Source organism: Bos grunniens, chromosome 12 (genome assembly GCF_055505025.1).
Source record: "Bos grunniens cultivar Pamir isolate PY7600 chromosome 12, Bosgru_T2T1.0, whole genome shotgun sequence".
In the NCBI taxonomy this organism is placed as follows: Eukaryota; Metazoa; Chordata; class Mammalia; order Artiodactyla; family Bovidae; genus Bos; species Bos grunniens.
Window position 1 is genome coordinate 18,717,037 of NC_141176.1, and position 69,177 is coordinate 18,786,213.

At 44.3% G+C, this 69,177-nt stretch overlaps 1 protein-coding gene across 2 annotated transcripts; it reads left to right on the forward strand.

Annotated features, from left to right (window-relative positions):
- Nucleotides 1-18,642: 18,642 nt before the first annotated feature.
- CYSLTR2 (cysteinyl leukotriene receptor 2) lies at nucleotides 18,643-42,962 on the forward strand. 2 transcript variants are annotated; one of them, XM_086329052.1, is made up of 5 exons: nucleotides 18,750-18,886; nucleotides 24,032-24,095; nucleotides 36,819-37,117; nucleotides 39,127-40,161; nucleotides 42,276-42,962. In XM_086329052.1, the coding sequence occupies exons 4-5, from the start codon at nucleotides 39,128-39,130 to the stop codon at nucleotides 42,343-42,345; spliced, it is 1,104 nt and encodes a 367-aa protein (XP_086185178.1). In that variant the 5' UTR covers nucleotides 18,750-18,886; nucleotides 24,032-24,095; nucleotides 36,819-37,117; nucleotide 39,127; the 3' UTR covers nucleotides 42,346-42,962. The 2 variants fall into 2 exon arrangements, with proteins under 2 accessions (XP_086185177.1, XP_086185178.1); XM_086329051.1 differs by lacking the exon at nucleotides 24,032-24,095 and having other exon boundaries at nucleotides 18,643-18,886.
- The last annotated feature ends 26,215 nt before the right edge of the window (nucleotides 42,963-69,177 follow it).

The following is a 69,177-nucleotide window of genomic DNA, read 5'->3' on the forward strand; positions in this document are numbered from 1 at the left end:
CTCTAGAGCACAGGTTCAATAGTTATGGTACATGAGCTTAGTCGCTGGCAGCACATGGGATTTTCCCTGATCAAGGATTGAACCCGTCTCCTGCACTGGCAGTTGGATTCTTTACCACTGAGCCACCAGAGAAGCTCTCATTAGGTACTTAAATGCATGATACATGTTTTTTGTTTTGTTTTCTTTGCCCATCTATTCTGTTGCACATGCCCAGTTTCATTTTAGTTTAGCCTGTCCAAGAGGCCCTTGCTGCTCACATCCTCAAGCTGTTAAGACGCACAGAAGCCTGCTTAACTGAGGAAACAATGGTGCTCAGTGAATGTGAGTGTCACATAAACGCTCAGCAAGGCTAAGAGAAGCTATTGGTTCTGTTAGTAAGCAGAAATTTCCTAATATGGGCAGGATGGGTTTATCATAGCCAAAGGAACTACAGTTGGTATTGTTAGTATTTGCTAATGATAGGAGGATGCATGATTACTCAGGCTTCCCAGGCTAGAGGTAATGAACCTGGCTGCCAATGCAGGAGACAAAACAGACTCGGGTTCCATCCCTGGATGGGGAAGATCCCCGGGAGAAGGGAATGGCAACCCACTCCAGTATTCTTACTTTGGAGAATCCCATGTACTGTGGAGCCTGGTGGCATACAGACCATGGGGTTGCAAAGAGTTGGACACGACTGAAGTGACTTGGCACGCATGCATGATTACTCAACTTTTCTGAAATGCAGGATCCTTATCATTTAGATTATGAGATAGGACTGTATTTCACTGTCACTGAGATCACTACATGAAATCTGTGTGTGGCAGTGCCTGGCACGGGCCTGGCACGTGAAGGGTGGCCAGCAGCTGACTGCTGGAGAAGTGAGTGTGGTGAACACAGCCCTCAAAGATGAGGAGCTCGTTAGGGAAGCCCCTCCCTCAGCTTATCTGGACCTTGGTGACACAGTCACCAAAGACTAACCAGAAACACAGAAGCCATTCTGAATATTTAAAACAGGGAAGGTTTGGGGACTTCTCTAGCAGTCCAATGGGTAGGACTCCACACTTTCACTGCTGTGGGCCTGGGGTTCAGTCCCTGGTCAGAGAACTAAGATCCCACATGCCATGTGGGACAACCAAATTAAAAAAAAAAAAACAAACAGGAAAGGTTTGCTCAGGTGATGCAAGAGCTGAGAGACCAAAAGAGGAAAAGACAGACTAGGGTAACTGAGACTAACAGCCCATGTGACCATTATGGGCTACATGGACAGAGGGCAAACATGGCCTTCCCCAAGCTCAGGGGTCACCCAGCAAAAGTTGGACCCATGGCAGGTGGTGGGGTGGGCAGAAGCTGGAGCCACAGTGGAGACACAGCTGCCATCAGAAAAGCTGCCTGAGGGACTTTCCTGGTGGTCCAGTGGTTAAGACTCTGCACTTCCACTGCAGGGGGGTTGGGTTCAACCCCTGGCATGCCATGCAGCACTGCCAAAAAAAAAGAAAGAAATGTCACATGAGGAGCAGATGAGAATAAATACCATAGCTTTTTCCTCCCTTTCTTCCGCTAGTTCCATGCCCCACTAAGAGCAAGAACAGGGGAGAGACAGGAACACAGCTGTGAGTCAACAGGCCCAGGCCCTGGGTTACCCAGCTGGCTCCAGAGCCTCTGGAGCAGAGGGACCAAGTGAAGCGGTCTGGCTCCCAGCTCTTCATCTGGGGTGAGTTTGTTTCCAACCCATCTCCTCCTCTCCTGTCCTTGCCCCCAGTCGGCCCCATGCCTCTGTTTCTCCGATGTCCCTGAGGCGTTCTGCTCAAGCTGGGTCATTCTTCCATCTACAGATGGGAAAGGAGAACAGACAGCAGGCCCACTGCGCCATCAGGCCAGCACCACTGTCTAAATGTCAGCGCGCGTGCAAGGTCTGAGCCCGCCAAGCAACACGGAATTCCGGCAACACCACGCCCCTGCAGCGCATGCGCTCTGCCCAGAGTTGGAAAGAAGTAGGGTTTTTCACATCCCCGGGCTCTTGGACTTGGGATATCGTATCAGGGGAGACTCCACTCCCCCAGCCACCTATATCAGTAGTTCTTAAAACCCTGGCCTCAGATTCAACTCAGGGAATGTGGAGAACAGAACATTTTCTAGGATTTTCTGATAGCTCATTTGTCATTTATTTCAAGAGTGTTTCCATTATCTGCTCTATTGAGCTTAATGTTTACGAACTCCCTCCTTACATTCTGTTACTGAAACTAACCCAGAGCCATCCACAGCGGTCTGTCACCCCAAATTTGTGAAAAGCTTCATGCATCAGGGGAAAACAGATAACAATGAAGACAGTTAATTCTCCCAGCTGTAGTGCCTCTTGTTGATGAGTTCAGTCATTAAAATGTGTATACTGCCATGGGAAGATCTGTTAAAGTGTATGGTGAGGGAAAAGTGGAATGAAAATGTATGTCAAACACGGGAAGTGACAAAGGAGCAAACAACAGAGTAAAATATCCAGAAGGCAGTGCAGGAAAATGCTGTGTTTGGGGGCTTTTTAGAATGATTGATGGTGGGGTTCCCTGGTGGCTCACCCGGCAAAGATTCTGCCTACAGTGCAGGAGACCTGGGTTTGACCCCTGGGTTGGGAAGATCCCTTGGAGAAGGGAATGGTTACCCACTCCAGTATCCTTTCCCTGGGAAATCCCATGGACAGAGGACCCTGGCGGGTTACCATCCTTGGGATCACAAAGAGTCAGACACAAATGAGCGGCTGACATTACTACTAGTAGTCGTAGGACTGGTATTTGTGGAAGGAGACTAAGTTTATCCTAGAAATCCTTGTGTTCAGTAGTAACTGGTCATATTTGCCTTTGTATCCTCAATTTCTTCCCCTTGCCCCATGGAGGAGTTCCAGTGTGTTTCCAAAACCACACAACAGAGCCTGAAGACATTGGACCAGACTATCTCTTGACTCTCTTTTCAGGGTTCTTATCTAGCTATCTGTCACCTCAGCCGATGGGAATGAAGAAGGCAGCCAGTTGCCAGGACGGAAGTCACACAGGGCAGGGAGAGAGACTTGAGAGCTGGTCAGGCTGGGCTCATGATGTCATGGTTGGGATTGAAAGGAAACCAGAAGGCAACAATGAGCAAATCCAAATTTGAAACTAAACAAGTGAGTTTAGATTCTCTTCTGTATGTGTGTTTTGTTTAGGCTCTAATTCTATGGGCTTTTTCCAGAATGTTGTTATGTTCTAATATATTCTTAGGCCCTAATTTATCAAAAGCTACTTTGTTTCCTCTAAAAGGTCCAGGATCGGCAGCAAGAGATTTTCAGGGGCTCAGAGAGGGGGGCCTGAAAAGGAGGGGAAGGGGGTCTGATAAGGGAATGAAGAGTAGGAGGGCTTCTCCATCTTCGCTCAGACGTGTCTGACTCTTTGCGACCCCATAGACTGTAGCCTGCCAGGCTCCACTGTTTACCCCCTTCACAAAGAAACCTCTGCGTAAACTCGATTGTACACATCATACTGAGGGAAACGAACTTGCTTCTTTGCCAAGACTGTCAGCTGGGCCCCTTGATGTCTAGACCTGGAGTCTCCTGACTCATTACCATGCAATGTTCTGCAAGGAAAATTAACCTCCTGTTAGACTTCTCAACTCAGCAACGCATCACCAATTTGCTCAACGTTTTTTTAAAAAGCACTTTGCAGGGTTTCCCTGGTGGCTCAATAGTAGAGAATCTGCCTGCAGGTGCAGGAGACATGGGCTTGATCCCTACCCTGGGAAGATCCCACATGCCTCACAGCAGCACAGCCTGTGCTCCACAAGTCCTGAGCCTGTGCCCTAGAGCCTGTGCTCCGCAACAAGAGAAGCCACAGCAATGAGAAGCCCCTGAAGTGCGGCTGGAGGGTAACCCCCTGCTCCCGGCAACTAGAGAACAGTGCAGCGAGAAAGACCTAGCACAGTTAAAGATGAATAAATAATTTTAAAAAAAAAAAGTATTTTGCAATGGGATAAGTGTGTATGTGTTGGGGGTGGGGAGGGGGCGCTGTAATGTGTCACGTGACTGGCCAGCAGCATGGTTCTCCTCCATCTCCTTCTTCCTGCTCTCTGATTGGCTGGACTATAGTGGCTGTTAATGTTCATGTCAGGCTTCCGAAGTGGTGCTCATGGTAAAGAACCTGCCTGGAGACACAAGAGACATGCAGGAGACCCAAGAGACTCGGGTTCAATCCCTGGGCGAGGAAGATCCCCTAGAGGAGGGTGTGGCAACACACTCCAGTATTCTTGCCTGGAGAATCCTGTGGACAGAGGAGCCTGGAGGGCTACAGTCCATGGGGTTGCTAAGAGTGGGACATGACTGAGTGACTTAGCACAGCACACAATGCTCCCTCCAGCCTCAGCATCTCTCCACGGAGCCAGCCCTCTTTCGAAAGCAAAGTTGTGTCTCTGAAGGGAGGATTAATCAAGAAAGACTGAAAATCAAAATATTAAAATAAGAGAATTTTTATCTTAATAAAAACTAAGTCCTCTATGGATTAAACCTTTGGATGGTTCATGGCAACTGACCACTTTCTTCCTGAATTTTAGGTCCTCGAGGTTGGAGAAGGTAGGTGTATGAGCTCCCTAAGACTGTCGTACAAGTTGCCATTAGCTTGGCTTAAAACAACAAAAAATTTATTCTCTCACACTTCCGGAACCAGTTTTCTGACATCAAGGTGTTGGGAAAGCACCCTCCGGAGGTTCCAGGGGAATCCTTCCTTGTTTTTTCCAGCTTCTGTGGCTTCCCGTTAGAATCAAGGACAGCGGATCCACTCTGTCCACTTCAGGGGCCCTTCTCCCCTGTGGGGTTCTGTCAGAAGTCCCTCGGCCCCTCTGTTACAACAATCCCTGTGATTGCATTTTGAGCCCACCTGAGTAATCCAGGAGTGATTCCTCCTCTTGGGATCCTTATATCAGTCACAACTTTTGCCATAGAAGGCAGTATTAGGTGATCTTTCTGAACATCAGAGAAGCCACACTGGAGAGGATGAAGAACTTGAACTTTCTGGCCGTGTCGTGTGGCATATGGGATCTTAGTTCCCCGACCAGGGATTGAATCTGCACCCCCTTCAGTGGAAGTCTTAACCACCAGACCACCAGGGAAGTCCCAAGGATGAAGTACTCTAACTGTCAGTATGCTTACTTTTTGCTGCTTTTGTTTTTTAAATTTTAAGTTACTGGGACAAGCCCAGTCACTGCAATATTAAACTCTGGTTGTAGATTTTGTTCTACTTCAACATCAAGGGATGCCTGAAGAGTGGGCACTCAAGAGATGGCCTGGGAGGAAGGATGTCCTAAAGGCTTTCTGTGGATTCCTCACTCGCCAATTGCTGGCTCAGGGTCTCCTCACCACACATCGCATCACAGTAAAGCACACCAGCCTTGCCTTTTGTAGAATTAAACTGATGAGTATCAGGTATAACTAAGGAATAAACATCAAAACCAGTTAAGTGTTTTAACACATATCCAAGACTTCTGATTTGCAAAGAACTGAGCCATACTGAACATAATTTAATCTGATTCAGAATAAATTTAGAACATCTCTCCAAAACATGTACAGATTCTGGGGTTAGGATGTTACGTTTTTGGTGGCACCGTTCAGTCCACTACACTGGCTAATTCTTTTCTCTTATCACGGAATGAGTCCAACTGCACATGGAGTTTGTTGTTTTCTAAATTGCATGAGTTTTCAAGTTTTGCTTTCATTTTTTTCCCTTTGCTAATTACCTAAGTTGGACTGAGAAAAGGCATAGAAACCAGAGATCAAATTGGCAACATAGAAAAAACAAGGGAATTCCAGAAAAACTTCTGCTTCATTAACTATGCTAAACCCTTTGACTGTGTGGATGACAACAAACTGTGGAAAATTCTTCAAGAGATGGGAATACCAGACCACCTTACCTGTCTCATGAGTAACCTGGATGCAGGTCAAGATGTAACAGTTAGAAATGGATGTGGAACACGGACTGGTTCCAAATTGGGAAAGGAACACATCAAGGCTGTATATTGTCACCCTGCTTACTGGACTTCTATGCAGAGTACATCATGAGAAATGGTAGACTGAATGACTTACAAGCTGAAATCAAGATTGTCGGGAGAAATATGATATGTAGACGATACCACTTTAATTGCAGAAAACAAAGAGGAATTAAAGAGCCTCTTTTTGAGGGTGAAAGAGGAGAGTGAAAAAGCTGGCTTAAAACTCAACATTGAAAAAACAAAGATCATGGCATCTGGTCCCATCACTTCATGGCAAATAGATGGGGAAAAAGTGGAAACAATGACAAATTTTATTTTCTTGGGCTCCAAAATCACTGAGGATGGTGACTGCAGCAATGAAATTAAAAGACGCTTGCTCCTTGGAAAAAAGCTATGACAAAACTAGACAGCATATTAAAAACAGAGACATCACTTTGCTAACAAAGATGTGTATAGTCAAAGCTTTTTTTTTCCCCAGCAGTCATGTATAGATGTGAAAGTTGGATCATAAAGAAGTCTGAGTGCTGAAGAATTGATGCTTTTGAGCTGTGGTATTGGAGAAGACTCTTGAGAGTCCCTTGGGCAGCAAGGAAATCAAACAGTCAATCCTAAACGAGGTCAACCCAGAATATTCACTGGAAGGACTGATGCTGAAGCTCCAATACTTTGGCCAATACATGGTGCAAAGAGCTGACTCATTGGAAATGACCACCTGGTGCGGGGAAAAGATTGAAGGTGGGAGGAGAAGAGGGTGACAGAGGATGCGATGGTTGATTGGCATCACCGACTCAATGGACATGAGTTTGTGCAAACTCCAGGAGATAGTGAAGGACAGGGAAGCCTGGTGTGCTGCAGTCAGTGGGGTCAAAAAGAGTTGGACACAACTTAGACTGAACAAAAACAAATGACCGAAATAGAAACATGATTCCTGTTTACTTCTTCCTTGTGTTCTGAAAATAAGCTACTCTCTCTGGTTCTGATTATTTGGAAATCCCAGATTTGTGTTTGTGAGAACATGCATGCCAGAGTCAAGCTTGGTGGTGGTGGTGGTGGTGATTTAGTTGATCGCTTGTGTCCGACTCTTTTGTGATCCCCATAGACTGTAGCCTGCTGGGCTCCTCTGTCTATGGGGTTCTCCAGGCAAGAAGACTGGAGTGGATTGCCATTTCCATCTCCAGGATATCTTCCAGACCCAGGGATCAAACTCAGGCAGATTCTTTACCAACTGAGCCAAGCCTATGTCTAAAAGTCTGAGTCAAGAACCTGTGACTAGTGTTTTAGTGTAACCAGCAAGAAATTGGCCCCATTTCTCCTTAGCTCACTTTGTCATCCAGGAATAAACTTAAAGATCTCCTTCAAAATTAGATTCTCATCATTGATGACTCCTTCGGGCTCTTTAGAGTTCCAGAGAAGTTCTCTGTGCACTGTGTATATTGAACATGTTGCCATTTTTGTTGTTGCTATTTATTTCTCAAGGTCATCAGGAGTAACAAGTTGAAAAATGTGTTGATTCATTTCTCTGCTGTCTAAGGGTTATCTTCTCTTTAAAGCCATGGACTTTTTCCCTGTCTACTGCAAACAATTTCATTTTTTCATCCTGGCAAATCTGATTAAAATGAGATTTTATTTCTTTGTGTCTTCAGATCAAGTTGTACAAAGAAAGAGTTTATAATGGGTACCTTTCATCCTGTCTATATAGCTATTCGAAATCCTAGGCTATTCTAAAAATAAAATCTTGAAGAGATTTCTCCTTTCCCTGAGGTTAACATGTTGAGATAGGGAGGAAAAAAATGAAGAAGAAACTTTTCTCTCCGTATCATTCTTTAAAAAGAGTCTTGTTCTGCTCCTTGAAAACCTGGCATGCAGAGCTAGCTCTGGAAGTAGAGGGTTGAATTTTCTTTTAACTTCATTTTAATGAGATGTACATTAGTCAAGACTCTTGAGAGTCCCTCGGACAGCAAGGAGATCAAATCAGTAAACCCTAAAGGAAATCAATCCTGAATATTCATTGGAAGGATTGCTGATGAAGCTGAAACTCCAATACCTTGGCCACCTAATTCTAAGAACTGACTCTGGGAAAGACCCCTATACTGGGAAAGATTGAAGGCAGGAGGAGAAAGGGATGACAGAGGATGAGATGGTTGGATGACATCACCAACTTGATGGACCTGAGTTTGAGCAAACTCCAGGAGATAGTGAACAACAGGGAAGCCTGGTGTGCTGCAGTCCATGGGGTGGCAAGAGTCAGACATGACTTAGTGACTGAACAACAAAATTAGTCAATCTATTGGACTTTAGGGGAAAGGAATGAAAATCTATAGTGGTCAATTATAGAATTATTTTTTCAAGCTTTTTTTTTCCCCTAAGAGTAAGAACAGTAATGTTGTAGTATTTGTACACTGTGAATTTCCACGTGAGTTAATTAAATATTAGAAATAGAGTCATAGGCTCAGGAAGAATCTTATTTTCAGAGCAACAGGCTTGGCCTCAGCCCCTCTCCACAGCTCCACGAAGAAGCAGCACAGAGAACTGCCTGCCCTCATACTCAGTTCTTCAGTGTGAAGATCAGACCACCGCACTGTCCTGGCCACAGTCATGGCCAGAGAGCAATGGGACATTCAGGCAATAGATCCAAGAGCCTCCTCCCTCTCCATCTTTGTAGCAGCAGCCCAGAGCTCTCAAGGAAGACTTATTTTCATTGCCTTAAGTCTTCCCTGGTGGCTCAGATGGTAAAGAGTCTGCTTGCAATGTGGGAGACTTGGGTTCGATCCCTGGGTTGGGAAGATCCCCTAGAGAAGGAAATGACAACAACTCCTGTATTCTTGCCTGGAAAATCCCATGGACAGAGGACCTGGCGGGCTACAGTCCTTGGGGTCACACAGTCGGACATGACTGAGCAACTAACACCATGTACCACTATGTACTATGTAAGTCTCAATATTTTTGTCATTTTGGGGGAGCTACAGAATGGATGAGGAAGGTCAAGACCAGGGCTGGGAGAGACTGGGGCTGAGTACTGAATTGACTGGTTTCCAGGACGGAGGAATCCAAGGATGAGCATGTATCCAGAAATAGCTTGTCTTTCCTACGGCCTCTAGGTCAACAGAGGTCAGAAGGGGAAGCAGGCATCATGGACTCTTAGCAGCTTTTCAGACCCTTGCTCTGGAATATTTACTAGCTGTGTGCAGGGACTGGGGAGGAAGTGAAGGGTTCAGCAGGTCTGAGCCTCTGTTTCCTCATATGGATCATGATCTTTTTTTTTTTCCCCAGATCTATTATAGTTCCAGCAAATAAACTATAAACAAGCAAAACAACCAAAGCCTTCTTACAGTTCAAGGAAGGATTTGTTATTTATTTTTACCCAACACAATAAACTCCTTACCATTTTGCACTCCTCTGAAGCCTGAAAATAGTGCTTTTTATTTTGGGAGATGAACAAATAGTTCAGTTTGACTGGAGTGTGGGTAAGGAGCAAGAGGGCTCCTTAACAGGACATGTGACCAGAAGGAAAGGCTGAAGTGGGACCTTGAGGGCCGAACTGCTTGTAGCCTCGGGCATGGAGAGACACTGCCCTGGGTGTCAGGCTTCGATCCACCCCGCTCTGGACCTCTCCCAGCCCTTTCTGTCAGAAGGGGGCTGGGAGTCTGTGGGGCTAAAGGATGTGCCCATCCCCTCGGCCCCCTTCCTGAGAATCCCGCAGTCAAATATTCCCACGGGCTGTGTGCGCTTTTCCCTGGATGCATTGGAGCATACATCTTGTGTACCTCTGTGGCCTAGGGCGGCCAAGAGTGGCTGTTTGCAGGGGCAGTGAAACAGACATGAAGGCTGGAGTGTCCACAGGCCTAACTGTGGTCTTGGCAATCTTGTCAAAAAATGATTGTTTCTCAGCTCTCTAAGCTGCACCAGTAAGCAATATATCTGTCTTTATGCTAACCCTAAACATTTTTTTTATTATTGTAGTTTTGTAGTAAGTTTTGAAATCAGGAAATGTTTGACCTCCAACTTTTTTCTCCTTTTTAAACATTGTTTTGGCTCTTTAGGGGTCCCTTTAAATTCTCCATTTTGAACATTCAGGAATAGCTGAAGCAAAGCCAATGAATCCCTGAAGTAGTAATTAGTAAAAGTTTATTGTGCACATATTGAAAAGATACTACAGACTGGGAGGATTCAAATCAAAACCTGGAATGAGGCCCAAAAGTATATTGTTATAAAGTAGCTTCTATAGGGAGAAAGTAGTAACTGCTCATTCTTCACGGTGATTGTTTCATTTTTCACAGTGATTGGTTAAAATATTAGAATTTTCAGTAATTGACTCATACCAGTCTTGGGAAATAGTTCAAGTTTTACTTATGATTTCCAGAGGCATAAGCAAGAAATGGCCCTAGCAGTGTTAGTCTTGCCAGTAAATGAAATTAAGCTTTATATAACTAAACTGGTTTTGTTTTTCAAGGCTGGTCTCCATTTATTTTTTATTTTAATTGTTGTTTAGTCACTAAATCGTGTCCAGCTCTTGGCAATCCCATGGACTGCAGCACACCAGGCTTCCCTGTCCTTCACCATCTCCCAAAGTTTGCTCAAACTCATGTCCATTGAGTTGGTGATGCCATCCAACCATCTCAGCCTCTGTTGTCCCCTTCTCCTCCTGCCCTCAATCTTTCCCAGCATCAGGGCCTTTTCCAGTGAGTCTGCTCTTCACATCAGGTGGCCAAAGTATTGGAACTTCAACTTAAGCATCAGTCTTCCAATTTATATTCAGGGTTGAGTTCCTTTAGGATCGACTGATTTGATTTCCTTGTTATCCAAAGGATTCTCAAGAGTCTTCTTCTGCACACAGTCAAAAGCTTCAATTCTCCCATGCTTAGCCTTTTTTATGGTCCTTTTCGTCATTCTTTCAGCAGGCTGAGAGTATCACCAACTGATATAGCATTACTCTCATTTACCTACTGTTGGCGGATAGTCGGGCCAAAGAATAGCATATTCGCTGTGTCCATTAGTTGAATCATAAGGCCAAAGGGCCATGTGGTCATCATCTTCATTATTTATGAGGTTATTGTTGATTTCACCCGGTTGTCTGATTGTGATGGATACCACTTTGCATGAGAGCGGCTCTGACAGGCTTTAAAAATCCTCAAGAGAATGCAATGTCCTCAGGAAGTTAATATGATAACCACAAGGAAACTAATAGCCAAGGATTGGAAAGTTTCCTGAAGCAGAGATTCCCCAGGAGACAAGATTTAAGCAATTAAATAATTCAAATGGGTTATAATCAGATGCAAGTTTTACCTCTAAGTCTATTTACAATTTTTTGGATAACATGTAATTGGGTTTAAATTTTTAAACTTATTTGCATGGACTCAGCATGAGGTAATAGCAAACACATATCCTCATATTCTCATGGTTGCAAGATGAACATGAGGATGTTGTAATTCAAGAGATGGTATTGAAGGTGGGTTTCCACTAAGATTAAGCTTCTATAGGATGTAAGCTGGGCTTCCCCACTGGCCCAGCAGTAAAGAATCCACGTACAATGAGGGAGACTTGCAGGAGATGTGGGTTCAATCCCTGGGTCGGAAAAATCCCCTGGAGAAGGAGCTATTGCAGCCTACTCCAATAGTCTTGCCTGGAGAATCCCATGGACAGTGGAGCCTGGCAGGCTACAGTCCATGAGGCCACAAAGAGTTGGACACGACTAAAGGGACTGAGCATACAGCACAGAGTGTGAGCAACCAGGTAATTTAATGAGAGTAGTTTCCATGGAAACAAAAGAAAAATAAAGGTTAATATAAAATTATAAATTCCATTTCTGAGCAAATTATAAATTCAGTTTCTGAGTTTGGAGAGCAGCCAGTTGGGAAAATTTCCAGATGTTGAGTTTGCCCTTCTTCAGGTGGAAGGCGGGCAAGCAGCAGCAATAGGTTTCCCTGGTTTGCAGTGTGAATATCTTGGGTGATTTTTCTAAGTGATCACATAGCAACAGGAACAAAATGGACCACACATGAGCTGTTGTGATGATTCCTCTGAAGTTTATTTTAACTTGTCCAGCTTTGGCTTGCATGACTTTGGGAAAAATGACAGTTTTTGTTTACAAGTCAAAATGGGAAAAAATCAGAAATGTTTATTTGGGAAGTTCTAGCCAAATATTGGAGAAGGAAATGGCAGCCCACTCCAGTACTATTGCCTGGAGAATCCCAGGGATGGGGGAGCCTGGTTGGTTTCCATCTATGGGATCGCACAGAGTCGGACACGACTGAAGCGCTTAGCAGTGGCAGCAGCAGCCAAATATTGGAGGAAACTAGAAGAATTCAGTTTTCATTCCGGTGAATAGGTAGAAAACAAAACCTTAAAGATGACAGCACTAGAATCTGATATCCAAAAAGGTATATTAATAAAATACAATTTTTTCTCTATATAATCTTTCGCTCTTTTTTAAATCACAGCTGATTACAGTAAGATGAATTTGTTTGCAAATTAAGCTTAGTTTCAATTAACTTGGCCTGATTATTCATATAAGTGCAGCACGAATAGTGATTGACTATATTATTTTAAATCTCTGCTATAACTTTAGTCAGGAATTGCAGCTTGAACTTTCGAAAGACTCTCAAAATAAATAAATAAAAGCAAAGATGGGGAAAAAAAAAACCTCTCAAAGCTAAGAAGTCAAGCAAGTCACAATTGTCCAATTGTGCCCTGGCTCAATGATAAAGAATTTGCTTGCCTATTCAGGAGACTTGTGTTCGATACCCAATCCATGAAGATATCCTGGAGAAGGACATGGCAACCCACTCCAGTATTCTTTTTTTTTTTTTTTTTTTTTTTTTAAACTTTACAATATTGTATTAGTTTTGCCAAATATCGAAATGTATTCTTGCCTGGGAAGTCCCATGGACAGAGCAGCCTGGCAGGCTACAGTCCTGCTGCTGCTGCTAAGTCGCCTCAGTTGTGTCTGACTCTGTGCGACCCCGTAGACGGCAGCCCACCAGGCTCCCCCGTCCCTGGGATTCTCCAGGCAAGAACACTGGAGTGGGTTGCCATTTCCTTCTCCAATGCATGAAAGTGAAAAGTGAAAAGTGAAAGTGCAGTCTGTCAGTCGTGTCCGGCTCTTAGCGACCCCATGGACTGCAGCCCACCAGGCTCCTCCATCCATGGGATTTTCCAGGCCAGAGTACTGGAGTGGGGTACCACTGCCTTCTCCAGGCTACAGTCCATGGGGTTGCAAAAGGGCTGGACATGACCAACAGTAAGATTAGATTTCTATTGAGCATAGACAAATACAAACATTGTCATGAAAAATAAAAATCTTTAATAAAAAATTCAAAATTCTGGAAGGATCAGGTAAGGAGAAAAATGCAAGTGTGCTAACTTTTGTTGCAAAGATACCCTTTACCAAATTGTCATAAGTTATTGATAGATTACTTTAAAGAGAGGAGAAAAGGGAGTACTCTGAGTCCCAGAAGTAAAACATAAAAGAAGCAGCAGTGTTTTATATGAAGTCATAAAAATTATAGTCATCCTCATCAGTTCATTTAGTAGCCTGTAATTAATTCTGGCTTGGAGAATCCCAGGGATAGGGGAGCCTGGTGGGCTGCTGTCTCTGGGGTCGCACAGAGTCGGACACGACTGAAGCGACTTAGCAGCAGCAGCAGCAGCAATTAATTATTATTTATCTTGATCTGTTATTAGCAGTTTTATAAATTCATCAGTTTTCCATCAGAGTTTTAGAAATTCTTACTTTGTTTATTATTATGATCTTCAAGTTATCAGAAAACCTCATTCTAAAGTACTTATCAGGGTCTTCTCTGTGAATTTCTTCAAGGATATTTTGCAATATCTTTGAAGCAATTTTGCAAGAACACTTTTGCAAAAGCATCAGGGTAAAGCAATAACCATCGAGAAATGACAAAAGACTAAAAAACAGCCATGATTATAGATCGAGTGAAAGGCCACAAACAGACACACACAAAAAATAGCAATTGACAAATAAATTTAGTTATTTCTGTGACATACATTTAAACATTATGACTGATAACATTATGTCGACCAAAAAAAAGATGTACAACTTGAGAGTTGTGAGTTAAGTTTTATTTGGGGCAAAATGAGGACTGCAGCCCAGGAGGCAGCATCTCAGAAAGCTGCTCCAAAGCTGCAGTGGGGGAAGGTCAATATATAAGGTTTTGGTGAAGTGCATTCAATACGATGAAGCACTCATTTTACAAAAGGGTTTTTGTTAGTCATGAGGATCTGGTGTCACCATGAAGGGATTTAGTGCTTCTCTAGCTATGAGGAGATGCAAGGATTGAGACCATAAAATCTGTTCCTAAAAACATCCAACTATCTAAAGTCCTGTCCCACCAGATTCCCTGGAGCACAGAGTGCCTCACTCCACCCTGAACTCCCTCCGTGGGTGTTGCAGGTCAACAGCTATGGCAGCATGAGGTTCAATCTCCACAGCAGATGGCAAATGCCTCTGTTGTTCGGTCATTGGCAATTGGTAAGTGCCAATTTGTAGTTGACAATTATATCAGAATTTTAGGAATTTTCTATTTTTTAATTTCTAGAACATGTTGTTTAGTTGCTCAGTCATGTCCAACTTTTTGTGACCCCACGGACTGCAGCATGCCAGGCTTCCCTCAGTTCAGTTCAGTCGCTCAGTCGTGTCCGACTCTTTGCGACCCCATGGATTGCAGCAGGCCAGGCCTCCCTGTCCATCACCAACTCCCAGAGTTTATGCAAACTCATGTCCATTGAGTTGGTGATGCCATCCAACTATCTCATTCTCTGTCGTCCCCTTCTCCTCCGGCCTTCAATCTTTCTCAGCATCAGGGTCTTTTCAAATGAGTCAGTTCTTCACATCAGGTGGCCAAAGTACTGGAGTTTCAGCTTCAACATTAGTCCTTCCAATGACTATTCAGGACTGAATTCCTTTAGAATGGAAAGGTTGAATCTCCTAGAAGTCCAAGGGACTCTCAAGAGTCTTCTCTAACACCACAGTTCAAACCCATCAATTCTTTGGCGCTCAGCTTTCTTTATAGTCCAACTCTCACATCTATACATGACTACTGGGAAAACCATAGCCTTGACTAGACAGACCTTTGTTGGCAAAGTAATGTCTTTGCTTTTAAATATGCTATCTAGGTTGGTCATAGCTTTTCTTTCAAGGAGTAAAGGTCTTTTAATTTCATGGCTGCAGTCACCATCTGCAGTGATTTTGGAGCCCCCAAAAATAAAATCTGCCACTGTTTCCACTGTTTCCCCATCTATTTCCCATGAAGTGATGGACCAGATGCCATGATCTTCGTTTTCTGAATGTTGAGCTTTAAGCCAACTTTTTCACTCTCCACTTTCATTTTCATCAAGAAGCTCTTTAGTTCTTCTTCACTTTTTGCCATAGGGGTGGTGTCATCTGCATAGCTGAGGTTATTGATATTTCTTCCGGCAATCTTGATTCCAGCTTGTGCTTCTTCCAGCCCAGCGTTTCTCATGGTGTATTCTGCATATAAGTTAAATAAGCAGGATGACAATATACAGGCTTGACATACTCCTTTTTCTATTTGGATCCAGTCTGTTGTTCCATGACCTGCATATAGATTTCTCAAAAGGCAGGTCAGGTGGTCTGGTATTCCCATCTCTTTCAGAATTTTCCACAGTTTCTTGTGATCCCCACAGTAAAGGCTTTGGCATATCAATAAAGCAGAAATAGGTGTTTTTCTGGAATTCTCTTGCTTTTTCAATGATCCAGCAGATGTTGGCAATTTGATCTCTGATTTCTCTGCCTTTTCTAAACCCAGCTTGAACATCAGGAAGTTCATGGTTCACGTATTGCTGAAGCCTGGCTTGGAGAATTTTGAGTAGTACTTTGCCAGCATGTAAGATGAGTGCAATTGTGCGGTAGTTTGAGCATTCTTTGGCATTGCCTTTCTTTGGGATTGGAATGAAAACTGACCTTTTCCAGTCCTGTGGCCACTGCTGAGTTTTCCAAATTTGCTGGCATATTGAGTGCAGCACTTTCACAGCATCATCTTTCAGGATTTGAAAGAGCTCAACTGGAATTCCATCACCTCCACTAGCTTTGTTCATAGTGATGCTTCCTGAGGCCCACTTGACTTCACATTCCGGGATGTCTGGCTCTAGGTGACTGATCACGCCGTCATTTATCTGGGTCATGAAGATCTTTTTTGTATAGTTCTGTGTATTCTTGCCACCTCTTCTTAATATCTTCTGCTTCTGTTAGGTCCATACCATCTGTCCTTTATTGAGCCCATCTTTGCATGAAATGTTCCCTTGGTATCTCCAATTTTCTTGAAGAGATCTCTAGTCTTTCCCATTCTGTTGTTTTCCTCTATTTCTTTGCACTGATCACTGAGGAAGGCTTTCTTATCTCTCCTTGCTATTCTTTGGAACTCTGCATTCAAATGGGTATATGTTTCCTTTTCTCCTTTGCTTTTTGCTTCTCTTCTTTTCTCAGCTAGTTGTAAGGCTTCCTCAGACAACCATTTTGCTTTTTTGCATTTCTTTTTCTTGGGGATGATCTTGATCCCTGTCTCCTGTACAACATCATGAACCTCCATCCATTGCTCATCAGGCTTCCCTGTCCTTCACTATCTCCTGGAGTTTGCTCATACTCATGTCCATTGCATCTATGATGCCATCCAGCCATCTCATCCTCTGTTGCCCCCTTCTCCTAGAACACATAGCATGTAACTATACAAATACAACATAAAGCTTAATATAACATATTAAAGAAACCTAATCAGTTTAACTTATCTCCTTTAAAAGACAAGATAAATCTTTTGTGATGTTCTAGGGGCCTTCTACAAAATCTCAACTTGCTTCCAGATCCAAAAGACTCCAGTTTACAATTTGCTTTTGGGAAGTTTGTCAAAACAATTTTACTCAGGTTAAGTTCATCTTGCAAAATAAATTAGCTTAATTAAAATTATTTTAGTTTAGCTTTAGTTGTGCAATCAGGTTTTGTTTGCTGTTGGAATTTTCAGGGAATTTTTTTCACAGCATGAATTTTAGGATGGATTTTTTCTGTTTCTCTAAAAAGCACCGTTGATAGGGATTGTGCTGAATCTGTAGATCAGTTTGGGGAGTATACTAATAATATGAAGCCTTCCAATTCATGAACATGAGATATCTTTCCACTTATTTATGTCTTTCATATTTTTCAGCCATGTTTTATTTTCAATGTACAAATCTTTAACCTCCTTGGTTAAGTTGATTCCTATGGGGATTTTCTGATGCTATTATAAATGAAATTTCCTTGTTGGATTGATCACTGTTAGTGCATAGGAATGCAATTGATTTTTGTGTATCCTGCCATTTTGCAAACTTTTTTTATTAGTTCTGTCAGGTCTCTGTGCATGTGCAGTCTTTAATATTTTCTGCGTGTAGGATTATATCATCTATGAACAGACATAATTTTACTTCCTTCTTTCCAATTTGGATGCCTTTTGCTGTGCTTAGTCACTCAGTCATGTCTGACTCTCTGCAACCCCATGGATTGTAGCCCTTCAGGATCCTCTGTCCATGGAGATTCTCCAGGCAAGAATACAGGTGTGGGTTTTATTTCTTGCCTAATGTTATTGCAGTATTAATGCTGAAGATATTAACGAAATGGGGAAAGTGAGAAATGGTTAGACTTAGAACATATATTGCAGGTAGAACAAATGGAATTGTTGGCTTGCGTGTTGGCTGTGGGAGAAAGAGGGAAGTTAAGGATGGCCTCTAGCTTTATGTGAGATCGGCTGGCTGAATCACTGTGGTGCCATTTCATTAGATTGGGTAAATGAGAGAGTGTGCATTTGAGTAGGGAAGAGAAAAGCTCTGTTTGAACACATTACATCCATGAATGTGGATAATACGGGCTTCCCAAGTGGCTCAGTGGTAAAGAATCTGCCTGCCAATTCAGGAGACACAAGAGATGCAGGTTCAATTCCTGGGTCAAGAAGATGCCCTGGAGGAGGAAATGGCAACCCACTGCAGTGTTCTTGCTGGGATAACCCCATGGACAGAGGACCTGGCAGGCCACACTTCTTGGGGTCGCAAGTCAAACATGACAGGGTGACTGAGCATGCATCCAGGCGGGTAATATAGATAAAAGCAGAATATGATGAGAAGAGATCAGAAGACAGACTGTTGTGTCTTCTGGTCTTGTAGTCGGTTTCTAAAAGCTCACATTTAGAAAAAGGAGAAAAGAAGGAGAACCAGAAAGAAGCAAAGAAGAAATAATCCAAGGAATAGAATAGGAACCAAGAGAGTCAGAGAAACAAGGAGGAGAAAGTTTCAAGAAATGGACAGTGGTTAACTGTGCAAAACAAATTGAGGAAGGAAGACGAGGACTAAAACAGGACCTTTAAGTGAGCAATCAGGATACCATGACAGCATTTTCACCAGAATGGATAATATCTCTGCCTAAGTACAAGTAAGTTGAAAAAGCAAGTGGGTGTTGGAATTGCCCTGAACAGCTTTGAAGCGCTATACTAATAAGGTGGTGTTGATTTTAGTGTCGTCATAGAAACAAAAAACATGTCAGAGAACTAAAGCCACTTAAAACTCCTGACTCCAGCCCATCACGTCCCCTTGACTTGTTTGTGAAAGATGCCAATAAAAACAATGAGAGGGGAGGAGCTAATACAGATTTCTTCCTTTAGCTGTGGTCCCTAAGTAGAAATCTTCACTCTTTATCTTGAGAAGGAAGCCAGCACCATCTCTGACACAAAAGTTCCTTACAGCACAAATGGCTGTCTGACCAGAGTTCCTTCTTCTCTTGCCATTGGCTGACATTGTGCATAAAATACACTTTGCTGTTTCACTTTTTTTTAAAACAAGCAAACTGAATTACTTGGAGGAGGAAGACAGCAGAGACAGAGGATACAGAGCCACGGCAGCTGAAAGAAAGAAAACTCAGGTGAGCATTTTCATCTTTGCCCTGTTAACTTGTTAAAAATTGTGCTTTGCTATGTTTCATAGGAAGAAGAATAATTTTTTAAAGTAAGTTTATTTTGTTCTACTATAAACTTTTTTTTACTACATGGAACTTTAAAAAATATTGGGAAAGTACAAAAAAAGTAGAAGGAAGCAAAAACCACCACTGAGATAGCTGCTATTGATATTTTGGGGGTTATTTCTTTCCATTTATTATGTGCGTCTACCTATGATTTTAGTTAATTTTCGTAGTCATGCTTGTACACAACAGATACGTTTATATTCCTTTTTTCCATTACAGCATACATTTTCCCACATTGCTGTAAATGCTTTATGATCATAATTTAAAATTGCTGCATAGTATTACATGGAGGAAATTTTCTGTACTTTGCCCAAGCATTCCCCTATATAGGGTCATATAGCATCTTTCCTTTTTTCATACAGTGGGTCATTTGATAACATAAGATATATTTTTTTTTCCTTTCAGAGTCTTGTTTTTTGAGGAGAGGAGGTTAAACTTGAGGATGTAGATTTCAGCTCTCAGTTTTACTGAGTTTAAGTTTTACTGAGAGGCACAGTGGGAGGGAAGGTGTGTATGAGACCGTGTGCTTAAAATCTGCTTGTGACCCTTTGGGGACCTCAGCCAGTGGTTCTCAACTCTGGCTGTACATTCCATCAGAATCATTCACTTCTGGGGAGATTAGAAACTTATCTTTAGAATAATTGAAAATTAACTTTGGTGAGGAGCCACTCATCTGTTGTTGTTGCTGTTGTTTTAACTTTTAAAAATTTCTCAGGTGGCTCTAGCGGGTGAGAAGCATAACAACAACCAACCTAGGTTATTTGTAATATTTCTCTCTCTCTGACCCATACCTGAAAGCAATACATTTTAAGGGAAAGGGGATGCACTATCAAGCAAGCTGTCTAAGTCTCCCTTTCAATACTGCCTTCACTGTCTATGAAATCCCTTCACATACAGTCGTTCATTTGATTCACGTGAGTGCTGGAGTGTGTAACTCTTACTTTAAAATAAGAAAGTACAGCCAAGAGGACACAGGATCTTTCCTAGGGTCGAACCAGAACTGGCCCAATCTGGTTCAGTTCAGGGCACATACATCTTGAGTAATGGTTATTGTAGAAAAACATTGTTCAAATTTTGTTATGTCTATATAATTGCATATTCTTTTAGCTCTTTACATGACATTGACATGTAATAGTTATTTACATGGCAATGATTATGATTTAGCAGGAAGAAAAAAGCAAGGTTACAAAATAGCATTAAAATATGGACTCATTTTTGTTTGAAAATATGTATATTTGAAGAAAAGTGAAAGGAAGTAAAGGCACAAACATTTGTATGTGTCTGGTTGGTGGTAAATCTTATAATTTAAGTTTATTTCAGCTGGTATTACTTTACTATTTTTTTTAACCACATTCATTGCTTGTGTAATAAAGATGTGAAGTAAATTGAATGGAATTGTTCTTGTCTTTCTGGTTGGCTCTTCTCCAGATGAAATGGTACCAGCTCATTTTACTTGGCCATAAAGAAGCCTTTCTTTTCATTCTTGATGAGTTTTGTTCATACTTGTCACAAATGTTCCTGTTGTTGTTAGCTAGCATGTTCTTATCATTGTTAGCTAGCATCACCTGGAAACTTACCAAGTGTCAGGCATTGAGTTAATTGTATCAGTTTTCCTCATCAATGCCCAATCTTCCCTCTGCGGATGAAGGTCTTGAAGCACAGGAGTAAGAGTGACCAAGAGGCAGAGCTGAGGCTCAAACCTAGTTCCCCTCTAACTCAAAACACATGTTTTCATTCGTGATGCCATCTTTCCTCCCTGACCTGAGGTCATCAAGGGTACCCCGCATCACGTACACATCACTCATTTGGGAAGAAAGTGATGTATTTTTTGTGGTGTACTCATTGCATTGGAAAAGCCCCTGATGCTAAGAAAGACTGAAGGCAAAAGGAGAAGAGGGCGACAGAGGATGAGATGGTTGGATGGCGTCACTGACTCAATGGACATGAGTTTGAGCAAACTCTGGGAGATAACGAAGAACAGGGAAGCCTGGCGTGCTGCAGTCCATGCAACGTGCACTCCGTGTTGCAAAGAGTTGGACCTGATTAGTGACTGAACAACATTGCTATAAGTCAGGATCACCTTGGGCATTTGAGTATCTCATGTGTGCTCCAGACTCAGGGCTTCCTGCTTTCCTAGTTTGTGTTGCTCACCAGGCATCTGAGGCATGCTAATCCCCCAAGGCTAAATCTGGACAGTAGAAGCCTAACAAGTGATTGTGCAATGACCCAGTGAGCTCTGGTTTATACAGCAGCCAAGCTGGGCAATGTTGAGAAAGTCAAGAATTGGCCTAGGTTTTTCAGCTTTTCTGTGGAGCCTTATCAAATCCACAACAGAACCCACAGCACTGTATCTATGGTGTCCTCACGGAACTGCCCACTACTTCTTTGTGTTGGAATTACTTATGTGTGAGTCTCATTCCTTCTGCTGGATGAAGAATGGCTGAAGATGGAGTCTCTGCAGACAGCCCACTACACGGGCTCCATTAAGAATAAATGTTTTTATCGCTAAGTCGTGTCCGACTCTTTTGCAATGCCATAGACTGTAGCCCACATGGCTCCTCTGTTCTGTGGATTTCCCAGGCAAGAATACTGGAGTGAGTTGCCATTCCCTGCTCCAGAGGATCTTCCCAACCCAGGGATCGAACCTATATCTCCTGCGTTGGCAGGCAAATTCTTTATCACTGAGTCACCTGGGAAGCCCTAAGAATAAATGGGCAGGTGTAAATACATTAATTCATCAATGAATGTGAACTTCTGTTAACAGCTTCTTTTTATCTCTATTGAACCTATTAACCTCTTTATGTGAATTGACCCACGGAGAATGGGTATAGTCTTGGACGATCTTTAAAGGAAAACTTCTCCTCTGGCTTGGTGGCAGTAAGGGCTGACTCCTTGGACAGAGAAAGTAATAGAAGCTGGAACAGCAACCTGGAACCAAAGAATCTTAAAGTTGGAGCATCCTCACGAAGAGCCAGGGTTAGTGCAGAAGCTTTTTACATCTTCAGTATTTCAAGAAGAGGTTTTAAAGAAGCAAGCAGATCTGAGGAAGAACAAGAAGAAGGGGGGATATGTGGATAAGTCAGGGGAAGAGCAGCGAAAGGAAGAGAGAGGAAGAAGGGGTAGGAAGGGGAATCTATTTGCTCCGGATGTTCATCAAGCTGGGAGAATTGAAAAGGGTCCAGTCCACGGTTATTATTTCTATTGCATGTTATGAAAACAAGAATATGTTTATCATGGAAAAAACAAAACACCATTCTCCAAGTAAGTGTCTTCCTGTGGGTTTATAGTTTTAGCTTGTTTGTTCCTCTAGTACGGGAAACACAATCATCTAAAAAATGCTTGAAGGCATCACAGATTCTTTGAAATAAGTTTGTTTCCTTTTATTTTGAATCTTAACCTCAACTAGAATTTTGTTGTCTTGCAAATTCTGAGAGATTTGAAAGCGACTTCCCTTGTTAGTTGCAGTGGAAGTTATTGGCCCAGAGCCAGAAAGACAATTTGCAACCCTCAGAGATAAAAAGAGAGGCACCTCCTGTGATGTCTGGGTGTCTTCTGCAATCTTCCTCTTGCCTATAGGCCATTGACCTGATATATTTCTGTCCTCGATGACTCAGCAGGTAAAGAATCTACCTGCAATGCAGGAGACACAGAAGACGTGTGCTTGATCCCTGGATGAGCAAGATCCTCTGGAGGAGGAAATGGCAACCCACTCCAGTATTCTTGTCTAAAAAATCCCCGTGGATGGAGGAGCCTGGCTGGCTACAGTCCAAAGGGTCACAAAGAGTTAGACACACAACTGAGGGGCTAAGCACTCACATGCATTCCTGTCCCCAGATCTTAGATTTGAACTTCAGAGACAAAAAGTTTGTGAGGAAAAATGCCTGGACATCAGTTCAGTTCAGTTCAGTTGCTCAGTCGTGTCCGACTCTTTGTGACGCCATGGACTGCAGCACGCCAGGCTTCCCTGTCCTTCACTATCTCCCAGAGTTTGCTCAAACTCGTGTCCATTGAGTCAGTAATGCCATCCAACCATCTCATCCTCTGTCGCCCTCTTCTCCTTTTGCCTTCAGTCTTTCTCAGCATCAGGGTCTTTTCCAGTGAGTCAGTTCTTCAATTCTGTTGTAAAAGACCGTTGAGAATTTTTCTTCCCTGGAAGATATCTATCATGAAACATAAAATGAGCAGGGAGTGGGTGAATCATAGTTTCATTTGCTCACTCACTGGTTATTTCTTTGTGCACATTTATGGCCACAAGCTATGCCAGGACCCAGGATACAGCAGTGACAAGTAAGGTGTTCTTGCTTCAGTGAGCGAACACTCTGCGGGGTAGGGATAAGCAGGAGCTAGTGGCTGCCCCATGGGTGGTGTGAAGACAGGAAGCACTGGAACAGCCAAGACCCAGAGGGCTCAGAGAACGCTCTTTCTAGAAGTGATTCTGGGAAGAAACTTGAGGCTGGTAAGAAAGAGCCTGGAGTAGGAAATGGCAGCCCACTCCAGTATTCTTGCCTGGAAAATTCCATGGACAGAGGAGCCTGGTGGGCTACATACAGTCCATAGGGTTGCAAAGAGTCAGACATGACTAAGCACACACACACACAAATAAAGGGCCAGGTGAGGAACTGGAGTTCAGACTAAGTAGGTAAGACAGAGTCTGTATGTTCAGAGCATTGAACTAAGTTATGAGGCTGGAGTGGATTTTTCTGAGGACAGCGGTGGAGAGATGACAGCCTGTCGTGGGCGACCTTGAGCGGGCCCCTGGGTGGAAAGAGGGGCTAGTGGGAACCTTGGGTAACAAGGCAGGCCTTCCTTGAAGGAGACATTGGGTGGCAGAATGAGCTGGGGCTGTGGGCTGAGGGGTGGGGGGAGCCGGCGGTGGGCTTTGTCCTTTGACCTCTCCCTTTTAGGTCACCTGTGTCCACTGTCCCCCAGGCTACTGGCAGCTCGTTAGGACACCTTCCTGGACAATTCTCCTGATTTTAAATTTTTTTGAGACCTAGGAAAACATTTTCTTCTTATCCTTTACAGCTTTCTTACTTTCCTTTACAGCAGGGGTAACCCTAATCTCCTAACCTCCAGGATCTAATGCCTGATGATCTGAGGTGGAGCTGAGGTAATAATAATAATAGACATAAAGTGCGCAGTTAATGTGATATGTCTGAATCATCCAGAAACCATCACCCCCGCCCTGGTCCACAGAAAAGTTATCTTCCATGAAACCCATCTCTGGTGCAAGAAAGACTGGAGACCACTGCCTTATAGTTTTCTTACCATTCTTTACAGGTATCCTGCACCTGGCATACTATCTTCCCCCTGGCAGTAGCCAGGCTTGCACAGGCTGCTGATGCCTTGAAAATGTGTGATGTGCAGGCTCCGTGCAGCTGTGGGGGGTCTTTCATGGTGTTGTCTCCCTGGTCCTCTCAGTGATGCCGAAAGGCTGAGTACTTGCTGAAAATGCTCAGGCCACCGCTAAGAGCTAGAGCTAGGGTTTGGATCCTGTTGGGATTTACTCCCCAGATTTTTCTATGACTTCATCCCGCCACTGTATCCTGCCAGGAATCATATGATGCTTAACTACCTACCTTGATCAATAATTCCTTTGCTCCAAGAAGTGAATTTAATAATGGAAGGTGAAATGCTAAGGTGGAAGGGGAAAGACAGAGAGGGAGTATTCATTTGAATAAGTGGGCTTTAGGGGAGCCCCTGAGTTGTGTCTCGTAGTCACTTGGATTGTGGACAGCAAGAGTCCTGATGCTGACACAACCCCTGTGAAATTACTGAGGTGAGTAGGGCAATGGCCTCTGAGATCACACTTGCTGGTTTTCTGTCTTTGGAATCAGAAGACTTGGAAATCAGAGGCTCAGCTGCAGAATGAGTCTGCGACGTTTCTTGGATGTTTCTTGGATCAGAAATTGGGTTAATAACAGATACTTCCAATCTTCATAGACTGATGAAGTGCATTAGAAAACAACTTTTTAAATGCTCAGATTCTTTATGAAATTAAATCCATAATCAGCTTTGCTGCTGTTGTTGTTGTTCGGTCACTCAGTCGTATCCAACACTTTGCAACAGCATGGATTGCAGCACACCAGACCTCCATGTCCCTCACTCTTTCCCGGAGTTTGCCCAAGTTCGTGTCCATTGAATCAGTCCACTGATGTGAGCCAAGCATCTCGCTGTCAGAGGCAGAAAGGCTCTGGCTTGGGTGTTAACCCTCCCCTAGGGTTCAGTCCCCTGGGATAAACTGTTTTCTGGGAGCATTTTCTCCTCCAAATAGCACATCAAATAAGAAAATTGTGCAGAGACTCCAGTACTAAGGCGTAGCTCTCCCCATATATGTCCATAACCCATGGGCACCTTTGGGCACGGGGAAATTCTCGAGAATGGAATTTTGGAAGAGCATGTGCTAACTGACCGGGACAAGTGGTCGGCAAAAGAGAGAGAAAAGGCAGCTGTTGCTAAACCATCAGCAAGACGCTGCGACTCAAAGGAGCTGACACTTTGACAATGCCAGTGCTCTCCAGATTGTCACCTTTCATGCATCCGTGCTGATCTTTGCCCTGATGGTGGCCCTGGCAACACGCTTCTTCTCGAGGTTCTTCTTCCTGCGTCTGCCCGCCTGCATTTGCGGTGGTGAATGTCATTGACCACACACTCTGTATCTGCGTCAGGTTCTCCTTTTGGTGGCAGCAGGCCAGAGCTCCTGTGCACTGCATATGCACCCCACCCCCATGGGGCCTGACAGACAGTATTTCAAGCAGCCTGAGGCTGAGTCCAGGCAAGAAAGGTTCTGGTGGCTCCCAGGGCTTCCATCCCTAGATCAGGAACATCCCCTGGAGGAGGGCATGGCAACCCACTCCATTATTCTTGCCTGGAGAATTCCACAGACAGACGAGCCTGGCAGGCTATATAGTCCAGAGGGTTGCAAAGAGTCAGAAACACAACTGAGTGACTAACACTTTCCCCGTTCCTGTTTGCCAAATCCTGTGGGGTTCCTGAGAAATCTGCGGAGAGATGAAGGCAGGCCAGGCAGCTTCCTTATAAAAGAAGCCAGTGAGAGGAGGCAATTATAAGTAGAAAACTACTCAGAGCATTCAGTCTCCCACAGGGGCCCTCTGCCACAAGGACTCCCACCCTTGCTGCAAAAATTCACTCAACTCTTCCCCTGATGACAGAGACCAGATTCAAAGACTGTCCCTTGGGTCTTCAAGCTCCCCAGGAATTCCTGGAAAATTTCATGAAGAGCACACTGACTTTTCTGTCTGCCAAGCCCTGGAGTGAGTCCGGTACAGTTTGGTTGGGATCTGGGAGGAGAGGTCAGGTCTTACGAGCTTTGTAACTTGTGCACATGAACTCCTATGCAGAGGACAGATAGGAGACAATGAAAGTCAGGCCCTGGAGGGGAAGCTTCAGTATCATCCTATCAGGCCCAGGACTCTGGTTGAGGGGTCCCGCTGGGCCCCAGATCTGTTAAAAAGATCTTGGCAGCACAGACTGGAGAATTTGCTCCTGGGGGAACTTCCCAAGCCCTGAATGCTATTTAACACCTACTGGTTTATAGCAGATCCGCTAGCACCTCTTTCAGTGACAGGTTGACATCATAGCTATGAAGTGTGGGAGGAAAATGGCATTTGGCAGACAAAGGACCATTAGGCTGGTGGTACGGGAAAGGATGGGAGGCATTGGCACTATGGGACAGATGGGGCAGAGAATCAGAGTGGCAGAACACTCCAAGATGCTGACTCCATAGAACAAGGCTCTGAGTGGTTCACTCATCTGCCCCCTGTTTATTTTAGAAGCCCAGAAACCAGCTCCTCATTCAAAAGATATGGTAATCTCAGATCTGTTCGTTTGTATTTCTGTTTTGACCTGTAAGCATCTAATTCACGTTAGCCCTTGAAAAACTCTATAAGTATTAATACAAGACTGTTTCTGGGAGGCTAAAGAAGTGTCTCAAGCTATAATTTCCACCTGGACATTTGGAGCCTGTTACAACTGAGGGCTGAGCTAGCAGGGTTGGATTTCAAGAACAAGGCACTCACTGATACTTCTCTGTTTTGGAGGGTATATTAGCTACCACTTTGGGGCCTCTGGGACTCTGAGGCTGTAAAACCTTTCAATCCAGAGGGTTGAGTCCTCTTTGTACAACTTCAGGGAGCTAAGTCTATGAACTTTTACAGTAATAACAGCTAATGATACAGAAGGGCTTTCCAGGTGGCTCAGATGGTAAAGAATCTGCTTGCAAATGCAGGAGACCCAGGTTTGATCCCTGAGTCAGGAAGACCCCCTGGAGAAGGAAATGGTTACCCACTCCAGTATTCTTGCCTGGAGAATTCCTTGGACAGAAGAGCCTAGCGGGCTACAGTCCATGGGTTTGCAAAGAGTTGGACATGACTGAGCTACTAACAATGTTAATTCTTTAATTCTTCCCTGGTCACTCAGACAGTAAAGAATCTACCCTCAATGCAGGGGACCTGGTTTAGATTCCTGAGTTGGGAGGCTACCCTGAGAAGGGAATAGCTACCCACTCCAGTATTCTTGGTGGTGAAATAACGCTGAAAGCTCAGCCTCTGTGCACTGGTGCTGAAATGAATCTTGGAGACAAAGTTTGGGGTGAAGTAGAAAAGAATAGCTTTATTGCTTTGCTAGGCAAAGGGGGCACAATTGGCTCCTGCCCTCAAAATGGTGTATCCCAGCCCAGAAGGATTTGATGAGGAGTTTTATAGCAAATGATTCAAGGGTGGGAGTGGTGATAAGATTAGCGTGTGTCCAGAGCCTACACTCCTCTAATCTGGTCTCAGTTCAGTTCAGTTCAGTCCCTCAGTCATGTCCAACTCTTTGTGACCCCATGGACTGCAGCAGGCCAGGCCTCCCTGTCCATTGCCAACTCCCAGAGTTTACTCAAACTCATGTCCATTGAGTCAGTGATGCCATCCACCCATCTCATCCTCTGTCGTCCCCTTCTCCTCCTGCCTTCAATCTTTCCCAGCATCAGGGTCTTTTCAGGTGAGTCAGTTCTTCGCATCAGGTGGTCAAAGTAGTAGAGTTTCAGCTTCAACATCAGTCCTTCCAATGAACACCCAGGACTGGTCTCCTTTAGGATGGACAGGTTGGATCTCCCTGCAGTCCAAGGGACTCTCAAGAGTCTTCTCCAACACCACAGTTCAAAAGCATTAATTCTTTGGCACTCAGCTTTCTTTATAGTCCAACTCTCACATCCATCCATCACTACTGGAAAAACCATAGCCTTGACTAGACAGACCTTTGTTGGCAAAGTAATGTCTCTGCTTTTGAATATGATGTCTAGGTTGGTCATAACTTTTCTCCCAAGGAGTTAAGCATCTTTTTATTTCATGGCTGCAGTCACCATCTGCAGTGATTTTGGAGCCCCAAAAAATAAAGTCTGACACTGTTTCCCTATCTGTTTGCCATGAAGTGATGTGACTGGATGCCATGATCTTAGTTTTCTGAATGTTGAGCTTTAAGCCAAAATTTTCACTCTCCTCTTTCACTTTCATCAAGAAGCTCTTTAGTTCTTCTTCACTTTCTGCCATAAAGGTGGTGTCATCTGCATAGCTGGGGTTATTGATATTTCTCCTAGCAATCTTGATTCCAGCTTGTGCTTCATCCAGCCCAGCCCAGAGTACATATGATGTACCCTGCATATAAGTTAAATAAGCAGGGTGACAATATACAGCCTTGATGTACTCCTTTTCCTATTTGGAACCAGTCTGTTGTTCCATGTCCAGTTCTAACTGTTGCTTCCTGACCTGCATACAAATTTCTCAAGAGGCAGGTCAGGTGGTCTGGTATTCCCATCTCTTTCAGAATTTTCCACAGTTTGTTGTGATCCACACAGTCAAAGGCTTTGGCATAGTCAATAAAGCAGAAATAGATGTTTTTTTGGAACTCTCTTGCTATTTCGATGATACAACAGATGTTAGCAATTTGATCTCTGGTTCCTCTGCCTTTTCTAAAACCAGCTTTATGGAAGGTTATGGAGGCTGGAGTCTGTTTCCTGCAAGAAATGGAATGACAGAAAGACTTTCATGCCCAGGAGCCCCACTGGGAGCTCAGTTTCACTAACAAGTGTTGCTTTCTCCAAGGTTTCCTGTGACCCAGGTTCTAACCTCATGGGTTATCTTGCTTAATTCTCACAGCAACCTAGACAAGTAAGGAATATTGTTTTAGTTGTCTCCATTTTATTGATAAGGAACTGAGGCTCAGTGAGATAAGGTCCAAGGCCACAGAGTTGGTGAGTGAAAGAGCCAGGTTTCAAACCAAAGCTTTAGCTCTCACCTGCTGCTCTAGTACTGCTTGCCTGCAGTAGAGGGGAACCCCTGTCATCCTTTCAGCATCTTTATCATTAAATCACCTCTCAGTCTTTCATGGGGGTTCCCTGGTGGCTCAGACGGTAAAGCGTCTGTCTGCAATGCAGGAGACACGGGTTTGATCCTTGGGTTGGGAAGATCCCCTGGAGAAGGAAATGGCAGCCCACTCCAGTATTCTTGCCTGGAGAATCCCATGGACGGAGCCTGGTAGACTACTGTCCGTGGGGTCGCAAAGAGTTGGACACGACTGAGCGACTTCACTTTCACTTCCAGCCTTTCATATTTTTACTAATGCTCTGAGATCCTTTTCATCTCTTTATCATGGGTCTAAGCCCACACTTTGAGATTTAATCACGGTAGTTGATGTCATTGAGTGCTCACCTTTAAAGTGTGAAACACTTTAAAGTCATCATGCCACTTACAGATGAGGAAACTGAGACTCTGAGAAGATAAATTGTTTGTGCAAGATTCCCAAACTTGTAAGTGGCAGATTTGGCTCCTTATACCGACATTTCTGTGAACTTTAACAAGGACATTACAAGAGCTGCAGGAGTGATGAGAGAGACCTATGAAAAGTGTCGGTTGGGTAAGGCGACATGCAGAAGGTGATGCAGGTGTTAAAGAAGAAGATTTGGTTTGACTAGAGTTGGGCTTTCCTGGTGGCTCAGTCAGTAAAGAACCTGCCTGCAACGCAGGAGACCTGGGTTTGATCCCTGGGTTGGGAAGATCCCCTGGAGAAGGGCAAGGAAACCCATTCCAGTATTCTTGCCTGGAGAGTCCCCACGGACAGAGGAGCCTGGTAAGCTACAGTCCATGGGGTCGCAAAGAGTTGGACATGCCTGGGTGACTAAGCACACACACACACACAGAATTGGGTACCTTGCAGACTGGGGAGGAGGAAGATGGAGAAGAGGGGGAAAGGTGGAGAGAACAGAGTAGACAGTCCAGTGTTCAGGACTCCATGCTTCCAATGCAAGGGCCACAGGTTTGATTCCTGATTGTGAAACTAACATCTCACATGCTGCAGGACATGGCCAGGAGGGAAAAAAAGTAGCAGAGTAAACAGCACGGGTACATACCTGAAGAAGTGCAAATCCAGTCCCCAGCTTCCTGGCACTGAGGAGCAGTAAAATTATAGCGATAATGCCAGCTTCATGGTTTGCAAAGTGCTTTACCCGCATTTGCTTCTCTTGGAGCTCTTTTCTGTTAGAGTCAGCGGAGAGCATTATCCTCATTTCACAGATACACTTCCCCAAATAAGCGAAGTGATGTGTTAGCCAAGGCCACATGTATCTAGAAACTGACAGAGCAGGACCCAGGCTTCTGTGCTTTTTCCACCGTCTGTGGCCTGGTGGCATGGCTCCGTTAGCTGACTCTCATTTATAAAAATACAGGTATAACTGTGACCAGTGGTGCAAGGTCTTAACAGCTAGAAATTGGGAGAGCTGGAAGTCAAATTTCAGGTTCAGTGTCCATTCTGCTCTAGCTTGGTTCAGGTGTATGAAGTTTGAGGAGATAGGACAAGAAATGAACAGAAGAAGAGATGGAAGCCCATTTGAAGACGGGCTGAGAGTTAAAGGGGTGTCTGCAGAGAAAAGAATGCGTCTTTCCTCCCTGATTTCCTCCAGCAACAAACACTTCACAGAAGCTGACTGAGACTTTCTCACCTCTCAGAGTAGCCACTTATTTAACCCCTGCTCCTTTATTAGCTCTCTGGCCTTGGGTTCCCAAGCCACCACACCCGCTCTCCCCCAGGAGCACTGATAAGCTTGCTATGAAATCTTTCAACCCTTTTTATCCCCCATGACCACTCCCTCCTCCTTAAACTCCTTAAAGCAGTCTTGGCCTCCCTGAAGTTGTGTTCTCTCTCTCTCTTTTTTAAGTTCTCTGATTTTATTTTTTTTTTTTTTGGGGGGGGGGGTGTTCTACTAGGTCTCAGTTGTGGCATGTGAGATCTAGTTCCCTGACCAAGCACTGAACCCAGGTCCCCTGCATTGGCAGTATGAAATCTTAGCCACTAGACCTCCAGGGCTGCCCCAAAGTTGCATTTCTGATTCATCTCTTATCATTCAATCACTTTCTTTCCAGGTTCCCGTTCTCTCTTCCTGTTCCTTAATTGTTGATGTTCCCCCAAGTTCTGTCCCTGATCTTCTCCCATCTCTGCTGTTGTTGTAGCCACGCGTTCCAGGAAACAAACTCACTCAGAAGGACAATGCAGATAGTGGAGTGCAGTTTATTACACCGGCGGGCCCAAGGCAGAGTCTCCTCTTAGCCAAGGACCCCGACCAGCATTTGTGAAAATCTTTTAAACCCCATGTGTACGTGTCTGAACCCACCACTCCAAATTCCTTGAGACTTACATAAACCAAGGAAAATACAATCCCAATAACCCCATCATCCACGTGCTATGTGCTCATGTGCTCAAACAGTCAAACAATTAACCAATAATCAATAAACCCGAGGTTACATTCTGATAGATACAGAAAAATTTATGGCCTCTCTGGAGGAAGGGGTGATTAGTGTCTGTTTTCTCTTAGGCAATGGGTAACCTAGATATGATCTTCAAGGTTCCCCTGTCTGGAGGGGGTCTTATCCTTCTGTTGTTGTTTTCATAGGCACTAAACACAGAGTTCAGAGTCCATTGGAAAGGTGGCTGAGCATGATCAGCATGAACAGGCCTAAGATGGAGTCCAGGCCCTATGAATTCCTTCTTCACTGTCACACCCCTACAGGAGCTTGTCCACTCTTCTGGCTTCAATTACCAAGTGCTGGTGGCCCCTAAACCCAACAGGCTTGCCTGTCTCCTCCTCCCCAGCTCTAGACTGAGATCAGACACTTCTGTGTGTTTCATAAATGCTTCAAATTCAAAATGCTCAGTTGAACTCATTTTACATGGCCCTTCCCAAATAGCAGCTTCCTCTTATTCCTTTCATGTTCTTTTTATTAACATAAGACACCATTCTCTCACAAAATAAGAGAATGTTGACCATCCCCTACCCGAACTTTTCCTGACCTCCCAACCTCCCATAATGAAAGTGAAAAGTGAAAGTGAAGTCGCTCAGTCGTGTTGGACTCTTTGCGACCCCATGGACGGTAACCTACCAGGCTCCGAGGTCCATGGGATTTTCCAGGCAAGAATACTGGAGTGGGCTGCCATTTCCTTCTCCAGGGGATCTTCCCAACCCAGGGATCGAACCCGGGTCTCCTGCATTGCAGACAGACGCTTTACCGTCTGAGCCACTAGGGAAGCTGGAACCCATCCCCAACTCCAGTCTCATTTCTTTATATTCTCAATCTCATTCAAATATGTTCGCGCGCGCGCGCACACACACACACACATACACACCGGCTTTCCTGGACAATCGCAAGAGCATCCCTGGGAGTCTCTGGGGACCTAGGCTTGTCCTCCATCACACCTGTAAAATGCAAATCCACTTTCCACCATTCAAGGGTTCCCACTGCCCTCAAAGTAAAACCCAAACTCTTCCGTGTGGAGGTAAGTCACTCTTCTCGCCCTCTGCCCACCTGACCCTCCCTTTCATGCCTCAGCTGCACTAGAATGCTTGAAGACTATGTGACTGTGCCCTAGGGCCTCGGTCTTTGGGGTCTGCAGCCGGGTACAGGCTCGTACTTGAGACACACAGGTAAGCACACCTGTGGGCTCTGTCCTGGTCAGTGCTGAGAGTGCGGACAGGATGTGAGACAGGTCTATCAAGCTCCTGGCAAAGCAGTAAAAGATTCTGAGGTGGGGACCTCCCTGTCAAACCGGTGGTAAGACTCCAGATTTCCACTGCAGATCCCTGGTTGGGGAGCTAAGATCCTGCAAGCTGTGAGGTGCAGGTTGGCCAACAAAGAAAAAAAAGAAATAAAATATTTTTTCCCAAGTATAAATAAAAATAAACTTCTGTGAGGTTTTGAGGAGTTGCAACTTTGCAGTGACCATAAAGATGTTTCAGTCCTCCAAGTTAGCTCTTTGTCCTCATCAGCGCACATGCAGCATGTTTGGTTTTCTTTGTAACTGCGACACGGAATCTCCATCTGCTGCTGCTTTGCACTCTTTCTTCTTTGTCGTTTTAGTACCATTAAAGCTGCAGGAGACAAAGACTCAATTCTTTCTTTGTTCTGAGGCCCCTTTCAGTCCAGGAAGCTATGCGCATACTCAAGCCCTCCTCTCTCTGCGTGCACGCGTGTTAAGTCACTTCAGTTGTGTCCAACTCTGTGCAACCCTATGGCCCAGAGCCCATGTGGACCAGGTTCCTTTGTCCATGGGATTCTCCAGGCAACCATACTGGAGAGGAAGCCAAGCTCTCCTCCAGGGGATCTTCCCAACCCAGGGATCAAACCCGCGTCTCTTACAGCTCCTGCATTGGCAGGCAGGTTATTCACCACTAGCGCCACCTGGGAAACCTCTCCTATCTCTCTACTGCTGCTGCTGCTGCCAAGGCAGTGCAAATTATGCTGTCAATTTATTTCCTAATTTTCCTTGAATTTGCCTCTTCTCAGCTTCGTGTCACATACTTAATTTGTCTGGCTGATTTTTAGAGCCACATCTAGTAGATGATTTTCTTTTCCTTTTTTTTTTTTTTTAACAGTCTTGTGAAAGGTAGCAATATGGTGTAGTCAAATGCATGTTTTTATGGGCAGTAAAGAACAAAGTGTTTTAAAGGTTTCTTAAAGGAAAGCCATGCGCTGAATGGAATTTTGGATTTGAGCTGGCCCTGCTTTTGACCTGTGACTCTTAGTTAAATGAGGCTTCTAGGAGGGGTTGTTGTTTAGTTGCTCAGTTGTGTCTTTTTTGCGACCCCATGGACTGTAGCCCATCAGGCTCCTCTGTCCATGGGGTTTCCCAAGCAAGAATACTACAGTGGGCTGCCATTTCCTCCTCCAGGGTATCTTCCCAATCCAGGAACTGAACCCACATTTCCTGTTTTGCAGGCAGATTCTTTACTGCTAAGCCACCAGAGAAGACCCTCTAGGTGGGGGGTTTGTGTTTTTCTTTCTTTAGATGTCCAAGGATGAAGATGCTCTTCGAATCAAAGCCCCAGCTTCTGTAGCCTCAGCCCCTCTTCTTCCCACTGGGGCAGTTTGACAGCCTTGAGCCACGCCTGCGCCCACCCCCACCCCCGCCCCCCACCTCCAGCCCCTCTGGGGCCCAGAACACATCCCAATCCGAGGCAGAGAACTTGAAGTAACTCTGGGACTCTCCTTACCCTTGGGGTTGATCTCTTCCTGATCTGGTGCCTTGATTCTAAAACTGAGCATCTCTCTCATTCCTGAGATTCGGTCCCCTTTTCAACAAAGGCAAAGGGCCCCTCTTTTGGCATCCCTGGCCCAAATCTCTGCACCCAGGTGTTGTTCGGCATTCAGGTTCTCCCGCAATGACTGGGGCCTGCCTGCAATGGCCAGGCCTCCTCTCAGGCCCAAAGTCCTCTCTTTCCATGATGGCCTGGCAGTACAAGCACCTTGCTGCCTGCCAATGCCTCCTGAGTTCTGCCTTCTTCCCCAATTGCTCAAAAAGTACCTCTTGCCAGGGGCTCTTGTTGGTTCCCTCATAGCCATCAATATCCTGGGGAGCAACTGCTACCATCTTTTTTTGCTCTCCTGTCCATGTTCATACCTGCTGGGTGCCATGCTCTGCCTGGGATAAGGGACTCTCCCAGCATCTGTGGCTCTCTTTGCGGGCTCACCACCCCCAGTGATGGAGAGGACAGGGTGGAGGGCCAGACTGCCTTCCTCATCGCAAGTCACAGGGATCTGCCTTCCTCATCACAAGTCACAGGGATCCTGTTGGTCTTGAGATGAAAGAAGCAGTTTTAAGGTCTTTATGGTCAAAACATTTAAGGACCTGATTGCTCTCAAGTCTATTTCTACTATTTTAGATCCTTTCCTGATATCAACTTTTCCTAAGATTTTGTCCAAGTTCTGGCTCCAAAGTCAGGGCCATATGGACAGGACTCTGTCCTTTTCTAAAAAGGCCATTGGTAATAGAACACATGGGCTTCCCAGGTGGCTCAGTGGTAAAGAATCCACCTGCCAGTACAGGAAAGGCGGGTTTGATCCCTGGGTCAGGAAGATCCCCTGGAGAAGCAAATGGCAAACCACTCCAGTACTCTTGCCTGGGAAATCCCATGGACAGAGGAGCCTGGGGGGCTACAGTCCATGGGGTCTCAGGAGAGTTAGGCAGGACTTAGAGACTAAATAACAACAACCCATGTAGGACATCACAGTGCATTAGATTTCCCTGTGCTACACACTGTGCTCCCAACAGTTGTGTATTTTGTACATTGTATAGATAGTGTGTATCAATCCCAGTCTCCCAATTTCTCCCATTCCACCCCTTTCCTCCTTGTGTGTGCATGCTCAGCGGTGTTCGATTCTTTTCAGCCTCAAGGACTGCAGCCCACCAGTCTCCTCTGTCCATGGAATCTTCCAGGCAAGAATGCTGGAGTGGGTTGGCATTTCCTTCTCCAGGGGATCTTCCTGACCCAGGGATTGAACCCATGTCTCCTGCATTGATAGCAGTAGTAGTAGTGTTAGCTGCTCAGTCATGTCTGACTCTGTGACCCCATGGACCATAGCCCACCAGGCTCCTCTATCCATGGGATTCTCCATGACAAGAATACTGGACTGCATTGCCATTCCCTTCTCCAGAGGATCTTCCCGACCCAGGGATCGAACCCAGGTCTCCTGCATTGCAGGCAGATTCTTTACTGTCTGAGCTACAGGGAAGACCATTGATAGGCAGATTCTTTGCCACTGAGCCACCAGCAAAGCCCCGTGTGTGTGTTTTTTGTTTGTATGTTTGTTGTTTGTTTTGACTGCACCGCACTGGCTTTGGGGATTGAATCTGCGACACAGCAGTGAAAGTGCTGAATTGTAACCACTAGACCACCAGGAAACTCCCTGTGGTACTTTGTTAAAGAGCCCTAGGAAACTAATACAACTCTCATTTCACAAAGTAATGGATGCTTAGAAATGCTCATTCCCCCAATAGTAAGTGCTTCCAAATTTCATTGACACTAACATAAAAGGTAGAAAGTGAAAGTGAAGTCTGTTGTGTCCGACTCTTGTGTGATCCCATGGACTGTAGCCCGCCAGGCTCCTCAGTCCACGGGATTTTCCAGGCAAGAGTACTGGAGTGGGTTGCCGTTTCCTTCTCCAGGGGATCTTCCAACCCAGGGATCGAACCCGGGTCTCCCGCATTGCAGGCAGACGCTTTACTGTCTGAGCCACCAGGGAAGCCCCCAACGTAACTTAGAGCTCTTTAATTCCAGACATTTGAACCCTGGCTTGTTGATCTGGCCCATTAAGTAGGGATCTTCTTCATCTATCAAAATCATATTCTAGATAAGTTATATAATAACATCAGCATTTCACAGGGAAGATTTTATAGAACATTAGTTCTGTAGAATAGCAGAATGTTTCAATGTGCAAAAACGTTTTCAGAGTAAAAAAAAATATAGAGGGACACCCTGTATTAATCAGACTTGTTTTTTTTCTTATAGGACCTCCTTGAGCTTTGACATGTGTTATGAATCTCCAAGAGAGGGATACTAAAGCTTGCTGTGTCTCTCAGGCTGATTTGAACACAGAAGCCTTTCCTTACACAGAACATCTCATGGAATTCGTAGTTTGTGGAAGATACTTTGGGAAGTGCTGAACTAAAGAAAAGACTTTTTTTTTTCTTTTACATTATTTACATACCAACCGTATTTTCTGAGTTGCATCTTCACATCAGTCTCTGAAGGAGAATTGAAAAACATATTTGCCGTATCGGAAATATATTTACAAAGCATCCATTTGGGTAGGTTAATTTAACTAATGTTTTACCATACTTCTTTTAGTCTTTAGATCATTCTGTGAATTCTCAGGGTCAGTGTCTTCTAGTCAAAGGCCTTTAGGAACACCCCTGTAGTTGGACACCATTGAGTTTATTGACTTGTTGTATCAAGGAGAATGCACACCATGGGAAATCAGAATATCTCAGGAAGAGGGTGTTGGAAAAGAATTATTGCAGGAATTGTGCTTGTGTTAGGTAATTTGGGGCTTAGATTTAAAAATGGAGGACTTTGCAGAAACAAAAATGGTTATTAGTTCTTATAAAAAACTGTAAAATAGGGACCCAGACTACCATACCCAGACAATGAAATTATGTCCCCCCAAGCCACTTGTTTTTTCCCCTAGATATCTAGAAGTCTGCCCCTACCTCTGCAGTTATGGGCTGTCCTGTAGTATTTACATAGGTAAAGCAAGAAGTGTTCAGTATAAATTTCTCTTTGACTAGAAAAGAAGAAATTAAGAACCTTGTGATTATCCATGACAACTATGCCTAGTAAATTTACATTTAAAGCAATGCTTGGTCAAAGATAAACAAACCTGCACACTTCTAAGAGTGGTAAGACAGATTTTATTCAATCATATACTATTGCAATTTTTTCAATAATATACTAGTCCAACATGAACTGAACTCAGAAGTAACTAGATGTTTTATCTTATTTATTTTTTAAAAAAATACTTACTTATTCATTTATTTGGCTGTACCGAGTCTTAGTTGCAACACACAGGATCCTTGTTGGGTCCTATGGGATCTCTCACTGCTGCACTTAAACTCTCCAGTCATGGCGTACATGCTCAGCAGTTGCAGGGCGCAAGCTCAGTTGCTCCATGGCGTGTAGGATCTTCCCTGACCAGGGATCAAACCCACATTCCCTGCACTGCAAGGAAGATTCTTACCCATTGGACCACCAAGGAAGTCCCTGCTTCTGCTAAGTCGCTTCAGTCGTGTCCGACTCTGTGCGACCCCATAGACGGCAGCCCACCAGGCTCCCCCATCCCTGGGATTCTCCAGGCAAGAACACTGGAGTGGGTTGCCATTTCCTTCTCCAATGCATGAAAGTGAAAAGTGAAAGGGAATTCGCTCAGTCGTGTCCGACCCTCAGCGACCCTATGGACTGCTGCCCTCCAGGCTCCTCTGTCCATGGGATTTTCCAGGCAAGAGTACTGGAGTGGTTTGCCATTGCCTTCTCCAAGGAAGTCCCTAGGTGTTTTAAAAAGAGAATGAGAAAAAGGAGAGAGAAGGGAGTGAGCAGGGGCTCAGTAGAGTCAGGGAATTTAAAAAATTACAAATAGGAAGGAGGGGTTGGGTCAAGGTGGAAAATATCTGGGTTTTCTAACTGGTGCTTACGAGATTAGGCTCCTACCCTCCCACACAGGCTTGAGGCAGAGGCCCTATGTCCAGGTGTTGGCTGGAACAAACACTGAATTCTTTTGACAGCCTTGAGTTTTCTCAGGCTATGTAAGAAGGGGAGGTTATGGTCATCCTCGAGATGCAGTCTTGAGTTGTTCAAAACTATGTTAGTGTTTTTATGTTAGTTGTTATTCAAGTCAGCGTGAGCCAAGGTTGACACCTGGTTGACGAGGGCTCAGAGGAGCCTGGCTAGAGTTTCATCAAGAAGAGAATCTTTGTCAGCTTCCAAAGCAGAAGATGTGTAATTGATGACTTTCTCCAGGGTCACAGACAAGTTTTAGATGATCTTCATCTGGACCCTGGGCAAGAGTTCCCCTAGTCTGAGACTTCAGCTTCAGTCAAATAAATGAATGGTTATTCTGCATTCTAGAAGTTTATCATGAAATGAAATGAAACATATAGTGAAGACAGATGGTAAAACAATAAGCATATGGTAAGACATAGCCAATATTTTTTGATTCAAGTTTCAAAGAAAAGCTAGTATTTCTCTCTGTTTCATTAAAACCTGGATAAATGTAAGCAATGAGCAGGAAGCAACCTTTTGTATCTGTTTCTTTTTGATTCAGCATGGAAAGAAAACTTGTGTCCTTATCTCCATCCATATCCGCATCAGAAATGGAAACCAACAGCACCTTCAGCGATCACCATAGCAACAGGAACTGCACAGCTGAAGACTTTAAGAGAGAATTTTACCCCATTGTGTACCTGGTAATATTTATCTGGGGAGCCTTGGGAAATGGCTTTTCCATATATGTTTTCCTGCAACCTTATAGGAAGTCCACATCTGTGAACATTTTCATGCTCAATCTGGCTACTTCAGATCTCTTGTTCACAGCCACACTGCCCTTCAGGGTGGACTATTACCTCAGAGGGTCCAATTGGATATTTGGGGACCTGAGTTGCAGGATTATGTCTTACTCTATGTATGTCAACATGTACAGCAGCATTTATTTCCTGACTGTGTTGAGTGTGGTGCGTTTCCTGGCAACCGTTCACCCCTTCCGGCTCCTTCATGCCACTAGCGTCAGGAATGCCTGGATTGTTTGTGGCATCATATGGATCTTTATCATGGCTTCCTCAACAACGCTTCTGAACAATGGCTCTGAGCTGAAGGGCAATGTCACGTTGTGCTTGGAGCTGAATCGTAATAAAGCTCCTAAACTGAAGACCATGAACTACATTGCCCTGGTGGTGGGCTTTCTGCTGCCCTTCTGCACACTCAGCATCTGCTACATGCTGATCATTCGAGCTCTGTTGAAGGCGGAGGTCCCAGAATTAGGGCTGCGGCTTTCTCACAGGAAGGCATTGACCACCATCATCATTGCCTTGGTCATCTTCCTCCTGTGTTTCTTGCCCTATCATATACTGAGAACCCTCCACCTGCTCCAGTGGAAGGCGGATATATGCAGAGACTCGCTGCATAAAGCTGTGGCCATCACACTGGCTTTGGCGGCAGCCAACAGCTGCTTCAACCCTTTGCTTTATTACTTTGCTGGGGAGAATTTTAAGGACAGACTAAAGTCTGCACTCAGGAAAGATCATCCACAGGAACCAAAGTGCAGCTTTCCTTTCTGTGTGTGGCTGAAAAACGAAACAAGAGGGTAAGGGGTTCTTGGGCGAGGCTGTTCCTACGTCTTGTGTCCACCTTCATTCACATGTGGTCTCCAAAAGACCATCTATTTACACCATTCCCAACAAAGGTCGATTCCCAAGATTTAATTGACCATGATTTTATTATAAGACCTACTGCAAATTTTTCATTAGGTGTATCTTCAGTGTTTGAGCCTAAATAAGGAGTACAGCAGGAAAAATCCCCGTTAGAGTCTTGCAACCAGAAATGTCAGACTGGGAGAATATGCTGAGCACAGTGGCTGCTGCTTCTCATCAAATTCTGTATCAGTCATATCTCTGGCCCACTAGGCATTCTAAATGCTTAGTTTTAAGACAACCCCAACGTTTCCAGCTTCTCTTGTTCCTCGTCCTTCTTCAATCTCCTGTTGTTATTGTTGTTCAGTCATTATATATCTGACTCTTTGCGACCCCATGGACTGCAGCATGCCAGGCTTCCCTGTCCTTCACCAACTCCCAGAGTTTGCTCAAATTCATGTCCATTGAGTCAGTGATGATAACCATCTCATTCTCCTGAGATACAGCCAATTAACAAAGCTATTGGAGGCCCCAGAACAGATAAGAAAAGCATCCTTAGAATTCAGGGGAAAGATTGTGAAGAGGAAATCTGCCCTCTAACAAAGCAAAGTCAAGGTCCCCAACAAGAACTGAGGGGAGAAAAACGGAGAGAAGCCCTGGGACAAGAGAGAAAGGGGAAAAAGAATTTCATTTTGCACTAGGAGAGGATTTCTAGTGCAAAATGAAAATCCAAAGGCAAAAGCTATGCCTTTCTCTTGTCAGGGGCTTAGGAAAGACAGGAAAATTAGGAGAAGGATGCGGGGCATTGCCCTCGGGGTGGAGGGATTATGTGCAGAATAGGAAAGAAGGGGATCAATTTTACTCTTGAGATTTGGGTTCAGGCTGTTTACTGCAGTTCTCATCCTACAAGTTAATCCATTTGGATGGGATAAACCTCCAGAATAAAGGAGATGGTGCTAAGGGTTTGGTTGGGCACTCAGAGAGAGGGTAAGCTGGAAGGCAAGTTACAAAGATTGTGGTACCCCTGAAATTCTATGAAATTCGATGAACATTTGACAGAACATGAGAAGGGTGGCTTTCTTCTGAGAGAGTGTAGAAAAGCACTGGTTTGTGGGAGGCGGGGTCCTGTCTGCCCACTGAAGGAAAACCAAGTCGACTACCTACTGCCACCACCATGACCACTGTACTGTCAACAATCGAGTGCCCTCTCTGTGCTGGGCAGACTGTGCAAGGCACTGCGCTGTGCTGTGCTTCGTCACTCAGTCATGTCTGACTCTTTGTGACCCTGTGGACTGTAGCTCACCAGGCTCCGCTGTCCTTGGGGATTCTCCAGCAAGAATACTGAAGTGGATTGCCATGCCCTCCTCCAGGGGATTCCCAACCCAGGGACTGAACCCAGATCTCCCACATTGCAGGTGGATTCTTTACCATCTGAGCCACCAGAGAAGCCTGTGCAAGGCACTACTCATCCATTAATCCCACTTAACCCTCACACAAAAGCCCTGTATTTTCATTTTACAGATGAAGGAACTAAAGCCCAGAGAAATTAAGAATTTTGTTCAAGTTCATAGAGCTCCACAAGAATTTTAAAAACATCTGTGCAGAGGGGTTGGCTAGGTGCTTCACCCACCATTTCCCTGGCAACCCTCCAGGGACATTACTTGACTGTCTTAAGTGAAAGCTTTCTTCCCTCATCAGGTACCTACCCCTTCTTACTCTCATGAAAAGACTGAAGGCTGAAGTTTCTCTCTTTGGAATTAGCCCCAAGATAGAGTGGGGGGTGGGAAGGAGGTGGTGTTCTGAAACTAGGAAGAGACTGAGGGGAAGTCCTCATAGTGAAGAGGAGCCTCAGAGTTCTTTGGTCACTCAGCTACCAGAATGCTGACAGACACACACCTTATCAAGACACATGCCTGGAGGATCCTTCTACAGGACAGCAGTCAATGACTACTACACATCGGAGAAAAGGGCCAGAACATGAAAAAGCAACAGTAAATGAGAGGGTAGATAGAAACATTTTCAGTATGAAAGGTCTCAACATTTTCAACACCTTTGCATTTTTTAACAGAACCCTACAGGAGAGTTTGCTTCTCCAAAATAAGAGAGTAAACCAAGATAAAGGAAAACATGACATCTAGAAAGCAGAGACTCCAACACAGGATAAAGATGAAGAAAATTCCTAGGATGTTGGTGTGTAGCAGAAAAACAAGAAATTGATTGATTTACACGTGTTGGAGAGATTTATGTCTTTCTTGGATAGCGTGGGATGAACTGGTAAAAATACACAGGAAAATAAGCAAGTTAAAAGAGAAAGCAATTATTAAATACTAGGGGGAAAGAAACTGATGTTCAAGAATGGAAATAAAACCATAGTACACTACATGGTTCAGCTGTGAACAATATTTACATAGAGAATATAAATAGCAAAATACTGTGATATAATTTTTTTCAGGAAATGAGGGAGAGAGGTTGTGTATGTGGAGGGAGGGGTATAAGAAATCTATGGCCCTTATCACAGAAAATGCATAATAACTAAAGCTAAAGAATGATAACTACCTGTATAAAAATGTTATTTAACAATAGAAGCTAAAGTGCAGAATAAACAGTAAAAATAATTGATAGGATTGCCTTTGGAGAGAAGTTGGATATGGGAAGATAGGGTGGGGATTTCTCTTTTCCTTTTAATAACTATTTAACTGTCTAACTTGTGACTATGTATTGCTGAAATAAAATAAAAATTAAGTCAAAATTAAAATTTAAAATTAGAATTAATTCTGCCTTAAAAAATAAAAAAGACAAGGAAGAAAAGAAAGGCTACCAGAAATGGAAATTGAACACTGAGAGAAGAAAGGAAAGAAGAAAAGGAGTACATTTGGATCTGGGCCCCACCCAGCCTTGCCATGCAATGGAAGTTCCATTTTGAGATAAGGGGAGTCTGAGGTCAGGGGTGATTTGGCATGTTAGAATTTTTTTTTAGTTACAAGTAACAGAAAACCCAACTACAAGGGTTTAAGCAGTCACTATATTACATAACTGAACCATACAAAGAAAAGCTGGGCTTCAGGTCCTATTCAGTCAGGATGTCTATGAGGCTTCCTCTTCAGGTTTGGGCTTGGTCCCAAGGCTGAATCACCTCATGGAAACAAGCTGATTGCAAAACAGCCAGGGACTGCATGCTTCCTTACTTGTATCCAGGAAAGTGAAAGTGAAGTCGCTCAGTTGTGTCCGACTCTTTGCTACCCCATGGACACCAGGCTCCTCGGTCCACGGGATTTTCTAGGCAAGAGTACTGGAGTGGGTTGCCATTTCCTTCTCAAAAAAAAAAAGAAATAGTATCTCCTGCCCAAGTCATCTAACAAAATCACCGGCTTCCTTCTGATAGACCTACTCAGATTACATGGGCTTCCCTGGTGGTTCCATGATAAAGAACACCCCTGCCAATACAGGAGACCCAGATTCGATCCCTGGGTTGGGAAGATCCCCTGGAGAAGGAAACGGAAACCTACTCTAATATTTTTGCCTGGGAAATCCCTCGGACAGAGGAGCCTGGTGGGATACAGTCCATGGGCTCAAAAACAAGTCAGACGTGACTCTTAGTGACTAAACAACTCAGATTACACACCAGCTCCTTAAAAAACCAAGAAATAAGGGATTGCTCTGACTGAGTGAGGACAAACAGAGTCTACACCTCAAGAGGGCGTTGAGGGGAGGAGATCAAAATGGCAGAGTAGGAGGATGCAGACCTCACTTCCCCCCACAAACACATCCAAAATTCATCCACACGTGGAACAATTCTGACTGAAAACTAACTGGAGACTGGCAGGAACACTCGTCTACAATCAAAGCTATAAGAAAGATCCACGCAGAAACAGGTAGGAAGGGAAGAGAAGCTACTGGGACTCGGAAGAGAAGGGAGATTATGTGTGTGGAGACCCTCCGTGGGGAGTGAGCAGTTAGAACCACATATTAGGCACTCCTGCCCTGGGGTTGGACACCAGGAAGATGCACCCCTTTGGCTGCTTGGAGGCCTGGTAAGACTAAGAGGAGGACTGTGGGAAGACTGGACTCCACTCGTGAGAAACATGTACACAATATTTTATCAGGGTGGAAAGAGAGGGTGGGTTGAAACTGCACAGGTGACTGGGTGGTTTTCCACAGTCGCCCCCACCTGAACCACAGATTGCTCCAGCCCAGCTTGCTTCACAACGCAGCTCCATGCTGGGGCAAGGGCTCCTGCAGTGCTGGCGCAGGGTGGCCAAGGTCAAAGGAGAACTAGGCTGTGAGGGACAAAGGAGGCTCAGATCCCCCAGTGGTATCTGAGTGTGTGTGTGTTGGGGTTGGGGGCGGGACACAGCCATTATTTCCACAGGCAGCTCAGCAGAAGCAGAAGCATCTGCATCCCACAGCCCAGGCTGCCAGCCATGCTGAGCGCCCGCACAAGCCCTTGTTGCTCCAGCTCTGCTCCCCTCTGGGGTGGGGTGCTAGTTCTGGGAGCCGGCAGAGCAGACGCTTACAGGGATTAGAGCCAGCTTGGATCCGACCCTCAGGGCTTCCACTCAAGCAACTTGGGACCCACCCCAACCCCCAATAGGGAAGTGACAGCCACTGAGCAGAGAAGAACCACCCCCCCCCGCCACACACACACACAAACACACACACACACTGGGCTCTGACTCTCGCCCCTCCACCTCCAGCCCCACCTCCTGCCAAGACGATAGCTGCCAGCACATCCCGAGGAAGATGGAATTTGTGTTCAGATCCCCTGGAGGAGGGCACTGGCAACCCACTCCAGTATTCTTGCCTGGAGAATTCCATGGACTGGGGAGCCTGGTGGGCTGGTACAGTCCATAGGGTCACACAGAGTACGACATTACTGAAGCAACTTAGCACACACGTGTTCAGATTCGGGTCTCCCACCAAAGCCAGTGGCACATGCAGTGGGTACAGGTGTGACCCAACACTAGGATATCCCTTCAAGACCCCTTCATGTAGGTAACTGTTTCTCCTAATTTCACAGAGACAGAGAAAGATAAGCAAAAGAAAAAGAGAGAAATTTGTTTCAATTGAAAGAGCAAGAGAAAATCCCCTAAAAAGACAACTAATGAAGCAAAGAGTAGTAATAAGTATGGTAACTGGATTAGGGAACAGAACAGATAAAAACAGTGAGAATTTTAACAAGGAAACAGAATCTATAGAAAAACATCAGTCAAAAAAAGAAAAAGAAAAACATCAGTCAGAAATGAAGAATATAATAAAACACACTAGCAGGAATTAAGAGTAGACTATGTGACATAGAAGAATGAATGCATAAACCACCCAATCAGAACAGCAAAAAGAAAAATAAATTTAAAAAATGAGGACCGTCTGAGACAGCATCAAGTGTACCAATATTCATGTTATAATGGTTCCAGAAAGAAATGCGGGAAAGGGTTTGAAAATGTATTTGATGAAATAATGGCTGAAAAATTCCCAAAACTGAAGAAGGAAACAGATAACCAGGTACAGGAAGCACAGAAGGTTCCAAACAAGATGGTCCCACACAGACCCACACCAAGACAGATAATAATTAAAATGGCAAAAGTTAAAAGATAGAGAATTCCAAAGGCAGCAAGAAAAAAAACAGAATCATGTACAAGAGAAACCCTAAAGGTTATAAGCTGATTTTTCAGGAGAAACTTCACAGGCCAGAGGGAGTGGAATGATATACTTAAAGTGTTGAAGGGAAAATCCTGCAACCTGCTATACTCTACCCAGCAAGAGCATCATTTGGAATAGAAGGAGAGACATCCCTAGTGGTCCAGTGGTTAAGACTCCACACTCCCAATGCAGAGGGCCCCAGGTTCGATCCCTGGTCAGGGAACTAGATTCTGCATGCCACAACTAGGACCCAGTGCAGCAAAACAAATAAATAATAGAATAGAAGGAGAGATAAAGATTTCTCAAGTGAGCAAAAGCGAATGTTGTTCATCAATGCTAAACCTACCCTACAAGAAATTAAGGGATCTTATCTACGTGGAAGCCATAAATCAATCACAAGTGTTTAACAAAACAGAAACCAACTCATGGTATAGAGAGCAAACTAGTGGTTACCAGTGGGGAGAGGGAAAAGTGGAGGGGTGGGATAGAAATAAGGGGATGCTACTTACAAAAGCTGGAATCAAGATTTCTGGGAAAAGTATCAATAACCTCAGCTATGCAGATGTCACCACCCTTATGGCAGAAAGTGAAGAAGAACTAAAGAGCCTCTCGATGAAAGTGAAAGAGGGGAGTGAAAAAGTTGGCTTAAAGCTCAACATTCAGAAAACAAAGATCATGGCATCTGGTACCATTACTTAATGGGAAATAGATGGGGAAACAGCGGAAACAGTGGCTGACTTTATTTTTTTGGGCTCCAAAATCACTGCAGATGGTGACTGCAGCCAGGAAATTAAAAGATGCTTACTCCTTGAAGGAAAGTTATGACCAGCCTAGACAGCATATTGAAAAGCAGAGACATTACTTTGCCAACAAAGGTCCATCTAGTCAAGGCTATGGTTTTTCCAGTGGTCACGTATGGATGTGAGTTGTACTATAAAGAAAGCTGAGCACCGAAGAATTGATGCTTTTGAACTGTGGTGTTGGAGAAGACTCTTGAGTGTCCCTTGAACTGCAAGGAGATCCAACCAGTCCATCCTAAAGGAGATCAGTCCTGGGTGTTCATTGGAAGGACTGCTGTTGAAGCTGAAACTCCAATATTTTGGCCACCTGATGCGAAGAGCTAACTCATTTGAAAAGCCCCTGATGTTGGGAAAGATTGAAGGCAGGAGGAGAAGGGGACAACAGAGGATGAGATGGTTAGATGGCATCACCGACTCAGTGGACATGAGTTTGGGTAAACTCCAGGAGTTGGTGATGGACAGGGAAGCCTGGCGTGCTGTGGTTCATGGGGTCACAAAGAGTTGGACGCAACTGAGTGACTGAACTGAACTGAACGTACTAAATAAACAATCAACAAGGATGTATTATGCAGCACAGGGAAATATAGCCATTATTTTGTAACAACTTTAAATTGAGTATAATAAATAAAAATAATGAATGACTGTGCTGTACATCTGAAACTATACAATATGTAAATCACATATCATTTCAGTTCAGTTCAGTTGCTCAGTCGTGTCCGACTCTTTGCGACCCCATGAATCGCAGCACACCAGGCCTCCCTGTCCATCACCAATTCCCGGAGTTCACTCAAACTCATGTCCATCCAGTCAGTGATGCCATCCAGCCATCTCATCCTCTGTCATCCCCTTCTCCTCTTGCCCCCAATCCCTCCCAGCATCAGAGTCTTTTCCAATGAGTCAAACTCTTTGCATGAGGTGGCCAAAGTACAGCTTTAGCATCATTCCTTCCAAAGAACACCCAGGACTGATCTCCTTTAGAATGGACTGGTTGGATCTCCTTGCAGTCCACGGGATTCTCAAGAGTCTTCTCAAGTATACTTTAATAAAAAGAAATAAATAGAAAGATGAATGGAAAAAGAAAGAGGGATTAGGGTTGCATGCTAAGTGGCTTCAGTCATGTCCAACTCTTTGTGACCCTAAGGACAGGTCGAAATGGTGCTTACAGAGACCACATATTCTGTGTTGTAAGTGAAGTGGAAAGAGAACCCCCAGCCAGCCAGCCATCCATAATGGACATAATCTGAATCCATTTGACAGACCCAGCAACTGAGCAGGGTGGAAGGAATGATGTTCTCAAAGAAGGGTGAAAGCTAAAACACATATTTTTATTGTACAGTCTTAGAGATTTTTAAATGGCAATTAAAAATCTCAATGGGGGCTTCCCAGGCTCAGCAGTAAAGAATCCACCTGCAATGCAGGAGTCGCAGGAGACATGGGTTTGATCCCCTCATGGAGAAGATGCCCTGGAGAAGGGCATAGCAACCCACTCCAGTATTCTTGTCTGGAGAATCCCATGGACAGAGAAGCCTGATGGGCTGCAGTTTATGGGGTTGCAAAGAGTTGGACATGTCTAAAGCAACTGAGCACAACACAGCACAGAAATCTCAATAACTTTCCAAGCGTCAGCCTAAATAAAGCCGGGGATACTGGGAGCAACCAAGGAACCTTGGGATGAGTAGTGATGAAAGCGTTGTGAGTTAGTATCTTTAAGTCTATGGTGTGTGTGTGTTTATAAGAGAGAGGAACTTAATGATTTACTTTTCTTTTTTCCCAAGACTTCCTTTTCCCAGTGGGGTGAAGAACATTGTCCTTGAACAGTAAAATAAAAGGGAGCTCTTGATTTACCAAAGTGAAAGCCAAGAGTGTCTGGGGTTTTGGATACAGTCCTTTTTATTTGAGAGGTTAAGTATTTCCTCAAATAAGTACATATATTGTTCAATGGAGAGTAAAGATTTTTGTTGTGTAAACTTCAGTAGAATTATGATTCTGGGACTCTGCTTTTACCATGGGGCCTAAAAGGCAAATGGCATTCTATTTTGTAACTATTTTAAATGACCAATTCTCTGTTTTTTATTTAGTTAAGCTGATTTGTAATTTAGGCTGGAGTAGTGATGTGGTAGTCGCTCAGTCGTGTCCAACTCTTTGAGACCCCATGGACTGTAGTCCGCCAGGATCCTCTGTCCATGGAATTCTCCAGGCAAGAATGCTGGAATGGGTAGCCATTCCCTTCTCCAGGGGATCCTCCCAATCCAGGGATTGAACCTGAGTCTCCCACAATGCAAGCAGAGTCTTTACCATCTGAGCCACCAGGAACTGGAGTAGAGATCATATCAAACTAGTCAAAGATGTGTTAGGAGGGATATCAGTAAGGGAGATGGCTTTCTATAGAGAATTCACTTTTCTTCTTGGAAAAGATGTTGAAAATAGAGATCCTATTTGTAGAGAATGGGAGTGGGGAGGGAGTTATCTGGGGGATGAAGTGACCCTGGGCTCCTATACTTTGGATTTTGACCAGTGAAAAAATTCTGAGGCTCATACTGACTTTCCTCCACAGAGGTTTTGCTCTTATTTTCTGCCAGCTTCTTGAATGCATTGCAATCCTATGACCACATTAGATTAAATTCATTACTGGATTTCTTTTTTACACCACACAGATAATGAAAATTCTGGCCATAATTCCCCAAGAACTGGCTTGTGATTCAAATTTTCCACCTACACCTCAGGGGTCCACACAGACAAAGTCTATTACTTCTGTCTGATGTCTGTTTCTTATTTGCTCTTACACTGAGAATGGAGCTTATGAAACCAAGTAAGACCCTATGGGGATCCTGGGCATGAAAGCCTTTCTGTGTCCCCTGTTTCTTGTTTGTAGGGAATAGGCTTCAGTCTCCATGACCTTCCCTGAGTTCCAAAGAGCAAGTTCAAAGGGCTGCTAATTAGGGAAGGAAGGCAATGCAGAAACAAGGGAGGAGCAGTCAAGAAACAATAATACAGTGCTGGGACAGGATCCTGTCCCACCTCAAAGGATAAATATAACAGTATCTTTGAGCTCTTCTGCAAAACTAAAACCCCCAACAAATGGAAGATGTTAACCACTTGATGAAGCACCCTTCATTCCAGAGAGAAGGTCACAGTCTGATAATCCTGAAAACCACGGAAGCTCATCAGGAGATCACCTAAGCCCAGATTAAAGGAATGTAGGCCCTGCACACACCCTGACCCTTATCAGCAACCCCCGCTTGAACCATTGCTATAAAAGCTCCTCACAAAATCCCCCATGTTGGGACACAGTTTTGAGGGCGTTAGCTATGTTCCCTTCTTCCTGGCAAAGCAATAAAGCTACTGTTTTCTACTTCCACCCAAAACTCTGTCTCTGAGATTCAGTTTGGCACCGGCACACAGAGGCCAAGTTTTGGCATCACTTACGGAAGTGTTCTAGCTTTATTTAAAGGTATTGTAGACCTTCTCCAGAAAGGTCAACATTGAGTCCTTCTTGATCTGTGATTGCATAGTGTTCATCACATCAAAAAGTGGAATCTAATTTCCTATCTCTTGAATCTGGTCTGGGCTTAGTAATTTGCTTGGACAACAGCATACAGCAGAAGTGACATTCTGGGACTTCCAAGACTCCGTCATGACAAGCCTTGAGGCTTCTGCCTGAGTCTTTTGGACAATTGCTCTTGAGATGCTCACTCTTAGAACATGACTGTCATTCTGTGAGAAGACCAAACTACCTGGAGAGATAACATGAAGGTGTTTTGGTTGGCAGCCCTGGCCAAGTTCCAACCAATAGCCAGCATCAACTGCCAGCCACATGAATGAGCCCTCCCCAGGGGACAGCCGAGGTTTCAGATGACTCCAGCCCCAGCTTCCCTCCAGATACCACCCAGGAAACTCCCCAAGTGAGAACTCCCCAGCTGAGTCCAGTCAACCCACAGACAGAAATTAGCAGGCAGACACCGAGGAAGAAAAAAGTAAAGGGAATTTTAATTGAGGGACATGGATAAAGACACAAATAAAATCTGGTGCTTTTTGAAAACTGTAAGCACTCTAATGTGGACTGGTGGACTTACAGGTATTTACGGGGCCATGGGAAACCATGACAAACTTCTGAGAGAAGTGGTATTAATTAATATAATGACTAAGCCACCTGTGAGTGAGACCTGTCACTCTAGAAGTAGCTTATAGGCTAGATCTTCAGCATAAATATAGACCCATGTTCTAAAGCTAAACAGAACTTATTCTTGATTGTCTTCAATTATAAATGATTCATTCTTCTCTGCTAGAGGAGTTAAGTGCAAATTAATTTTATTAAGTTTTCCTGCAAGGAAATGACATAAATCTACGAGCATAGGAGCCATTTACTTTGAAAATCTCGGTCTTTTCAGCTATCCTCAGATTTCCTCACTCTGGCCACATTTGAACTTGTGCTTTTTAGTTGTAGCTGACTCACCTCTTTAAAGAAAAACAAACAAACCCACACCTGGAAATTCTTATTGAGTATAATTGTAGTCTGGGATGATCGTCTTTTTTTTTTTTTAAGCTTCATCAGTTATTTGGATGAAGCATATTTTTAGATCCTCTTTTCAGAACCACACAGATTTCCAGTTACCCTCTTGGGAAGTCAATCATTTTTTATAAACAGTTCTCCGTTTAAAATTTTAATATACTCCAAAATAGCTCTTAAGTATCTGAGTTCTGCTACAAAGGGGAAAATAACTCTAAAAAAGAAGTGTGCTTATAAAGGACAGAGTGTTTTAATGAAGAGTCCCACGACCTGGGGTCTAACATCATCTCAGACACTTTCCAGCTATGTGACCTCAGGCCAAGGACTTAGCTCTCTTGGCTTGGTTTTCTCATCTGTAACACTGGAACGACAATACTCACTCCCATCTTGCAAAGTGATCCTGATGACAAAATCCTTGTCACTTGAAAACCCACGTCAAATCCTTTTGAAACCCACCAGCCCCCGCAGAAATGTCAGCTATTCTATGCTACTAGATGTTTTGCATAAACAGAGTTCATATTAATCAACTTACATGTTAAATGCCTTTAGGGAGTCTGCCCCTTAAACGAAGCCAGGCAGTGAATCTTTCCTTAAAGTAAATAATTAATTTGTGACGTTAGTCCCTGATTTTTCTGTTCTTTGAATTTTGCTATTTTGAGCGTTCTGAAAATAGGGCACACTCGAGTTCCTACTTAAAAGATTGCAGTGATTATGCTGAGTGTCATGCAATGCTGGACAGAGGGAGCTCTGATGTTGGCATCAGCTCATGTGATGAGTGACCAGCAAGCCTCCCGGAATGCCTCCACGTGCCCCCCAAGGGCTCCTGGAACACGACTTCTGTCCTCTTTATGTATGAAGTTATGTCACGGGAGCTTAATTTATTATGACTCAAAGCTACTCTGAGTCTCCTTAACCTCTTCTCAAATGCAGGCATCTATAAACAGCTTGTTTCATAAATATAGTTAGCCATTTCCAGAAATATGGCAATAGAGCCATAATCTCAAACGAGAAAGGTTAGACTCTCGAAGCTGTGTGCTAGAAATTAAGAGTGATCCAAAGCTGGTTGAATTCAGTCCTGACTATTGGTTCTTTAGGGAAGCTTGAAATGCATAACCTTAAACCAGAGGTTATGGGGTTTATTTCGTGTTGCTTTTTTTTTTTTTTTTTTTCATTTTACCACAAGGCTGTACTCAGAATAGTGAGGACTAAGCTATGGGTCACATACAAGACTCAAAGCTAAGGTTCTCAAAAACAGTTTAGTAGGAGTATGGGGGAGTCGGGGGAGGTGGGTGGAGTGGGGGTGGGTAGAGGGTGGAGGAGTTGGGAGTGGGGATGGGGAGGGAGGTTGTGGACTCACAGTCTGGGAGACCAGCATTTGAACTGTGGCTCTGGATTCACGGGCAAGGAAGGCAATCTCTAGAACCTTTGACTTTCTAATCTGTAAAACTGAAAATATTGAAATCTCAGTGTTGTGAAGATGATAATCTGTATGACATTAGCTAGCCAAGTACTGGCTACAGAGGAGGCATTCAATGAGTCGTGCTTATTGTAGTAGAGTGAACCTGTAGGGGAGAAAAGAGAGTTTTTTAATTAAACTGATGAAGATGGATGCAGTAAAATAAGAAATCTATTTGTTTTTTGTCCCTGGATCCTAGCTTGAAAGAAAAGTCGCTCAGTCGCTTTGCGACCCCATGGACTGGATAGTGCATGGAATTCTCCAGGCCAGAATACTGGAGTGGGTAGCCTTTCCCTTTTCCAGTGGGTCTTGCCGACCCAGGAATCGAACTGGGATCTCTTGCCATTTCCTGAGCTATAAGAGTGTGTTTCTCACAAGTGCCCCTTTCAAGGACACAGAGTTTATGCTTACGAGGTGCCTTAGAGTAGGATCCCTAGACAGCCTTGGGGTGACTGGGAGGGGGGCAGAGGGAAGTCACTAGAAAGACAAAGTGATTAAGGGTTGGAACTTTCAGCACCATCCACTAGACGCGGGGGTGGAGTGGGTGGGGCTACAGATGAAACACCGGAAATGCCCTTGAACAGTGAAAGCTGATGAACATCTAGGGTGATGAGTGTCTGGGACACGTGCGGAGAGGACAGTGCACAAACAGCTCCATGGAGACAGACACTCTGCACTTGGGACCCTTCTGGATCCCTCTGTACCTCTTCATCTGGCCGTTCATCTGTACCCTTTAATATTCTTCCTTTTTTTTCCCCAAATGATCAGAAATCTGTCTCTTTTGTTTTTTGGCTGCCCTGTCAGGCCTGTGGGATCTTAGTTACCTGACCAGGGGTCAAATCTGGGCCCCTGCAGTGAAAGCTCAGAGCCTTAACCACTCGGATGACCTGGGAATTCCCTAATAAACTCTTTGTTGTTCTTTAGTCTCAAAGTCCTGTCCAACTCTTCTGTGACCCCATGGGCTGTAGCCCACCAGGCTCCTCTGCCCATGGGATTTTCCAGGCAAGAATACTGGAGTGGATTACTATTTTCTTCTCAAAGGGATCTTCCTGACCCAGGCATCGAACCCAGGTCTCCTGCATTGGCAGGCAGATCCTTTACCACTGAGACACCAGAGAAACTCAATAAACTGGTAAATATAAGTAAATGCTTCTCCTAGTTTTGTGAGCCACTATGGGCTTCCCAGGTGGTACTAGTGGTAAAGAATCCACCTGCCAATGCAGGAGACATGAGAGACGGAGGTTCCATCCCTGGGTCAGGAAGATCCCCTGGAGAAGGGCATAGCAACCCACTGCAGTATTCTTTCCTGGAGAAGCCCATGGACAGCGGAGCCTGGTGAGCTACCGTCCACAGAGTTGAATAGAGTCAGACATGACTAAAGTGACTTAGCTAACACTTTAGCAACTTAACCAAACTGAAGGAGGAGGTCAGGGGACCCTCCAATGTATAGCCAGTTAACAGGTAACAACAGGAAGCACAGGTAACAACTTGGATTTGCAACTGACATCTCACATGGGATGGAGGAGGGCAGTCTTGAGAGACTGAGCCCTTAATCTGGGAATATGATGCTCTCTCTGGGTAGATAAAGGTCTGTCTAGTCAAAGCTATGGTTTTTCTAGTATTTGTGTATGGATGTGAGAGTTGGACCATAAAGAAAGCTGATCGCTGAAGAATTGATGCTTTGGAACTGTGGTGTTGGAAAAGACTCTTGAGAGTCCCTTGGATTGCAAGGAGATCCAACCAGTCCCTCCTAAAGGAAATCAGTCCTGAATATTCACTGGAAGGACTGATGCTGAAGCTGAAGCTCCAACACTTTGCCCACCTGATGCAAAGAGTGGACTTATTGAAAAAGACCTGATGTTGGGAAAGATATAAGCCAGGAGGAGAATGGGATGACAGAGGATGAGATGGTTGGATGACGTCACCAACTTAATGGACATAATTTTGAGCAAACTCCGGGAGATGCTGATGGAAAGGGAAGGCTGGCGTGCTGCAGTCCTTGGGGTTGCAAAGAGTTGGACACGACTGAGCGACTGAACAACAGCCAGGTAGATAGGGTTCAGTTCAGTTCAGTTCAGCCGCTCAGTCGTGTCCGACTCTTTGCGACCCCATGAATCGCAGCACGCCAGGCCTCCCTGTCCATCACCAACTCCCGGACTTCACTCAGACTCACGTCCATCCAGTCGGTGATGCCATCCACCCATCTCATCCTCTGTCATCCCTTTTTCCTCCTGCCCCCAATCGCTCCCAGCATCAGAATCTTTTCCAATGAGTCAACTCTTCACATGAGGTGGCCAAAGTACTGGAGTTTCAGCTTTAGCATCATTCCTTCCAAAGAAATCCCAGGGCTGATCTCCTTCAGAATGGACTGGTTGGATCTCCTTGCAGTCCAAGGGACTCTCAAGAGTCTTCTCCAACACCACAGTTCAGGAGCATCAATTCTTCGGCGCTCAGCTTTCTTCACAGTCCAACTCTCACATCCATACATGACCACTGGAAAAACCATAGCCTTGACTAGACAGACCTTTGTTGGCAAAGTAATGTCTCTGCTTTTGACTATGCTATCTAGGTTGGTCATAACTTTCCTTCCAAGGAGTAAGCGTCTTTTAATTCCATGGCTGCAATCACCATCTACAGTGGTTTTGGAGTCCAAAAAAATAAAGTCTGCCACTGTTTCCTCTGTTTTCCCATCTATTTCCCATGAAGTGATGGGGCCTAATGCCATGATCTTCGTTTTCTGAATGTTGAGCTTCAAGCCAACTTTTTCACTCTCCTCTTTCACTTTCATCAAGAGGCTTTTTAGTTCCTCTTCACTTTCTGCCATAAGGGTGGTGTCATCTGCATAGCTGAGGTTATTGATATTTCTCCTGGCAATCTTGATTCCAGCTTGTGCTTCTTCCAGTCCAGCGTTTCTCATGATGTACTCTGCATAGAAGTTAAATAAGCAGGGTGACAATATACAGCCTTGACGTACTCCTTTTCCTATTTGGAACCAGTCTGTTGTTCCATGTCCAGTTCTAACTGTTGCTTCCTGACCTACATATAGGTTTCTCAAGAGGCAGGTCAGGTGGTCTGGTATTCCCATCTCTTTCAGATTTTTCCACAGTTTATTGTGATCCACACAGTCAAAGGCTTTGGCATAGTCAATAAAGCAGAAATAGATGTTTTTCTGGAACTCTCTTGCTTTTTCCATGGACCAGCAGGTGTTGGCAATTTGATCTCTGGTTCCTCTGCCTTTTCTAAAACCAGCTTGAACATCTGGAAATTCATGGTTCACGTATTGCTGAAGCCTGGCTTGGAGAATTTTGAGCATTACTTTATTAGCTTAGAACTGAGTTTACTGCTTTGTGGTATTGGAAAAACACACATTAGAACAGATAAACAAGAAAGAGCATATACACAATTATTTAATATAACTGTTACATGTCACAGGAAATGAAGGAATTGAAGACCTGGAAGAAACGTTTAGAACTGAGTGTTTTCATGCTAGGTTTGATAAAGAGCTAGCAGAAGTATGACAGGTTAAGGAATATGAGATGAGTGGAGTAAACTGGGAGAAACCTGGCAAGTCCTATTCAGATTCTTCTTGGAGTCCCTTTATCTTCGGAGAGAAGAATGCCTCTTTCCTGTGGGTATGAGAAGGGCACCCCTAACATGAAAGTTTTGTGAGGAGTTTTCAGGGAAGAGGGGTCAAGGAAAGCATTGGAGTGACCTTCCTGCTTTTGCTGTTCTTTCAAATTTTCTCGGCTCCAAATATTCAATATGCCAAGATGCCATATTTTGATATATTGTGTCCTGAATTCCATCAAACCGCAGGGTCAGAACATTTGAACTTTCATAGTATTGTAAGATAGTAATGAAAGATGGAAACATAAAGAATCCCAGCTCAGTGTGTGTGTGTGTGTGTGTGTGTGTGTGTGTGAGTGTGTGGGGTCATTTTGTAGGTCAAAAGGGAAACATTTCAAGCACTGGATGAAAGTTCCAGCCTTTGTGGTTTTTGTGAAATGCTCTGATCTAAATACCATCAACCTCTATCTATAAATCAACTTGAACACAGTCATTTTGCAGGAATTTTAGGTTTAGGCCATTGGGGTGGTAGTGGTAGTTAAGTCCCTAAGTCATGTCTGACTCTTTTTTGAGCCCATGGACTGTAGCCTCCAGGCTCCTCTGTCCATGGGATTTTCCAGGCAAGAATACTGGAATGAGTTGCCATTTCCTCCTCCAGGGGAACTTCCTGACCCAGGGATCCAACCTGAGTGTCCTGCATCTTCTGCATTGGCAGGTGGATTCTTTACCACTGCGCCGCCTGGGAAGCCTGAAATGATCTTACACATGCAATGTGTTAAATGACCACCATTTATTTGAATGTTAAATAATCAACAATCCTCTAAATATCCTCAGGCTAATTACATAACTAATAAATCAAATATATAAATTTAATAAAGTGAATTGTTTCAAATATTTAGACATTGCAAATCTATTTAATCTAATACTTCTAAATGTTAAGTTGAAGTCACAAATATATTAGACTTGTAAATGTGTTAACACCTTAAGAGACAATATTTAAAGTATCATAGTGATTAAAAATCAGTTAAGTTTACACTAAGCAAGTAATAAGATTGTTAACATTATGGGGGAAAAATCCTCCTCTTTTAAAAATGTCAAAAATTAATTCTGTTAGTCTCAAAAACATACAAGCAGCTCATGCAACTCAATACCAGAAAAATAAATGACCCAATCAAAAAATGGGCCAAAGAAGTAAACAGACATTTCTCCAAAGAAGACATACAGATGGCTAACAAACACATGAAAAGATGCTCAGCATAACTCATTATCAGAGAAATGCAAATCAAAACCACAATGAGGAGCCATCTCATGCTGGTCAGAATGGCTGCTATCCAAAAGTCTACAAGCAATAAATGCTGGAGACAGTGTGGAGAAAAGGGAACTCTTACACTGTTGGTGGGAATGCAAACTAGTACAGCCACAGTGTGGAGATTTCCTTGAAAAACTGGAAATAGAACTGCCATATGACTCAGCAATCCCACTGCTGGGCATACACACTGAGGAAACCAGAACTGAAAGAGACACGTGTACCCCAGTGTTCATCAAAGCACTGTTTACAATAGCCAGCACATGGAAGCAACCTAGATGTCCATCAGCAGATGAATGGATAAGAAACTTATGGTACATATACACAATGGAATATTACTCAGCTATTAAAAAGAATGCATTTGAATCAGTTCTAATGAGGTGGATGAAAGTGGAGCCTATTATACAAAGTGAAGTAAGTCAGAAAGAAAAACAGCAATACAGCAAATTAATGCATATATATGGAACTTACAAAGATGGTAATGATGAGCCTATATGTGAGACAGCCAAAGAGACACAGATATAAAGAATAGACTTTTGGACTCTGTGGGATAAGGCAAGGGTGGGATGACTTGAGAGAATAGCATTGAAACATGTATATTACCATGTGTGAAATAGATCGCCAGTCCAAGTTTGATGCATGAAACAGGGTACTCGAAGCTGGTGTACTGGAACAACCCTGAGGAATGGGATGGGGAGGGAGGTAGGAGGGGGGTTCAGGATGGGGGACACATGTACACCAGTGCCTGATTCATGTCAATGTATGGCAAAAAACCACCACAATATTGTAAAGTAATTAGCCTCCAATTAAAATAAATTAATTAATTAAAAAAATAATTCTACAGCTACTGAACAATGCACCTTACTATCAAGAAAAATTTCCCACAAGTGAAATGTACATATTTACCCTTACATCCTTCCCAGCACAAGACCTTATGCATAAATTATGTCAACAGCTATTTATTCAACTGGATTTTATATTTAGAACTTTCCTCAAAGCACTGGTATTGTCTTCTCCAGTTTTACAGATGAAGAAATAGAAGCATAAACAAGTTATAGTATCTTGGATTCCAAACAGCCCCTTGCTCAACCCTCCTGCAAGCAAAGCTGCATTTCCTATTAGTCAGAGGGTTCCTTCTTCTCTAATCTGATGGAGAGGTAAGCCATTGCCAGGCCTGCCAGAGGTCAAGTGATGCATAATAAACAGAATACACAAATAACTCACTGGGATGTGTATGAGCTAAGGCAGCCATAACAAAATTCCACAGATTGGGTGGCTTAAACTACATTTTCTTACAGTTTTGGAAGATAGAAGTCCAAGATCAAGGTGCCATCAAGATTGGTTCCTGGTGTCAACATTATATTCTCAGGAGGCAATGATCAATCAAACTGTTTATCTGGGATCAAAGAATTGCAATTCAGGGTACACAGATTTGATTAGAAACCTAAAGAGTGTCCCCTAAGGAAGTGACAGTCAGGGTGTTTTTAAATACAAAAGGAAATGCTTGCATAAGTTGTTTACAAAAAATTTTATTGATGTTGGTGCAGAAAGCCTGCCTTGGCTACACAAGATTTGGTTGCTAAGGCAGTCACTAGACAGAAGCCTGTTAACTGGAGCAAGTTGCAAGTATTCTTGCAGAGTTGTTGGAATATTTGCAACTTGGCCTAGCTCAAAAGTTCGCAGTCCCACCGAGTGAGGACATACCTCAGGCCCACCTTGATGTCCTCCCAGCTCCACTGAAAGCCCCTTAGTATAAGTGATCCCATTTTATTTCACCTTTCACACTGGTGAGGTCTCTCTTCCTGACTTGTAGATGACTGCCTGCTGCCTGTATCCTCACATGGCCTTTTCTGTTTGCACAGAGTGTGAGGGAGTTGGGGGAATAGGGTGGGGAGGGGGCTCTGCTCTCTTCTTCTTATAAGGACACCAGTCATATCAGATTAGGGTCCACCCTTAGGAACTTAATTACCTCCTTCAGGTCCTGTCTCCAAGTAAAGTCATATTGGCAGTAGGGCTTGAACATATGGATTTTGGTGTTGACATAGTTCATCCATAGGAGAATGCAACAACTAAGTGGAGGCCAAGCCCCTGAAGGCAACAGGACCCTCCTCAGCCCAATGGTTCTGGATGCTTCTTGATGGCAGATTCCACTCTCCTCGTGGGCTGTATGAACTCAGAGCTTGGGATATGCAGTTTATTGAGTCTATGAAGACTAAGAAAGGTGTTAGGAAGCTTTGTTCTTTGTATTTTTGATCTTGTGCATAACTTTCACTCTGATTGTTGGTTGGTTTGCAAGCAAACTGAAGGGAAGAACATACAGAGTCCAAAGCATCATTTCTGCTGATCTTCAAAGCCAGACTCTCTCTTACGACTTTTTTTTTTGTTTGCCTCACCACAAGGCATGTGGGATCTTAGTTCCCTAACTAGGGATTGAACCCATGGCCCCTGCATTGGATGAGCAGTGTCCCAATCACTGGACCTCCAGGGAAGTCCCATGATAACTTCTTGCAGAGGCAGCATGGCACAGTGTAAAGAGCCCTCTACCTGGGAACAGAAGTCCTGGGCTCAAATCCTAACAGCCTTCTGTAACTCATAAGCCCCTCCAGGTTTGGGGCTCTGACTCCGTGCCCTCCCTCACCCTCACTCCTGACCCCTCTTCTCTCTAACTCCCTCTAGCAATGCTGGTCTCCTGCTTCCTTCCACATGAGGCCAACAAGCACGCTCCCACCACAGGGACTTTGCAACAGCTATTTCCTCTGCTTGGAATCTCTCCATCAGGTATTCATGTGGACCACTCTCTTACTTTATTTATTGTTGTTGAGTCACTAAATCGTGTCTAACTCTTTGTGACCCCATGGACTACAGCACACCAGGCTTCCCTGTCCTTCACCATCTCCCAGAGTTTGCTCAAACTCATGTCCATTCAGTTGACGATGCCATCAAACCATCTCATCCTCTGTCGGCCCCCATCTCCTCCTGTCCTCAATCCTTCCCAGCATCAGGGTCTTTTCCAACGAGTCAGCTCTTTGCATCAGGTGGCCAAAGTATTGGAGTTTCAGCTTCAGCATCAGTCCTTCCAATGAATATTCAGGACTGACTTCCTTTAGGATGGACTGGTTTGATCTCCTTGCAGCCCAAGGGACTCTCAAGAGTCTTCTCCAGCACCACAATTCTAATGCATCAATTCTTTGTCGCTCAGCTTTCTTCATGTATTACTTCACTTAAATGCCACTCCTCCCCCCTAGAAAGGCTCTTCTCTTATGACACTACCCAAAACCACTCTACCCACACCCTCCCCTCATGTCCATCAGCTCTGTCCCCACACACTGTTTTATTTCTCCTTGTATTTATCACCACCTGACACTCTTGTATATATTTATTGGTTTATGGTTTGTCTTCCCCAGTATACTATAAACCTCCCAAAGGCAGATTTGTTGGTTCTCTTCATTGTAGCCCAGGCCTAGAATAGTCCCTGAGACAAAGAAGGCACTAAATGAATGAATGAGGCACTTAACCTGTTTCCTGTTTCCTGAGCTGGCTCTTCCTCACTTAGGTGCTGCTCTCAGGGGCCTCTGGCCTGCCCTTGGCCTCACGGAGCTCTCTCATCTCAGACCGACCTTGACCAGCATCACCCCACAGCCTCTAGGGCCATGTCAGCTTCCTGCTTTCTGCAGACAATGGGTGGCGGGCTGCCATGAGTTGTATGAAAGTTCCAGAAAGTCCAGATTCCCCGAAATGGTGGCTTTCCCCTGAAATGGTAGGGGGTAGGGGGGTGGATGAGGAAAAGCAGGAGGCTCAGGGCCAGCTGACCTCTTAAAGGCCAGGAACCAAACTGGCAATGGCAGGCGTTGCCTTGAGAGAGGAGAGGCTGGGAGGGGTTTGCGAAATACACAGCACAAGGCAATCCATTGTCCTGTCCATATGTGCCCAAGATAAAAGTGCCTCTGGAATAAAAAGGCAGAAGACAGCAGATGAAGCGAAAGTGCCTGAATGAGCCCCAGGATCAGTGCAAAAAGGAAGAGATTAGAAGCTCTGTGAGAGAAGACCTGCTCACCACTCTCTCCCAGGTCCTAGGGCAATTCCTGGCACATCACACGGACTCTATCAACTTGTAGTCTGTTGGAAGATTTGTTTAGAGGGCACTGGGTAGGTATGTATGAGATGAGACCTATCAAAGGTGGCACACGGTAAATACATTGAAGATGGACAGTGCCCAAATGAAAGAGCTGCTTAAAAGAGGCATCCGTGATGAAATGGAAAGTCAGGCAGCCATAGGGTCACAGCCTGGTCCCAGTGGTAATTGGCCATAGGAACCTGGCTGTTGTTATACAGTTGTTCAGTTATGTCTGATTCTTTGCGACCCCATGGGCTGCAGCATGCCAGGCTTCCCTATCCTTCACTATCTCCTAGAGTTTGCTCAAGCTCCTGTCCATCAAGTCAGTGATGCCATCCATCCATCTCATCCTTTGTCACCTTCTACTCCTCCTGCCCTCAATCTTTCCCAGCATCAGGGTCTTTTCCAATGAGTCGGTTCTTTGCATCAGGTGGCCAAAGGATTGGAGCTTCAGCTTTAGCATCAGTCTTTCCAATGAGTATTCATGGTAGATTTCCTTTAGGATTAACTGGTTTGATCGCCTTGCTGTCCAAGGGACTCTCAAGAGTCTTCTCCAGCACCACAATTGGAAAGCATCAATTCTTCAGCACTCAGCCTTCTTTATGGTCCAACTCTCACATCCAAACACGACTACTGGAAAAAACTTAGCTTTGACGAAGTAACCTGGGCAAATTACTTAATTCCTTTGTGCTTTATTTTTCTGGTCTGGAAAATGGGTACAAATGTTACTCACTTTGCATCTTAATTACTGTATATGCAAGAGCCCAGCATGGCCCTGACATGCAAAGGGCAGTCTACTGCAAGCAGAGGAGAGAGGAGAGGGTAAGAAGGGCTTAAGTGGAGATGTGGGGCTGGACAGGGAGAGAGCCAGAAGTTGGTGGAAAGGATTCAAGCTGGGGTCCCCACACACACACATGCCCACCATGCAAACAGAGGAAAGGCCATATGAGGACCCAGTGAGAAGGTAGTTGTCTACAAGTCAGGAAGACAGACCTCACCCACATGAAAGGTGAAATAAAATGAGGTCGCTTATGTCAAGGGGTTTTTCAATGGAGCTGGGAGGATATTAAGGAGGTGGGCCTGATACATGTCCTCACTCGGTGAGAAATGAGGGTTATAGAGAAGACTGCTGCTGCTGCTGCTAAGTCACTTCAGTCGTGTCCAACTCTGTGCGACCCCATAGACAGCAGCCCCCCAGGCTCCCCCGTCCCTGGGATTCTCCAGGCAAGAACACTGGAGTGGGTTGCCATTTCCTTCTCCAATGCATGAAAGTGAAAAGTGAAAGTGAAGTCGCTCAGTCGTGTCCGACTCTTCACGACCCCATGGACTGCAGCCCACCAGGCTCCTCCGCCCATGGGATTCTCCAGGCAAAGTACTGGAGTGGGGTGCCATTGCCTTCTCTGTTCACATGTAAGTGATATACAGCAAACACTGTCTGACTTATTTCACTAAACATAATACTCTGTTATCCATTCATGGTGCTCCAAATGGTAGTATTTCATTCTTTTTATGGCTGAGTAATATTCCAACACACACACACACACACAGCACACACACACACACACACCATCTCTTTAATCCAATCATCTGTCAGTGGGCACTTGGATTGCTTCCATGTCTTGGCTATTAAAAATAGTGCTGTTTTAAACACTGAGATGTTTGTATCTTTTGTAATTACAGTTGCTGCTGCTGCTGCTGCTAAGTCACTTCAGTCGTGTCCGACTCTGTGTGATCCCGTAGACGGCAGCCCACCAGGCTACCCCGTCCCTGGAATTCTCCAGGCAAGAACACTGGAGTGGGTTGCCATTTCCTTCTCCAATGCATGAAAGTGAAAAGTGAAAGTGAAGTCACTCTGTCGTGCCCGACTCTTAGCGACCCCATGGACTGCAGCCTACCAGGCTCCTCCATCCATGGGATTTTCCAGGCAAGAGTACTGGAGTGGGGTGCCATTGCCTTCTCTGGTAATTACAGTACTGTTCTCATTTTTTTCCAGATATATACCCAGGAGTAGAATTGCTGAGTCATATGGTAGTTCTATTTTTGGCATTTGTCCTTTTCTGTCTGACTTATTTCACTAAACTTAATATTCTCTAGGTCCAAACACTTAGGTGCAAATGGCAGAATTTCTTTCTTTTTTATGATTTCTGGATTTTGTAAGTTCAAGATAGATATCACCTTGGCACTCACTGGGAGCACTGTTGAACTCAGGCTTATTCCAGCTGTGCAGGATCTGAGTCATTTCATCCATGACTTAATTTTTCATCAGGCTCTTTGCATGCTGAGTGAAAATTCTCATAGCCCTTGTGTCAGACACTTTCTCCAAGGACCAGCTTACCTCCTGTGAACAGAGTGTCCTGTGTTACATGCTGGAGCAGTCACCCCAGATTGGGAGGAACTCTTTTGGGGAAGGTCAACTATAGATTGGCACTTGGCAAGAACATTTGCCAGTGACTGAACAATTGCAACAAGGGCATTTGCCATCTGCCTCTGCGGAGACTGCACCCTGTGCTGCTGCTGTTGACCTTTAACACCCCTGAGGGAGTTCAGGGTGGAGTGAGGCACTCTGTGCGCCAGGGAATCTGGAGGGACAGGTCTTTAGATAGTTAAATATTTTCAGGAACTGATTTCATGATCCCAATCTTTGCATGTTTTCACATCTAGAAAAACACTAAATCCCTGCATGATGACATCAGATCCTCATGACTAGCAGAAAAGCTCTTGTAAAGTAAGAGCTTGACTACACTGAACACTCCTTTCACCAAAATCTTATATATTGACTTTTCCCTACTACCTCTTTGGAGCAGGCTCTAGAATTGAGGTGCTATCTCTCAGGTTGCAGTCCTCATTTTGCCCCAAACAAGACTTAACTTGAAACTCTCAAGTTAGGCATCTTTAGTTCACAGGAACAATGTAATCACTATCACTCATGAGTACCTGGATCAAAACCATTTCCACAGAAAGTGTGTGTGTGTACTGAGTCGCTTTTGTTGTTTGTGTCTTTGCCACCCTATAAACTGTAGCCAGCTGCGACTGGCGCACTTAGCATGGGCGGCCAAGAGGAGCTACCCCATGTCCGAGACCAGGGGCGGCGGCCGGGAGGAGCAACCCCACCTCCAAGGAGCGGTGGCTGCGCTGGCGCAGGAGGGCCTAGAGGAGCTATTCCATGCTCCAGGTCAGGAGGGGCAGCGGTGAGGAGATACCCCTCGTCCAAGGTAAGGAGCAGAGGCTGTGCTTTGCTGGAGCAGCCGTGAAGAGATACCCCACGTCCAAGGTAAGAGAAACCCAAGTAAGACAGTAGCTGTTGCAAGAGGGCATCAGAGGGCAGACACACTGAAACCATACTCACAGAAAACTAGTCAATCTAATCACACTAGGACCACAGCCTTGTCTAATTCAATGAAACTAAGGCATGCCCGCGGGGCAACCCAAGATGGGCGGGTCATGGTGGAGAGATCTGACAGAACGTGGTCCACTGGAGAAGGGAATGGCAAACCACTTCAATATTCTTGCTTTGAGAACCCCATGAACAGTATGAAAAGGCAAACTGATAGGATACTGAAAGAGGAACTCCCCAGGTCAGTAGGTGCCCAATATGCTACTGGAGATCAGTGGAGAAATAACTCCAGAAAGAATGAAGGGATGGAGCCAAAGCAAAAAAATTACACAGTTGTGGACATGACTGGTGATAGAAGCAAGGTCTGATGCTGTAAAGAGCAATATTGCATAGGAACCTGGAATGTCAGGTCCATGAATCAAGGCAAACTGGAAGTGGTCAAACAACAGATGGCAAGAGTGAATGTCAACATTCTAGGAATCGGGGAACTGAAATGGACTGGAATGGGTGAATTTAACTCAGATGACCATTATATCTACTACTGCGGGCAGGAGTCCCTCAGAAGAAATAGAGTAGCCATCATGGTCAACAAAAGAGTCCGAAATGCAGTATTTGGATGCAATCTCAAGAACGACAGAATGATCTCTGTTTGTTCTCAAGGTAAACCATTCAATATCACAGTAATCCAAGTCTATGCCCCAACCAGTAACGCTGAAGAAGCTGAAGTTGAACGGTTCTATGAAGACCTACAAGACCTTTTAGAACTAACACCCAAAAAAGATGTCCTTTTCATTACAGTTGACTGGAATGCAAAAGTAGGAAGTCAAGAAACACCTGGAGTAACAGGAAAATTTGGCCTTGGAATATGGAATGAGGCAGGACAAAGACTAATAGAGATTTGCCAAGAAAATGCACTGGTCATAACAAACACCCTCTTCCAACAACACAAGAGAAGACTCTACACATGGACATCACCAGATGGTCAACACTGAAATCAGATTGATTCTATTCTTTGCAGCCAAAGATGGAGAAGCTCTAAACAGTCAACAAAAACAAGATCAAGAGCTGACTGTGGCTCAGATCATGAACTCCTTATTGCCAAATTCAGACTTAAATTGAAGAAAGTAGGGAAAACCACTAGGCCATTCAGGTATGACTTAAATCCCTTATGATTATACAGTGGAAGTGAGAAATAGATTTAAGGGACTAGATCTGATAGACTGCCTGATGAACTATGGAATGAGGTTGGTGACATTGTACAGGAGACAGGGATCAAGACCATCCCCATGGAAAAGAAATGCAAAAAAGCAAAATGGCTGTCTGGGGAGGCCTTACAAATAGCAGTGAAAAGAAGAGAAGCAAAAAGCAAAGGAGAAAAGGAAAGATATAAACATCTGAATGCAGAGTTCCAAAGAATAGCAAGAAGAGATTAGAAAGCCTTCCTCAGTGATCAATGCAAAGAAATAGAGGAAAACAACAGAATGGGAAAGACTAGAGATCTCTTCAAGAAAATTAGAGATACCAAGGGAACATTTCATGCAAAGATGGGCTCGATAAAGGACAGAAATGGTAGGGACCTAACAGAAGCAGAAGATATTAAGAAGAGGTGGCAAGAATACACAGAAGAACTGTACAAAAAAGATCTTCACAACCCAGATAATCACGATGGTGTGATCACTAGAGCCAGATATCCTGGAATGTGAAGTCAAGTGGGCCTTAGAAAGCATCAGTATGAACAAAGCTAGTGGAGGTGACAGAATTCCAGTTGAGCTATTTCAAATCCTGAAAGATGATGCTGTGAAAGTGCTGCACTCAATATGCCAGCAAATTTGGAAAACTCAGCAGTGGCCACAGGACTGGAAAAGGTCAGTTTTCAATCCAATCCCAAAGAAAGGCAATGCCAAAGAATGCTCAAACTACTGCACAATTGCACTCATCTCACATGCTAGTAAAGTAATGCTCAAAATTCTCCACACCAGGCTTCAGCAATACGTGAACCGTGAACTTCCAGATGTTCAAGCTGGTTTTAGAAAAGGCAGAGGAACCAGAGACCAAATTGCCAACATCTGCTGGATCATGGAAAAAGCAAGAGAGTTCCAGAAAAACATCTATTTCTGCTTTATTGACTATGCCAAAGCCTTTGACTGTGTGGATCACAATAAACTGTGGAAAATTCTGAAAGAGATGGGAATACCAGACCACCTGACCTGCCTCTTGAGAAATTTGTATGCAGGTCAGGAAGCAACAGTTAGAATTGGACATGGAACAACAGACTGGTTCCAAATAGGAAAAGGAGTACGTCAAGGCTGTATATTGTCACCCTGCTTATTTAACTTATATGTAGAGTACATCATGAGAAATGCTGGGCTGGAAGAAGTACAAGCTGGAATCAAGATTGCCGGGAGAAATATCAATAACCTCAGATATGTACATGATACCACCCTTATGGCAGAAAGTGAAGAGGAACTAAAAAGCCTCTTGATGAAAGTGAAAGTGGAGAGTGAAAAAGTTGGGTTAAAGCTCAATATTCAGAAAACGAAGATCATGGCATCTGGTCCCATCACATCATGGGAAATAGATGGGGAAACAGTGGAAACAGTGTCAGACTTTTTTTGGGGGGGGTTCCAAAATCACTGCAGATGGTGACTGCAGCCATGAAATTAAAAGACGCTTACTCCTTGGAAGAAAAGTTATGACCAACCTAGATAGCGTATTCAAAAGCAGAGACGTTACTTTGCCAACAAAGGTCCGTCTAGTCAAGGCTATGGTTTTTCCAGTGGTCATGTATGGATGTGAGAGTTGGACTGTGAAGAAAGCTGAGCGCCGAAGAATTGATGCTTTTGAACTGTGGTGTTGGAGAAGACTCTTGAGAGTCCCTTGGACTGCAGAGATCCAACCAGTCCATTCTGAAGGAGATCAGTCCTGGGTGTTCTTTGGAAGGAATGATGCTAAAGCTGAAACTCCAGTACTTTGGCCACCTCATGCAAAGAGTTGACTCATTGGTGGGAGGGATTGGGGGCAGGAGGAGAAGGGGACGACAGAGGATGAGATGGCTGGATGGTATCACTGATTAGATGGACGTGAGTCTGAGTGAACTCCTGGAGTTGGTGATGGACAGGGAGGCCTGGCGTGCTGCAGTTCATGGGGTCGCAAAGAGTCAGACATGACTGAGTGACTGAACTGAACTGAATGGAAACTGTAGCCCACCAGGCTTCTCTGTCCATGGGATTCTCCAGGCAAGAATACTGGAGTGGGTTGCCATGCCCTTTTCCAGGGAATCTTCCAGATCTAGGGATGGCACTGACATTTCTTCTGTCTCCTGCTTGGCAAGCGGGTCTTTACCACTAGCACCATCTGGCAAGCCCTCACTAGGATGTTATTTGCATTTTGCACTCCCATCATTTCACTAATCTACAATAAGTTTTTCTAGAGATTACTGACATGTGACTTCACAACAGTCTGCATGTACAACATATGTGTGAATGTCAGACATTAAAGACCTTTGCAAAAATGGAAAACATCTCTCTTCTATTTTTTATTTTGAAAATATAGTTATTTTTCATAAAAACATTTTTAAGTCAGCATGTGATGAGCTAATTGATATATATTTTTGCTTACTTTAAAAATTGATCCATATTTTTAAAATTGATATATATTTATACATGTTTCAGAGAAGGCAATGGCAACCCACTCCAGTACCTTTGCCTGGTAAATCCCATGGATGGAGGAGCCTGGTAGGCTGCAGTCCATGGGGTCGCTGAGGGTCAGACACGACTGAGAGACTTCACTTTCACTTTTTCCTTTCATGCACTGGAGAAGGAAATGGCAACCCACTCCAGTGTTCTTGCCTGGAGAATCCCAGGGACGGGGGAGCCTGGTGGGCTGCCGTCTGTGGGGTCGCACAGAGTTGGACAAAACTGACGCGACTTAGCAGCAGCAGCAGCATACATGTTTCGGGTTCCTCTTTTTTTAATATTTGCTTTACAGTTTTTCTTGCTCAATTAATATATTTTCCTAATGAAATAGATATTTTAATGAGAAATTGAATTGAAAAGGGAATCTTAGTTTTTAATGTAGTAAATATGATAGAAGCCTGGCGTGCTGCAGCTCATGGGGTCACAAAGAGTCAGACACAACTTAGCAAATGAACAACAAAATAAGATAGAACCCACATAAAGGAAGGGTCTTTGAGGAAATTCCGAGTCTGTCCAGTAGTTAGGTCCAGCGTTTTCACTGCCAGGCACCTGGG

Excerpts from the sequence above, each read along its gene's own strand:
- CYSLTR2 (XM_086329051.1), top strand. The coding sequence starts at position 39,128 with ATGGAAAGAAAACTTGTGTCCTTATCTCCATCCATATCCGCATCAGAA. Across the intron at positions 40,162-42,275 it reads CTGAAAAACGAAACAAGAGG|AACCCTACAGGAGAGTTTGC; the intron begins GTAAGGGGTTCT and ends ATTTTTTAACAG.